This window comes from Glycine soja, chromosome 16 (assembly GCF_004193775.1).
Source record: "Glycine soja cultivar W05 chromosome 16, ASM419377v2, whole genome shotgun sequence".
Classification (NCBI taxonomy): Eukaryota; Viridiplantae; Streptophyta; class Magnoliopsida; order Fabales; family Fabaceae; genus Glycine; species Glycine soja.
Window position 1 is genome coordinate 26,842,153 of NC_041017.1, and position 68,368 is coordinate 26,910,520.

General features: G+C 31.4%; 3 protein-coding genes and 1 long non-coding RNA gene across 4 annotated transcripts; 3 read left to right on the forward strand and 1 right to left on the reverse strand.

Annotated features, from left to right (window-relative positions):
* Positions 1-25,164: 25,164 nt before the first annotated feature.
* Positions 25,165-29,070, forward strand: LOC114389538 (IST1-like protein). Its single transcript, XM_028350230.1, has 7 exons — positions 25,165-25,339; positions 25,422-25,554; positions 27,315-27,418; positions 27,498-27,669; positions 27,821-27,961; positions 28,050-28,138; positions 28,231-29,070. Exons 1-7 carry the CDS (start codon positions 25,248-25,250, stop codon positions 28,823-28,825), a joined length of 1,326 nt encoding a protein of 441 aa, XP_028206031.1. The 5' UTR covers positions 25,165-25,247; the 3' UTR covers positions 28,826-29,070.
* A 3,143-nt stretch (positions 29,071-32,213) lies between these two features.
* On the forward strand, positions 32,214-35,759 carry LOC114389104 (GDSL esterase/lipase At5g37690-like). Its single transcript, XM_028349702.1, has 5 exons — positions 32,214-32,649; positions 32,930-33,078; positions 34,012-34,257; positions 34,535-34,778; positions 35,264-35,759. Exons 1-5 carry the CDS (start codon positions 32,406-32,408, stop codon positions 35,482-35,484), a joined length of 1,104 nt encoding a protein of 367 aa, XP_028205503.1. The 5' UTR covers positions 32,214-32,405; the 3' UTR covers positions 35,485-35,759.
* Positions 35,760-48,341: 12,582 nt separating this feature from the next.
* On the forward strand, positions 48,342-52,163 carry LOC114389189. Its single transcript, XR_003661719.1, has 3 exons — positions 48,342-49,026; positions 50,742-50,963; positions 51,829-52,163. It is a non-coding gene; the product is annotated as an uncharacterized LOC114389189 (long non-coding RNA).
* Positions 52,164-53,017: 854 nt separating this feature from the next.
* LOC114390813 (conserved oligomeric Golgi complex subunit 8-like) lies at positions 53,018-58,857 on the reverse strand. Its single transcript, XM_028351703.1, has 11 exons — positions 58,407-58,857; positions 56,402-56,550; positions 56,203-56,280; positions 55,982-56,075; positions 55,804-55,878; positions 55,359-55,655; positions 54,808-54,875; positions 54,671-54,725; positions 54,367-54,505; positions 53,896-54,080; positions 53,018-53,676 (listed from the first exon to the last, which is right to left on the reverse strand). The coding sequence occupies exons 1-11, from the start codon at positions 58,680-58,682 to the stop codon at positions 53,362-53,364; spliced, it is 1,731 nt and encodes a 576-aa protein (XP_028207504.1). The 5' UTR covers positions 58,683-58,857; the 3' UTR covers positions 53,018-53,361.
* Positions 58,858-68,368: the final 9,511 nt, after the last annotated feature.

The window sequence follows — 68,368 nt, forward strand, 5'->3', positions numbered from 1 at the left end:
TCTATTTTTATTTTTATCTTTATTATTTTTTAATTTAAATATTTTATCTTTTCTATCTTCTATCTTTATCTTTAAATCTTTATCTTCTTTCCTATCTTTCTTTATCTGTTATTTTGAATTTCTTATCTCTTACTTGTAAATTGGGTTTGCATCAATCTAAGTACCAACAAAGTTCTTGTGGATTCGATACTCGTACTTTCGAGTACTTTACTACTTGTAACAAATTTGGTACACTTGCCAACAAGTTAACAAGTTTTTGGCGCCGTTGCCGGGGACTATGTTTTTCGTACTTGGTTGTTTGCATATCTTTTAACTTCTTATTTTTATTTTTTTAAAAAACTATTTTTTTTATTAATTTTATTTATTCACTCTTATATTCCAAAAAAAACTTTTTCTTTTGAGTCTATGCTTGCAAGTGGAATCTCAGAAGAACTTGATCCATGGAAGATATTTTAAAGATGGAAGATCTTTTTAAGAGGTGAACTGAGCATCTTGACAGCACACGATCAAGGGTCACTCACCCACCACCTATGAATTGTAATTTTTGTGGAGGAGAGCATTACAATGACAACTGTCATTTCTACTCCATGAAAAACTCTTGGTGGGGACAGGAGTTATACCCTTACAATCAATATGAAGAAGAAAGAACTCCTAATCTTGAGAGTGTGTTTACGGAATTCATGGCATACCATGCTAGCTCTAAACCTAATCAAAACTCAATGCAAAATCAGGAAATTCATGTTGGCAAGAGCTACTCCATGGAAAATTGTCAGTGGGAGCAAGAGTTACAACCCTACAATCAATATAAAGAAGAAAGAATGTCTAATCTTGATAATTTGTTGATGCAATTCAAGGAATCATTTGAATCTACTCAACAAGCATTTAAAAGTCTAGAAATTCAAGTTGGTAAGCTAGCAAAAGAAGTGGCTAAATATGTGGCCACAAGGGAAGAAAACTTTTTAGAGGTTGAAGCTCATGAGGAAAGCCTTATAGAAGAGCATGATTCAAGAGAAAAAGACAAAGAAAAAAGTGAGGAGAAAGCACAACAATGGGAGAAGTGCTTACAAGTAGAAATTCACAAGAAAGTATTCTCCAAGTCAATAACTTTCCTCATCAATTGATTGTCAAGGAAGAAAGGCATGGAGAACATGAGAAAGCCTTAAGTGTCATTCTTTCCTTGATCACTAGCACTTCTCTTGCAATGATTTGGAAGGTGTTTCTGGAATACATGAGTTTCATGGAGTCTCTAGCTAAGAGGCAAAAATGCAAGGAAGATGTGTTTTATGTGACCTTCATGCCACCTTGAAGGCATTTGACTCGTCAAGCTAATGACGTTAAAGAAGCGCTTACTGGGAGGCAACCCATGAATTCTTACCCTATCTCTCTTTTAGTTCATTGCATTGTGTTATTTTTAGGATAGATGTGTTATTTCTTTCCTTTATTTTTGATTTTGTGCATTTTAATTTCAGCAATTTAATTCCAGTAGTTTAAATTCAGTCATTGAATAAAAATTGCATGATATTTATGAAGTCATTGCCAAAGCTTTTTCTGAAGGACTCAAACACTTGAAATGCTGCATACCATTTTTGTGAAAATGTTGGTTCCATGAAGGCAAGCATCGGTTCAAGTAGTGGAGTATGAATCACAACAAAGAGAGAAAAGGTTAGTCTGTCTGGAAGAAATCATGGTACGGTAAGCCAACAACTTTGTCTTGTCCCAGTGAGTTGTGTGAAACCTACTTGTGAGAGAACATCTATTTTTATTTTCCTGATTTTGTGTCATTCTTAGACTGTTAGATTAATTACATGAGGTGAAAGTGATCAAGGCCCTTCTTCTTATTTTTAGCCACTCAGCCAAAAAGCCAACCTTTGATAAAAATTTATCCCTTGCACCTTATTTGAGCCAAAAATGATAATCATGTCTTTTATAAAACCCCTAAGCCTACTTTAATTATCTCTTACCTTGTTTTAGGGTTTAAGAGAGCATAAGGGTTTTAGTCATGATATGCCCCTAATTTAGAGGAGGGTTAAGGTGAAAATTGTCTTAGGAAGGTAAAACATCACACAATAAGGCACCCTCAAAAAGCTTGTAAGCCCAAAGTTTCAAAAAAAAAGGCAGAAAATAAATAGGTGCCATAAGTGTTGTTAAAAAAGGCAGAAAATAAATAGGTGCCATAAGTGCTTTTAAAAAAACTATAAATTGAGGCTGAAAAATAAATAAGCCTAGGAAAAATAAGTGGAAGTTTTTCTAGGATAAATGCTCTCTTATAACCCTAATTTTTGAAATCCCAGAAAAACCATAATTTCTTTGATTAGCCAGGCCAATTTACAAGCCAATAAAAGTCCTTAACGATCCACCAAGTGTAAACATGATAACTTTAACTGAGACGAAGTGAAAAATTGGGAACATTAATTGCAAGTCATAGAATTTTAAACACTGACCCAAGATAGTTGTGCGCAAAGAGAAACACTAAAGCCTTGTGAGGAAAAGTGAGGCAAGCCGACCTGATTGATTTTTGCCACTAACTAATTCTATCTGGATGTTTGTTTGTGCTTCCATTGCAAAATCATGGCAAATGTAAGAAGGTCCAACTAAGGGAATGTGAAAATTTGCAGCTATTGAAAGTGTTGGAGGATTCGGAGCATGATCTCATTTTTGTTTTTGCTTGGGGACAAGCAAAGTTTTTAATTTGAGAGATTTTGATAACTGCTAAATATGAGTTATTTTTTATAATAAAAATATCTTTAAAAATATTTATTTAGCAGTTATTTTTGGCTTAAATGTTAGGAATTAATATTTTTCTTATTTATGGATTACAGATATGAAAAGGAGGGATTAAAAGCGAAAAAGATTCAGAAAATATAAAAAATATGAATAAAGAAGATTTTTTGCATCAGGTTGAGGTCCACTCCAATAACTACAAAAAGGGAGTCAAGCCAAGGAGAAAAGACACCTCTCCGCAAAGCTCTCTAATGAATACATCCTAAGCCTGAGTATTTCTATTGGGGGAAATCTTTCTTTATATGTCCTTTTTTCCATCCCTTCTCTTCCATCAGTTTCTAAACTCTTTTTCAAGTGTAAGGCCCCTTATGGCTATAAAAGGCAAACCCTTAGTTAGGGTCTGGAAGACTTAAAAAGCTAAAAGATGTATTGTACACTTCATATTTATCAATGCAAACAAGTGTTTTCTTTCATATTATTCTTTCTTATTTTAATTTCATGTATCATTCATCCTTGCATCATCTTTAGGGGTTAGGTGCTCGACAGAGGGTAATCCTTAATAGGAATACAAGGAAGGTCTTACATGCATCAATTTTAGAGATTAATCGCTTGACAGAGGGTAATTTCTAATATAACTAAAAGGGAAGGGCTATCTTAATAAAATCATTTTTAGACATAGAGTGATTGCATTATGTCCATGCATCAAAACAAATATCTAGAATTAGAACTTCATGCATTTTATCTATTGAGTCTTTGCAAAGGCATTCGGGAGTTAGATAGGTAAAATAGGCTTGTCATCATGAAACATCAGGAGCAAGTATTCTAACATATGTGGGTAGGAAAAAATTCACCAAATTGATGGAGAAAAATCTAAAATAATACATATTAGGCAAATAAGGCAGGCTATGTGACACCCTCTACCCTCACAAACAACGAATAAAAGGAAATAAAATCATGCGGAATTTTTTTTTTAAAACACGTTGACCTTAAATTAATTTCAAAAGATAAAGGGTTCACATTCACTTAATGAAAACATAGTAGAAATTATTCGAATAAAAACAAAGTTATCCCGGCTCAAAACAAGGTCGTCCATGCTGAATAAAAAAAAACTAAAATAGAAAATGTAACGCAATCATATCATTCACGAAAGTTATAACATGCAAAGTACAATCCTATGCCCCAATGTCACACTTATCGGAGCATGTCCCTATCACAAACTAAATCTCTCCATCTCTAGCGTGGAACTCATCATGTGATGGCTCACCTGAACAAAATGGCAATCAGCCCAAACACAAATACACACCGGGAATGAGTTATCACATTCATATATACTAAAACATTAGAGCATGTAAAACATATAATACTTAAAGTTGAATTTATATAAATAGCACCACTTCACAAAATCACACACATTATTCACATCCATTCAAGTTCACACACTCCAGAAAATAATATCAAACCACAATTGTTAACTCAATGGAAGCCAACACAAGTGTTATGCAACAATTATACTAAGACTCCAGCCTATATGCAATGTGGTACCATATCAATGAAAAACCACACTAGGGGGCTTAGGAGTACATAAAAAAACGCACCACACAATGGGTATGTCAGGTCACTCTCACTAAGTAAAATCATAGGAAGACCAGTCAGGCGAGAATGCTCTAACCATGTGGGATCGGCACAAGCTTAAAGCAACACTCAAACCGAGTGACCCCCAAGGCCTACACTCCGAAGAGTCTGTCAGGGTCTCTCCCTCCTAATTCAGGTCCAACCACTAAAATAATTTTTTTTGCACGCAGACACTGTTCATGAATTATACGATACCCATGACCTCACACTTATATTTCAGACATGTTTAATAAGTTGCGCTACAGTTTCACCCTTGAAGATCCTAACTAGGAATCCTACACTCTTCCTTTAACACTGCGCATAAAACTTTTCTCGAGGTAAACACCAGTCGGGTTATTGTATAACTCATAGCTCACAAGACAAGTAATATCACTACAAGTATTAATCACACACTCATTTACAATCCTATCTCATGTCTACAATTTAACATTTCAAAATTTAACTAATTACAAAGTATACTTAACAATTAAATAAAAAATGTATAGTAATAATAATAAAAACATACAAAATCTAACTTCAAGACTTATAAACAAATAAATATAACATACATGTAATACTAAATATATATATATATATATATATATATATATATATATATATAAATATATTATATTCAACTTATATATTAACATAATATTAGCGTAAACATACGTGGTTAAGGTAAGTATATTAGAATATAAACTTATTAATCTATGTATATATAATTATATATATATTAATAATAAGAATTTCATGTAGTATATACGCACTAACAAAATCAAAACATTTAAAGATAAAATAATGATATGTACCTCTAAGTCTCGATTAATTAACTAGTAAGAATTTAACTAATAGGTAAGCACAAATTATGATCAATGAAATATATCTAACCTTATAGTGTATAAATATATTTATATGTAATAATATATGTAATACGTCATAGTAAAGTTACATGAATTAACAAATATGTATATATATGTAAATTTGTAAAGTAGAACCCGTAATTGTTGCACATCCTTTATGAAATAATATTTGCAATTATTAACACATATAATTACATAAAATAATATTTGCAATAGTATTAAAGCGGAAACCGTAACTACTGCACAACCAATGATGAAGGAATATTTACAACATATTTAGAACGAAAAACATAACTATTGTACAGCCATTTATGAAGAAATAATTGTAATTACTAGCTTATATAACATATATAACTAAAAAGAAATAAAATAATAATTTTATAATAATATTTAATTTATTTCTAAAAAGCAAATAATTTCTATAACCTTATTTTATTTATTATTATTATTATTATTATTATTATTATTATTATTATTATTATTATTATTATTATTATTATTATAGAAATCTCAAACAGCAAAACGATACCACGCAAGGAATCACGTGCTGGTACTTCCACCCAAAAGGCTTAATATCTACTTTATATATATGTGTGTGTGTAGAAAACCAACATAGAGGCAGCAAGTTTAATATCTACTTTATATATATATATATATATATATATATATATATATATATATATATATATATATATATATATATATATATATATATATATGTGTGTGTGTGTGTGCGCGGTTCAACAAAGCCCAGTACATATGCGTGGTTCATGATTACAAACAAAAAGGAATACAATTATTTGGATCAAATTTTTCATTCCAATGATAACAATTCACTGACACATTCTAAAAAAAATGGTAAATTACAAGCGCCAAACAATGAAAATCATACGCGTTAATATACAAAATAAATCAAGTAATAACAATTGACAATTTAAAAAAAATATATGACATACACTAAACAATATCATATCAATATGCACTAAACAAGATCATAGAATTTCATAATAATAGATATTACATTCAATTTAGCATATGAAAAATTCAATTTGAAAGGGTTCATGAATTAAAATTTTATAAAAGCAACCCAAAATACCCAAAAATTGGTCCTCTAGGGATCCCCATACATGTTCATTCTAATCCCCAAGCGTGAATAACTCATTCCTTACCTTGATGTAGTCGCTCAATTGTGGCGTGAATAACTCATCCCCAATTGTGGCGTCTCTGGTGCTCTCTAGAACTCCTCCTCCGGTTGCTCTGTTAGGGTTTTTGTGCATCAGAAGAAGAAGAAAGGAACAGAATGTGTTTTCTAAAAGCTGCTCTAGGTTAACATTTGGCTTATATAGTGGGAAATTATGACCTATTTACTTTTACTTATTTATTTATTTATTAATTTATTAAGTTTTATTTCTTTATTCAAAGTTACGACTGTTACAGGCTAGGTGTTCGCCTATCGACAAGTGTACAGATTTGCCCAAGTAGTATTTAAACGGTAAGACCGGGTATCGTATCCACAGAAAATTTGTTTCACCTAGATTATGTATATTTAGTATGTAAACACTTTTTAACTTGGAAATAAAATAAAGATTCAAAGATGGTTTAATTTTCTACAATCACTACTCTACTTATCAACTTACGAAATAAACTCAAAGCTGTAAAAGATGCGATAAATATCAAGATAAATGTGTCGGGGAGTTTTCTACTGAACTTTCTCTTGCCGTATAAAAAGGTTTTTCTCTATTTAAGGTTATTATAGCGCTCTTGCACCGTGTAAATACTCAGACCATGATTCCTCACAAGAATGAGTCTAACTCTCTTAGCTTTTGTTCTTGATTCCTCAACAAACTTGTTCTAAAAGAGTTGCAATAAGCATACGGTGCAAAACATACTAGATTACTAAATTTTATTCCTAGTTGCACAGGCCTCTAGCTTGCTCTATCAAGTTCTAAGGAGTTAAAGCATTTTCCAATACTCAAAATTCTAACTAAACATACAAATAGATGATCAAGCCACAAGCATGTAAAATAAGTACAGATATAAGCAAAGAGCACTAGAAAATAACATTAAATAGATAGTTAGAGGTTTACATTAAGAGTTCTCAGTAGACTACTCCCCAACAATGAAGTTCTTAGCCCTCCATTAACATGAAAAGCTTCATACAAACAAGAAAATGAATATTTTTGTGAAAGAAAATGGAAAAGGGTGAAGAAGAATGTCTTATCTCCAGCCTCTCTGCCTTATTCTCTCTGTTTTCACGTAGCAATGGCTTGATCTAGCTTGGTGACCTTTGGTTTCCCACCAACTCAGTGTTTTAAAGGCTCTTGAACTTCTCAGCACATGAAGGCGCGCTCAGCGAGCATGTCTCGCTGAGCAAGAGTAAGTGAAAATCCGCTAAGCATGCTTGGGCGCACTAAGCACGATAAGAGACAACGTCCTCGTTGGGTAGACTAGTTACGCGCTAAGTGCACTGATCTCTGACTTATCCTCTTCTACAGTTTTGCATCCGCTAAGCAAATGAGGCTTGCTTAGCCAATCAGCCTCGCTAAGCGAGTTCATCAATAATTTTTCACACCCTTTCTTCTTTAGCCTACAAACTGAGTTGATTTCAACATTGGATCACAAAAATGGAGTTTCTACTCTATAAATTCACACAAGAATAAAAATATTTACAATTTCCACAAAAAGAACCATAAATTGGAGGCACATTGCTATTTTCTTACTAATTTTCAATGCACTAAAAACTCATGAATAACAATTAACACTAGGTCCCAACATTATTACATTCTGAATTTATCTTTCTTTATCTTCGTCTTAATCTTTTATTTTTCTTATCTTTTACTTTTCTTATCTTATCTTTTTTATCTTTTATTTTTATCTTTATCTTTATCATCTTTTAATTTAAATCTTATATCTTTTCTATCTTCTATCTTTATCTTTAAATCTTTATCGTATCTCCTATCTTTCTTTATCTGTTATTTTAAATTCCTTATCCCTTGCTTGTAAATTGGGTTTGCATCAATCTAAGTACAAACAAAGTCTCTGTGGATTCGACACTCAGACTTCTGAATACTTTACTACTTGTGACAAATTTTGTGCACTTGCCAACGAGTTAACAATTTCCTGGTAAAATCGAGGGTGTCTGCCCTAAGTGTTGGCCAGCAGTAGCCAATTCGCACTGCTTTGGTGGCTAAGGAGCATCCTCGAGTATGGAGACCGCAGATCCCTTCGTGAAATTCTCTTATGATGTAGTCTGCTTGTTGACTGTTTAGGCACTTGAGCAGGGGTGTTGTTAACCCTCTTTTGAATAGCTCGCCATCTAGGATGATGTAGTAGCTGGCTTTCCTTTTGAGGCGTTGAGCTTTGTCCTCGTTTGATGGTAGGACCCCCCATATTAACAAGTTTTTATAGAGGGTCATCCAGTTTGGTTCCTCCTCTTCTCCAATCATAATTTCCTCAACTTCTATGGTGGGAGTTTGGAGTGTCTCTTGTATGATGGTCTTAAGGTGCCCGGCCTCATTGGTGCTGGCCAGCTTACAGAGTAGGTCCACTCGGGTGTTGCTTTCCCTAGGGATGTAATACATTTCAAAACATTGGAAATTGTCGATGAGAGGCTTCGCTATGTGGTAGTACTTGAGCAGCACTGTTTCCTTGGTCTGGTGTGTATTAGCAACCTATCCTTGGACAAGCTGCGAGTCTATGCAGCATCGTAGCCGCTTGGCTCTGACTTTTATTGCTAGCTTTAAACCTACAATGGGTGCCTCGTACTCTTCCTGGTTATTTGAGGCTCTAAAGTTGAGCTTGAGGGCTTGCTCTAAAGTGATATTGTTAGGGCCTTTGAGGATGATCCCTCCCTGCTTCCTTTTACGTTGGACGCACCATCGACATAAAGGGTCCACCAGTCTAGGGTGGTTGTGTCATTTCTAGTGAATTTTACCAGAAAGTCATCCATGAATTATGTCTTCATAGGGCCACGTGGTTCATACTGGATGTCAAACTATGAAAGTTCGACAGACCAGGATACCATCCTTCCGGCGAGTTCAGACTTTCTCAAAATTTTCTTAATGAGGTAGTTCGTCTTGACTACCACTTGATGGCTCTAGAAGTAGGGCCTAAGTCGTTGTATCGAGGTGATGAGTGCTAGTGCCACCTTTTCGATCATTTGGTAGCACTTCTTAGCATCATGGAGCATCCAACTGGTGAAGTAGATAGGGAGATGGTGTTTCCCTTCCTCTTGTACGAGGGTTGAGTTGATGGCTTCATCAGCCACTGAGAGATACAGGTGCAGGGGTGCTCCTGGCCTGGGTCGACTTAAAACTTGCAGTGTGACTATGGCTTTCTTGAAAGCCAAGAAGGCTTGTTCACAAGTTTCATCCCATGAGAAGGGCTCAGTCTTTTTGAGCAATTTGTAAAATGGCTTCTCTTTTTTTACTAGCTTTGGGAGGAACCTGGACAGGGATGCTAGGCTACCGTTGAGTTTCTGAGTTTCTTGTATGTTGATTGGGTTGTGCATCTCTAGTATGGCAGTGCATTTGTCGGGGTTGGCTTCGATCCCCCGATGTGTGATCATGAAGCCGAGGAACTTGCCACCGCCTACCCCGAAAGTACATTTTTCAGGGTTGAGGCGCATGTCGTATTTGCGTACATCCTTGAAGACTTCTTTTAGGTCTACCACATGTTAGGGTATGCTTTGAGACTTGACGACCATATCATCCATATATACCTCGACTTTTCGTCTGATCTATTGCTTGAAGACTCGGGCCATTAGTCATTGGTATGTCACGCCTGCATTTTTTAGGTCGAATGGCATGGCCTTATAGCAAAAGTTGGCATCTTCAGTTATGAATGTCATTTTCTCCTTATCTGGAAGATGCATTATGATCTGGTTGTATCTGAAGTAGACGTCCAGGAAGCTTAGCACCTGGAATCCAGACGCTCCATCGACCAACATGTCGATGTTGGGGAGAGGGTATGTGTCTTTAGGGCATGCCCTGTTTAGATCAGTGTAGTCGGTGCACATTCTCTATTTTTCGTTGGCCTTTTTAACCATGATGACGTTGGTGAGCCAGGTGGAAAACCTGACCTCTATGATGAAGTTTGCATGGAGGAGCTTGTCGACTTCTTATTTGATGGCTTTACGTTACTCTTCTCCCATCTTCCTTTTCTTCTGTAATACTGGCTTGGCCTGGGGGTAGATAGTCAATTTGTGGCAGATTATGCCAGGATGGATCCCCAACATGTCAGATGTTTGTCAGGTAAATAGATCCGCATTTCTGCATAGCACATCGGCAATGCGTCAATGCTCATGAATGGTGAGGTCCCTGCTAAGCCGCGTGCACTGCCCCAATTTTGGTCCGAGTTACAGTTGGACAAGCTCCTAAATGGGTTTCAAGCATTATTGGAGGTGTCGTCTCATCGATCTATGTCAAATTTTCTGTCCAAGCTAGATTGGTAGATGGTCAAGGTTCAGCTTTGAGACCCTTCTTCCACTGTCATTACTTGAGTGGCTTCATCTGTTGTTGGGTGAGGCATGATCGACTCCCAGATAGGAGGATACGGTGCTACCTTCAGGATTTCTGCATAGCAATAGCAAGCTTGCTTTTGGTCAACCTTAACACTTACAATCTCCCTTGCCAGTGTAAGGAATTTCATTGCCAAATGAGGTGTGGAGAGTATGGCTCTAAGCTCGTTGAGAGTCTTCCTGCCAATTAAGGCAAAGTATGATGTGTTTGCATCAACCAGTAAATATCTGATGGTGAAGCTCCTAGAGAGCTTACCATGACTGAAGGTGTTCATCAAGTCCATGTAGCCTCTGGTCTTGACTCTCTCACCTGCAAAGCCGAGGAGTGGACCAACGTGAGGGTGGAGGGTGGACAGTGTCGAGTTTGACCTCTAGTGTCTGGAAGGTTTTCTAGTATAGGATGCTAGTGGAACTGCCCTAGTATGTGAGGACCCTGGACACCTTTAAGTTTGCTATAATGATTGAGATAACTACATGGTTGTCCTGGTTGATGGGATTGATGCCCCTAAAGTCCCTATCCATAAAGGTGATAGGAGGAAGACTTTGCTGCAAGGGTGCGCTGACAAAATTAATGTCGATGTCCCCACATGGCATGTAGGTGCCACTTTCGGGATTGGTTGGATTGTCAGCCATAGGAAAAGCCACTAGTGATGGTGTTGATTACACCTCTGATGTGCTAGGTGGGTTCTTGTTCTGGTGGAGGTGGTCGCTAGCGCCATTGTGGATGTTGTCTCTGTCTGCCTCAATCTTCTGCTCTTCTCCTGTCTGCTTCCCGACTCCTGTGCTACTCCTCTTGATGTCCTTCAGGTCTTGCTCCTTCCTGGGGGTTGTCTAGTTTCTTAACAAACCGGGCCAAGTACCCAGCATGTATGAGTTCTTTGATCTTGTTCTTCATGGCCCAATACAGCGGTGATACCTGTAGTACTTGGTTGCATCTAACCCCGTCCTCGGAGGTTTCATCTGGGGTAGCCAGATGGGTACCTCCAGATTGAATGCTTCCTCGAGGATTGTGGTACAATTAGCTGTTAGGGTGTGTAACGTTCGTACTTGGGCCCTTTGGAGAGAGGTTGGTGCTTGTCTAGCTTGTGCCACTTGTCTGACTTATGCGAGTTGGTCTTGATGTTTGCTTTATGCTTGTTGTGCTTTTGTCCGACTTGGCGTACTTCATTTCGAAATCTGGACATTTCTTCCATCTGGATGTAGCCCTTGGCTCGTTCACATAGTTCGTCCATGCTACCAAGTGGTTTTTTGCAGAGACTGTCTATGAACTTGTCAGGGCGTAAGGCGAGGAGCATGGAATGCAACGCTACCTCGGGATTGAGATTTTTTATCCAAACAGATATGCTCCCAAATCTATGCATGAACTTTCTAAGGGACTCATCGTCTGATTGTTGCAGACTGGCCAAGGCGGTCAAAGTCATGTAGTGAGACCTACTAGTATTGTACTATGCATTGAATCATTCGACAAAGGTGTTGAAACTGTCTATGGACCTAGGTGGAAGTCCACCATACCAAGTCAATGTCGCCCCTTGTGGGACGTAGGGAAGACACGACATAGAATCGCGTTGCCGGTGGTGTAGAGGTTTGCCTATGTCAGGAAGGCGTCCAAATGCTCATCTAGATTTGTTGTCTCATCGTACAGCTCGAGGTTGAGTGGTTTCCACCCCAAGGGTATGGCTGCCTCCATAATATGGTCGACAAAAGCATGTTGATGGATTGTCCGTACTGCTAGACGGTGCATGTGGGAGAGGCTCAGATCATCTGCAGTGTTGCCTATGTGTCGGGGGTGTGATTCTCCTTGGGTGCGTTCAGGCAAGGTGTGGGCGGATTGCTCGTCGCCTTGGGGACGACTGACACGAGCCTCTGCCTGGTCATGGTCAGCCTTTAGCTTTGTCAACTCTTCCTCGTGGCGTCGCTCCATCTCCACTATGCGATTTTGGAGTTGTTGTAGAGTGTTTGTGTCTATCATAGCTGCTAGACGAGGATGGGAGTCCGTGAGGGGGGTCTCGCGTCTGAGACCAAATCGAGTGCTAACCATGGATGGATGTGAGAGGATTAACGAGAGGCAACGGGGTAAGTTTTATCGTGGCCCAACTGCGGGCGCCAAATGTTCTTACCCAAATCTAGAACCGTGTTACATTAGGATGGACATGGTTGAGTCGGGTCCCGAACTTCACATGTTGACTTAGAAAGGTGCTTTCGACAGGAGAGGGGACCTATAAAACAAAGAAATCTAACGCTCAAATAAGAATGTGTGTTAGGAGAGGGGCACACGCTTGTTGTCGTGTGCTGAGTGTGTGAGCAAGTCATGTAAATGGGTTCGATGAAACCTATATTTATAGTAGATGACTGAGGGTGTTAGTCCTTGTTTGTAGGGAATATTGTTAGCCTTGTAGATAATTTATGACCTATAGATAATAGTCGACGTACCTTGTAGATAATGTGGCGTTATAAATAATTTAACACCTGCCAATAGATAAGATATTCAAATACATTTGAAAATTAGTTGGGTTAGAGATAATTTGTCTGTTGGGAGGCCCGACTACTAAGGGTCAAGTGTTTGTGCTCCTATAGTAGGGCTGACGTGGATAGTGGACACGTGTCTCTGAGTCTCACGTAGGATTTGTGGGTTCTAGACAATAAGGAAGTAAAATATCTTTTTTCTCATATGTGTGTGTGTGCGCGCGCTTCATTTAAGTCTTATCTAACGAAATTAAGCATAACTCCTCGTAGTTCTTGGCAACATTTGATCCCCTCACTTGCATTTAATCTTATTTTGATATGTGAATTAATCAAAATTTGATAGGATAAATAGTCTATTTAATCCTTAAACTATATATTTCCTTACAATTTAATCCTTGTATTTTTTAATTATCAATTTAGTCTATAAATGTGAAAATATTATGACAAAATAATCCAACCGTTAAGCATATTGATAATTTAGTGCTTAAAGTACAACACTTAATGTCAGAGTTGTCCTGAAACTATGCACCTTACTAACAAATTAGTTCACCATATAATAAATGATTAAATTAATTAATTTGTCGTAACATTTACATATTTATGGACTAAATTAATAATTTAAAAAACATAGGGACTAAATTGTAGTTAATGCATAATTTAGAAACTAAATAGGCCATTTACCCAAATTTAATAATTATCAAACCTTAAGTATAACTCGGCATATCTATAACTTTTATATTAAATCAATTTTTATAAATTTTAGTTCGTAATAATCAAATGAACTCTCTTAAACTCGTTATTCCCTTTTTTCAAAATAGACAATTTTTTTATAGCAAAAAAGTATACAATTGTTATTGTTGACTTAGTGTGTTAATATCAAAGTATTTGTTAATCTATTACATTTCACAACGTATTTTAGTTAGTTATTAATTTTTTTTCTTAAATTTTATTTAATTATTTGGTAAAAAAATTATTTTCATAATTTTTAGCATTTTTGAAATTCTACTTGAAGTATTATTTAATCTTTTTCTATTTAAAGTAAAATTTTATTATTTTTACCTCTTTTATACATATGATATGATATTGATAATGATATATAATAAGTTATTTAATCAAACATTTATGATTTAATAAAATATTTTTTTAGCTTTTAACTAACTTTTTAATTTTCAATTAGTTATTCAATTTGTTTTATAAAAAAATATTAAAGATTAAATTCTTCATTTTTAGTTTTATGAAACAGTTAGGACTTAGGACTTCAACTCAAAGTTAATCCAACCTAGTCAATTGGGCCCACATAGCCATTAGTCTAGAGAGAATGAAAGAAATGAATAAAAAACCAAAACTCTGTAACATGACTCTCCCCTCATTGCAATGGCTCGTTCCAACCCCAGAATGCACATTCACATCTACCAAATGCCGCACCATTTCAGTCCTGCTCTTTCCTTTCCTTCCTTTTACACTACTTGAATCTTCAACTCTCCTAGGAGAAAGAAAAACAATAAATTTCAAGGAACACAACCAAGAATAACATAATGTCAAAAACGTACGTTTACTGTGAAATCTTTGCAGCGTGTCCGATTTGGTGTTGTCATTTAAAGTGTTACTGAGGCTCATATTAACAACGAATATTATATATTGATCACTAAATTTAGTCACTAATAAATCATTTTCTTGTAATCCCACAATAAATATAGCATCAAATTTTTATCAATTTCGGTTCCCATTCAAAAGATACTAAAGACCATCACCAACAAAATAATATTAAAGAAATTAAAATTTCCATTCATAAACAATTTTTCAACCAAGCAATTAATCAATTAAAAGTTACCACTTAAAGCTAACCGTCAGATATTTTGAGATTTGTTCTTACTTGAACTTTGAATTTAGAATAAGTTTTAGATACAGCTCTATTATTGTTTTAGTTAGTTAATTTAAATTTCAAATAAATGTGATACAATATTAGATTGTTTAGAAATTTTATATTAGTTGTAAGCCTATATACGGGAATTCTCATCTTATGAATTTCAATGATTATTTTCCTCCATTTTTTATTTTTCTAATTTCTCCGTAAGTAAGGGGTATTTATTAGTCTAAATCCATCCAACAAATCTGAAAATCCAAATGGAACCAATTAAATTGGTTTGGCTTTTTTTTGTTTAAGTTAGTCCCGAATCAAACCAACTAAAAATTGATGTTGCTTGGTTCCTGTATTGGATTCTTATTTTCCAAATCTAAACTAACCGAACCAAACAAACTATATATTTATTATTATTATTTTTATAATGCTTAATTTACATATTGTTGTGTTTTTTTGAATTTTTTAATGTGTTTTATTTCAGTTCAAAATCAAGGTTAATTTTGGATAATTTAATTTATTTACCTTTAATTATTATATATAGATGGAATTTTATAATTTAATCAATTAATCGTGTGTTGTTTTTTTATAATTTGTGGTATTATTTAATTGATTATAAGTCAATAGTTCAAATATGTTACTTACATTGTATTATGACATCATTATTTATCAAAATCGTAGCAAAATCATGTTATTTTTAAATTTTTTTAATTTTTAAAAAATAATCAATTAGATATTCGATAACCCAAACCGATCAACCCATTCATTGTTATGTTGGTTCAGTTCGGGATAGACAAGTAAAATTTGAAATTCAAAACAATTAAAATTAATTTGTTAAGATTTTATTTCCATTAGATTAGAACCAAACCAACCGGTGAGCACCCCTATATGCAAGTTTCACTATTTCTACATTTTAGTTAACAAAATATTTTCAAGAAGTGGTACCTAGAGCTTGCTTCTTATGAGATGTGAGAAAAAAAAAAGTATTGAGTGCTAAGCACAATAAGGTTAAGTGCAAACACTAATGACTTTTGGAGCGATTTGTATTTCAAGCAATCCTGGTGCAAACATGTTTACTTGCAGCAATTCTTCACATGCCATTCCAATGTTTAATGGTGAAAACTATCACATATGGGTTGTGAAGATGAAATTATTTTTAAGGTCTCAAGGTTTATAAAACGTTGTAATTTCTTAAGTTGAGCCACCACCATTGAGAGAAAAATCCTACTATGGCTCACTTCAAACCTTATGAGGAGGAGAAGCGGAAGAAAGATAAAGTCATCCCTTGCTTACGTTCAAGACTTGCATATCAGATTTTTACCAAAATCATGGACTTGGAAACACCTAAATAGGTGTGGGACAAGATGCAGGATGAATTTGAGGGGAGTAACGGGAAAAAATGATGAGTTCTTGAAGTATAAAAATTCTTCAATAGTGTGAAGATTCCACGTATATACATATCGAGACTGACCTCTATTGGTAACAACTTTAACAAGTGAAAAAATAAGAATAGAGAAGTTAAGACTCTATTTATAGCATGCTAAGGATACCAAATTTCTGATCAAATCAAAATCATTATTGAAAGTATCATTTTATAAGCTATATTATTTCTTGTTACCTTTTATTGCTAATAATTTAGTAATTAAAATTGAAATAATAGTTGACCAAGTGAAACTTGTATCTAGCCGTCTTTTCAACCTAAATTCCAAATACAAAATTATACATGTTTGTTTCTCTTCTTTCACCAAATCTTTCATATTATTTATATTTTCAGTGCTAGCAAAAATATAATAATATTCCACCTTTTTTAAATCAATTAATCATTTGATCATATTAAATTCTCTAATTTAATTAATCATTAAATATTAAAATAATTTCTTTAATAGAGATTAGAACACTCGTTTGTGTGTGACATTGTAGGTTTAATACTAAACTGATAATATATTAATCATATTAATATACTAATCAAGGTAGGCGTCTAGCAACACTCCTTAACGTCCGGATAGCATGAAGTAGCATTTTACTTTCAAGAACCATTAGAAGAATAGTGTAATAATTTCTTTCATCTTTACCGCTCTGGGTTAACTCTAGATAATGGTATAACTACCAAACCCTTTTTGAGTTAACTCATAATGACTTAAGAAACTCATTTCTTCTTTCATTTAATTTTCCTAGCCAGAATATAATTTTATTCATAGAGCTCAAACTCATTACCAAAAGTTGATGGATTCCTTCTTGATTAATCATTAATTCTACAGGTATTTAATCATATCCAATATCCATTAAACAAGTGTTCTAAAGCATTAGGTGTCTGGAATCAAAATACAACAAATAATCTGTTAACTACTATGATATTCTCATGTCAAAGAAAGTTAGTATACCTCTTCTTGAGAATATTTTATTAACAGTTTATGATAAATTTTAATCATTAGAAAATTTCAATTGAGTTAGTTCAATGGTCACATCAACATGTGACTCATCTATATATGTAAATTAATAAATGAGATCTATTAATATTTATCTAATAAATACTATCACATATATATTAATCTATCTGAATCATTGATATCCCATTTACAATAATCCTATGATCAAGAACGGTTTAGATTAAAATTAGAACAAATTTGTTTTTCATTATCATAATCTCTATTATAATAACAAGTCTTTAATTTTAATCAAGGACATTATCAAATGGACCATTTAATCAAATAGTGAAATATGACAATGAAAATAAAATAATACTTTATTATTAAAATTAGAATTGATTATATGATGATTTAGATTGTGAGCATATAAATTTATTCCTAACAGATGGGCAATGTATCTGTCAAAGATTATTCTGGAAGATTAATGGATGTTGTAAATCAAATGGGACTTGTTGGTGAGGCATCATTTACAAATCATAAGGTCTTTGAAAAAATCATGGTTTTGGCTCCTGACAAGTTTGAAGCCAAGATCTCTAAAATTGAAGAGTCTTGTGATTTGCAAACTCTCACAATTGCAAAGTTAACTAGCAAGCTTCATGCACAAGAGCAAAGAGTTTCAATGGGAAGTGATGAAGATAATGAAGGTGCCTTTCCAGCAAAACACAATGGAAGGTCTTCCAATAACAACAAAGGGAGAGTACACGGTTCTTCAAGAAAAGATTTTTTTTTGCCTTGTTCTCATTGCCAAAGAACCAACCATGTTGAAGAAGATTGTTTGTACAAGGATAAACCTCTTTTTCACTATAATTTTTGCAATAAATGTGGTCACAGTAAAAAGTATTGCAGATTTAAGAAAAATCAGCTTGAGCAGCAACCAGAACAACAAGCAAAATTGATAGAGGAAGATAGCATTGAAGATGAGCACTTATTTATGGTATCACAAGATTTCAATTCACATGGATTAAATACTTGACTCATTGATAGTGGTTGCACCAGTCATATGACCAAATGTCTTTCAATTTTTTCCTCTATTGACAAATCAATTCAACCCGAAGTCAAGTTGGGTAATGGTGATATTGTTCAAGTCTAAGGATAAGGGAAAAGTTCTATTTCAACCAAGAAAGGTATGATAATTGTCAAAGATGTTCTTTGCATTCCAAAATTGAATCAAAATTGTTGTTGCAAAAATGCTAAAACATGGATATGAAGTTTCTTTCGAATAAAAATATTATTTTATCATTGATGAGCATGAAGTTAAGATAGCAAATATTGGAAACAATTTTCATTAAAAGTTTGATTATCATGATTTTACTACCAAAATTGATGAGAGTGGTGTTTGGCATGAAAAATTTGGTCACGTCAATTTGAAGTCATTAAAGTTCAAGCAAGATGATTTGAGATGACAATCCTGACATGTGAAGTTTGCAGTTCATGGAGCTAAAACTTGGGATTTTCATTGCAATTCTCAAGGAATAGTATTAGAGATATTAGATTTTGCCTTGAATTTTGAATTTATATATATATTAAGTTTTAGATAGAGTTTTATTATTATTGCAGATTTTGTCTTTTATCTTTAGTTTTAGTTAGTTAATTTAAATTTCAAATAAGTCTAATAGATTAGATTGTTTAGAAATTTCATATTGGTTGTAAGCCTATACATAGGAATTCTCATCTTATGAATTTTAATGTCAACAATGAGAACATCATGGTTCGTGAGAATGGTTGCGGTTCCCTGTGTCAACCCTCTTTCTCCTTTTTCCTTCTTCTCTTTCCCTCTTCTTCAACATATCCTCTCTTTGACCACAAATGAGCTTGCGGAAAGGAGAGGACAATGGTTTCATGGTCGAAAAGCTAACCACACACCATCACTTTCAAAGAGTGTTGACCAATGAAAAGGGTGCAAAGAAGAACTTCACCTGGTTGAGGCGTTGTAACCATATTCGAATGATAGCAACATCAATTTTCAAAGCTTGTTGTTCTACTCAAGCACCAATCTCTTGAACTCTACTTCTAGATGCTTCAAATTTCTAAAATGTCAAAAGTAAACTACATGTATGTTGCAAAAGAAAAATAATTAATTATTAGTAACTGATATAGAAGGATACAAACCACACATCTTAATCGTTCATTATAATAGTAATAAATCCAATGGTCATTATAAAATGGTCCAATCTGGATCATTTAAATTACTGAACCACCGAAGTAATGAACTAGTTTTACTCACCTCTATTACACAACGAAAACTTATTCTGGGATATTTTTTTCTCAACTAGACAACAAAAACAAATTTTCACTGAGTAAGTGGTTGTCATACACAAGAGAAACTTGTTTGTGTTGATGGACATTTTCATGATTACATTAAATAACAATATCTAGGAAGCTGCCAATAGCAAAGTCCTAAAGTACTTACCTTTTGGGCGTAGGAGTTTAAGGGCCCTGATTCACTTGGGTCCATGAAGGTAGGAAAGGATTGGGCATTGTTAACAGCACCTCCTGCTTTGCTAACTATACTTCCTTAATTTGCAATCATTTGAAACATAATCTCAAAAAGTTGAGACAAAAAAATAAATTGCATTCATTGTCCCCACCCTTTGCCTCTTTTATTTGATGAAAAATGTTTAAGTATTTGATCAAAACATTATAAGAAAATTAAACCTCATTAATTTTGTTTGTCTGATAAACATGTTACTCCCTCTCCATCTTATTATAAGCGTTGAAAAAAGTTTGATGGAGTCAATTATAAGAATCTTTTTAAATTATTTTTGCCCTATTTAATGATGTCATCCAAAAAATATCTTTCAATTAATTAAGATTCTATTTATTAACTACTGCTTTTTATTCTTCATTCCAAATATCAATGACGGATATTTTAGAAAAAGAATTTAAAATGTGATTCATAAAAATTAAATAATATTTATTAACTTTTTTAACTAGCACCAAAAAGTAATTAATTTTGTGAGTTTGGATGGAGTATTTGTGAACTTGTATTGTGTAGGTGTTTTAAAAATGTTTGCTACTCCTTCCTATTCTTTTTAACCGTCATATTTTGAAGAATTTTTATTTATTTATTATTTATAAATTTTAAGATCACATTAATTATTCTTTTATCAATAATATCCTAACTTATTATATAGTTTTTAATTAATTTACACATGTATTTATGGTGAAGTGACTAAGAAACGGATAAAATAAGAATCCCACAACTATTTTATTAAAATTAAAAAAAATATTATATTTTTTTATTTTTATATAAATAATTTTAAAAGACCGATAAAAAGGAACATAGGAAGTAAAAGATTGGGGAAAATATTTTAGACTGTATTTTGTACAAGGGAAAACATTTAATGCCAAATAAATGATTTTCAGTACTCATGAATTCTTGAAATCATAATTTCTAGGAATGGTTAAGTGATTGGTTGTAATTTTTTAATAATTTTTCATAGACAGATAAAAAGAATCGGGGAAGTAAAACATTAGGAAAAATATTTTAGACTATATTTTGTTCTAGGGAAAAAAAATTATGCCAAAAAAACATGATTTTCAGATAAATCATGACTCTAGAAATGATCAAACAGTTAGTTATAAATATTTTATATATTTTTTTTTGGAATCAATTTTTTTTTAAAATAGAAATAAAATATTTTCTTGCTTATTTTTAAGAGAACTTTCTCATGGAATTTTAAGTATTTACCAAATTAAATAATATAAATCAAAGTAACGTAATACTTTTTAGCATGTAAAAATTGTGTATTTAATATTTATTCACGTGTTTTACATATTTTTAATTAAGTTACAAGTTACTATATTATTATACTTTTAACATGTGTTTGGATGGGGGATTTTAAAATTTTTAAGAAATTTAAATACATAATATTTTGATTGTCTTGATTTAAATTCTTTTCATTTTGTAAATATTTTATTTGGATGAGGCAATTCAATTTCTTATATTTTAATTTTCTTGTTTGGATAAAGTAATTCAATTTTAATGAAATTCAAATTTTCATTTTTAAATATTTATTTAAAAATTAAAATTTCAATATTGAATGAAAATAAATATGAGTCATTTTTTAAATAGTTAAATTTTCAAAATAAATTTAATGTTATACAATATTTAATAATAATTTTTTTAATATTTAATAATTAAATAATCAAAAATAATTTTAATGCTAAATAATTTTGAATCTTATACAATATTCTTATAGTAACACACAAAAAAACTTGGATTAAACAATACTGTAAAATTAAAGATGAATGATATGTAATTCCTTATTCTTGTTAAAAAAAATCAATTTCTTAGTCTCGCAATAATTTTTAAAAACATATTGAAATTAAACAATTATGTAATTTAAGGACAATTATCTCCTACAAAATTCAAATATTGATATTAATGATATAAGATGGAGGAAACTACACAAGAGGTTATGATTGGAGGGTAAGGCAAGATCCATGAGTCATCAAGATTCACAAGACATCATCATCATTATAAATTTTAAGTATTAAAATTATAATTATTTAGTGAAATTATCAAAATAATTTATGTTGATTGTAAATTTTTAATTGGTATGCCAACATGGACAAGGTTGAAAAAGCTCATTTACTCTATTTTATGACTAGTGGGCTTATTCACTTAAATAATATATATTTTGTTAAAATTAATACTTTTTAAATTAAATTAAAAACAATACTATATCCTCCTAGTATTTTATAAAGTAAGAATTAAAAAATACATAAAAAAGGAATCTTGAAAACACAATGCTTTCAATTCATTCTACATTTAATAAATAGGAAGATTTGTAAGATAATGTTACAAAAGGATTTAATATTACTCTTTAAATCTATAGTTTATGAAACTGCTTACATCTTGTGGCACAATTAAAATTTTCTTCCACACACTATCTAGTTATAAAAAATGTTCAAGACTTGGGGAAGCTGCTGTAGGAAAACCCTATGATGGACCTGTTAATTCAAAGTTTTTGTTGTCTTCACTCTTTAGCATTCCTGTCATTGTCTTGAATGCATAAATCAATGGGATGTGATGCTTTCAAAGAAAATGTCTTCTTTAAAAATTCATATGAAACAAAGAATAATGATTCTTGAGACATGTACATAATCAACCTCAGAATCAACCCCCCTAATGATAGACATCCAAAGCAAATCAAAAGACAAATTTCAATGTGCAATTCACATTTGAATAGAGATTTCAAGACAGAATATATAGGCAGTTGCTCCTATAAAATATTTTCTTCTAATCTAAATGATAAAGGCAAGATTCAGACAATAATACTTGTACAAGCCCTTCAATCCTTCACTCTTACTAATTTTGTAAAGGGCATGGAGCACACTATCATATTGATTTGTAGACCTAGGAATCTGCAATGCACTCACTTCCATCAGAACCATGAATTAAGAGTAAACTGGCATACTTCAACCAAAAGAAAAAAGAGGATAAAATATGTATTGTATTCTTTAAAATAACATTTGAAAATAACATACTGAAATTATAATATGATTAAGGATAACAAGATAAATGATATTAAACGTCATAGTTTAATAAAGAAAAGTTTCAAAAACCTAGTGTTAAGAAATGTTGTCTTCAACATCTAATTAGATGGCTACACCAGTAGTAGCAATAAGAATTTATTCAATTAAAGGGCATGATAATTAAATACTTGTGTCTATAATCTAGTCTTGATCACATCAAAAGGAGTTGTGAATAAAACAGTCGTAGATCCAACTAATCATCCACACACTACCTACAGAAATTTGCAAAATCATCCCAATTACATTCATTGCAATGAGACAAAACGATGGTTAAGAGCCAAGAACAAACATAACTCAGTCTGAAATGTGTTGGGTTGAATACTAGATGACATCACTTGCTTCAAGCTTTCATAGGTGTAAAACTACAGTTGGTCACAACAAACAGCAATAAATAAAACCTTAGTTTCTGAAGAACTTAGAAAGGCCATCATAGAAGACTAGTCTAAGTAATATTAATAGGGGGATTGAGAAGAAAGCAACAATAATCAAAACAGGCTTGCTCTCAAAGTAAGAAATTAAAATCCTCATAGGAATCATGAATCTTTAGTAGCAGGGTCAAACTTTGCAACCAACAAGGAAAATAATGAATTTTCAGCATGACTGCATGAGGCATTGTTGGACACACTACCAAAAACTCATGCAACCCCCCTAGTGATGACAAAATTTGTCTATATCAAGTACTAATAAATATGCATTCAATATTAAAACACCTACTGACCTTGATATTTGAATGTGAAACATTCCATAATAGTACAGATCCCCAATGCCTGGTTTTACAAACTCAAGGACATGGGAAAAACAAGAAAGCAAACCCCAACAACTCATTCCATGAAGAAAAAACAACATTCACCAGCCTAAGGGAGCTTACCCCAAATGATAGAATCTACTCCTCACCAACACCAACAAATATCCAAAATGCCAAATACAACAATTCCCTTGAACCTCCCAGAAAATCATGCAGTCCGAGAAATTCAAAGAGATTTGTTTCTCTATTTCTCTTTGATGCATATTCACAAACATATGGTGCTCACAATCTATCTCAATTCCAAACCCATCCAATTTTACATCCACCAACATATCAAAATCATTGAAAGAAAATAAATGAAATAGAAAATGAAACATAAATCAATAAAATCAAGCGACCCTTATAACTACAAAAATGAAATCAAAATCAAACAAACATAAACTTGAGAAAGAAAAAAAACATGAGCAAATGAGAGGGAAAGAGAGCTACGAGTGTGCGCTGAGCGGGAGAGATGAACTTTTTTGTTTTTTTTGTGAGAATTTGAAATTCTGTAAGCTAATAGATTAAAATGCTTTACACAAATGATAATATTTTAATTACTTTTAAAATATCCTATCCAAACAAATTACATTATAAGAAAACAACATTCTAATATCTAGCTAGTTTAATTTCTTCATCCAAACATTCTAATGAATGCTTTATATTTTATTATTTGATGAAACAACTACAGTATGAAAAAGAAAATACGATATGAATATTAATTTTGATTCAAACATATCAATACTCATAAATAAGGTATAAATATTAGACATTGCACATATTCTGAATACAAATATTTCCACTGACCAATTTTTTGGCATCTCTCTAACAACAAGTGATACACCTTAGTTGGTAAGTCTCACGAATCCCTAGGTCAGCGTCGTGACGCTTTTGATGGTTGTAATATTCGACAGTACAAGAACAGCCTCGTTGCATAGGATTCCAGTAGAAGTAGAAGCTTCATTCTCAACGTGTTCCGTCTCATAACGGCTACATTTTCCCACAAAGACACAGGCTCCATTAGAGTAACTTTTAGGGTGATAAATTTTAAATTATTTTTTAGTGAGTGTTATATAAAATTAATTTTTTTTAAGATCTCTTTTATATTTATTTTAGGGATAAATCTCTTTAGGATTTTTATACCCTGTACCAGAACCTATTTTCTACCTTAAATTTTTTTATTACATCTTTATTACAAGATTCACATAAAATCAAATATTAAACTCAAAATCCTTAGTGAACCTCTTATATTAAAGTTGCCCTTACTCTCAAAAAAAAAAAAACGAGAAAATAATTCCCTTTTTCTAACTCTCCTTTTTCATTATTATTATTATTATTATTATTATTATTATTATTATTATTATTTTCTTTCCTTGTTAGAAGACCGTTACTCTTCTCTTGTCTTCTCTTTGTCTCCTTAAACCCCAAGTCGGAGCAGGAGCCATTACTCTCCGCCACCGCCATGACGGTTGCAAGCGCCGCCTCTTCACGCACCAAGAGGCTCGTCAAGCTAACGCTCTCGCTCCTCCGCCTCGGCTTCAACTCCTCCAAATGGTACTTCACTGCACCTTGAACTCTCTCTCTTTCGCATTAAACGACGCACAAATAAACAAAACGACTGTGTGTGTGGTTGCAGCAAAACGGCAGCGAAGATGGCGGTGGCGAGGATCAAGCTGCTGCGGAACAAGAGAGAGGTGGTCGTGAGGCAGATGCGACGCGACATTGCCCTTCTTCTCCAGTCTGGTCAAGACGCCACCGCTCGCATCAGGGTAATACTAATAACAAAAATGCAAAAATGGGGATTCCTTTTTAACCTAATTGTTCTTGCTTCTCTTCTTGAATCCTTCCACGTTATTCTGCATCTGTTTCTTTTTGTTGGTTCTGTTTTCTTGCATCCAAGAACCCCCTCCATCTTGGAGCCCAATAATGTCAAGAATGTGCTTCTTCTTCCTTCTCTATGAAACCTGAATCCTTCAAGGCTGGAGCTTTGATACTAGTCGGTAGAATCTTGATAAAATTAGGGGTAAATTGTGTTGAAATATCTTTAATCTTTATTTCTTTAATCTTTATTTTTTATGCTGAAGTTAAAAATTCACACAGGTCTATAATTTAGGACAATTCATCAAAAGTCCTAGCATCTATGTTTGATTATTAAGAATTAGGTAAAATACTTGGATCCATAATTAATTTTTGATGTAAGATTCTTTGACATTTGTTGTAAGATCTTTACAGCTATCCATCATGATCACAAACAATAATATTATGATTTTTTTTCAACCGAAATCTTTTTATTTCTCAATAGGACTTTTCGTAACTCTTCAAATGAGGAGAAGAAAAACTATGTGTGACGGTTGAGTATATTGAGAATCATAATCTTCTTATAATGTCTTAACCTAACAGCGTTTTCATTATCTCATAATAGATCAACACCTGCTTATTTAAAGTTCATATCATCTTATTTAATTATCTAACATACTCATTTAATTTGATCAAATGAAATAAAATCCTCTAATAATAATAAATAGTTAATATAATTTTACATTGGAATGGAAAATTCCAACAAATTGCACATTGTACATATAAAACATTGCAGAACTTTGAGAGTCAACACCTCCCAATATCAGCATAAAGCTAATTAACTAATTGTAACTTACTAATGGTGTTATCTATAACAATTAACAAGATGAGGTCACATTTAATTTTCTAATTCTTTCCAAAAATTATTCTTGAATGACAACTTTTAGTGTTATGAAGAAAGAGCATTCAGTGTGAAGTTGTATCGATGTAAAGGTTCACGAGAACTAATTGGGATGTTCTAGTCAAAAGACATAAGACATTAATTGTCATCTTTGACTTATATCAGTACATAGTTAGTTTCAAATGCTTAAGGTTATAGATGCCGGTCTCTTTAGTCACTTCAGGGGATACTAAAAAAGGGTGAGAATTTGTAACAAGAGGATTTAGCTTTTATTTCAGTACAAGTCTTTTAAAGAGTATTATGATTTAGGTTGGTTTATAGTATCTATTGATCGTCACAATATCTAAGCATCACGAGATGTCTTTCCCATTTATGACTACTGTGCCATCTCGTGTCTCGAGGCTTCAGACGTCTCAAGAACATTTTCTATGTTGAACTGTGCCAAACTACTTATTGAATCAGAATTCATTACTTCTCAGTAAGCTTTTCCACCATGATATCCTTTTCTAACTAAATAAATCTAACTAATAGTAAAGAAGAGGCCACATGTAATTTTCTAGTATTTAGTATTTACCAATAATTATCCTTAAATGATGTCTTTTAATGTAATAAAGAAAGAGAATTTAGGATGAAATTGTATCTAATGTAAGCTTTCATGGGAATTAGTCCAACAATATACTTTTGGGAAGGCTGTGAGAAATGCTCACTTTTTTAGAAGGAATGACATTTGAAAGTTAGAGGTGGTATGGTGACTTATCAAATGCCTTTTTAATTTGATAATTGAGATGACTATTTTGTGATTTTTACAGAAAGATTTTTGTGGCTTTGTAGGTTGAACATGTCATGAGAGAGCAAAATGTTTTGGCTGCAAATGAGTTCATTGAACTCTTCTGTGAATTAGTTGTGGCCAGGCTCCCAATCATTTCAAAGCAAAGGTAAAGTGTTTCGGAACCTCATTATATTATTATAAAAGTGACAGGTTTGAAATTCTGATGTTAATCCTACTTGTTTCAGGGAATGTCCAGCAGATTTGAAAGAAGGAATTGCTAGCTTAATATTTGCAGCCCCTAGGTGCTCTGAAATACCAGAACTTGTGGCACTTAAGAATATCTTTGACAAGAAATATGGGAAAGATTTTGTATCTGCAGCTGTTGATCTCAGACCTAGCTGCGGTGTAAATCGCCAGGTAAGCCTATTTCTGACTGCCATTTTTCTTGTATTTGCTTACAAAAAAGCAGCCTTTTGGATTTTGATGCTTGCTTGTCAGTAAACTACTTAATTTCTATTAATCCACAACAAGTATTCATACTAGTGTTGCAAATGGGAATGAATTTTAGTTGATTGAAAAGCTCTCAGTACGAACACCACCGGGTGAAGTAAAATTGAAAGTGTTGAAGGAAATAGCTAAGGAACATCAAATTGATTGGGATACTACAGAAAGTGAGACAGAACTTCTCAAGCCTCCAGAAGAGCTAATAGTACGTTTTGTGTCTTGGTTTTCCTTGCTTTCTTCTCATGCTTTGTCTCAAGTTTTAATTGATGATTTGGCTCTTTCTCTCTTGTCAGGTAGGGCCACGTGCTTTTGTCAGCGCCAGCAGCCTACCAGTGAAACATTCTTCAAATGTGTCAGTGGAATCAAATCAGCCAGCTACTAGGTGATCCATTTATTTCTAGATTCTACCCTATTAGATGTGTGCATTATATTGTCATCTTATTTCTCTAATGGAATTTTTTGGTGATTCATCAGATTATCAGGTGGTGGAAGAACTGAGGCCGTGTATTACGAGGATTCCAAGTCTGCTGCTGAAGCAGCAGCTGAAGCAGCTAAGAAAGCAATTGCTGCTGCTGAAGTTGCTGCTTATATGGCTATGAAGGAGTCTATTGAAGCTCCTCAACCATATGCTTACAATGATAAGTTGTATAACTCAGGAGTCAACTCTGGGACCTTCCAATCAAACAATCCTGCAAAATGTGGCCAGAACATGACTCCAAAATCTACAACTGAAGAGAAAATGTACAGGTCACAGAGCGTACCAAGATCTGATCATCTGAACAGTGAGGATACATTGCCTGACCAATATGGTGGAAATGATTATAGGAGGCACAGCTACCATCCAACTTCTGCGCATTCAGATATTAAGTTTGATGAATCAGATTGTGATGAAGAAATTGAAGCAGAAGAACCTCCTGTGGTTACTATGCCCCCTAATCGGTTTCCATCACCAGTACCTTCATCTATGGTTAAACAGGATAGCCGCATTCATGTTCATCCCAAATTGCCAGATTATGATGAACTTGCTGCCCGCTTTGATGCACTAAAATTCAAGAAGTCACAATCCTGAACCCACTTTAGCAACCAACTGTTTATGAATCTATTTAATTAATTTATACACAATACATATAAGAATGGTATATTTTGTTACATAGAGATACTAAGAACATTGGATGCTATACTTTGGTACGTACGGTTCTGCCTCAGCATGTTATATTTTTTTCTGGAATAGTATTAACTTTCCTCAACTCTCAGTAATTATTCCATCATTCTGAATATACTACATGATAGGGGCATGAAATTCTAAAAGTGTAATGAAAACTATCGTAATCTGAACTTACAGAATGAATGTCCAAGTCCCTGTTAAGCTTATTATGTAATGGAAACTATTATAATCTGAATTTGTAGTGTTACTAATTTGATTGTTGTGACAAATAGCTCAATGTTTATTTAACAATTGATGATCTACACATCAGCACGACTCTCAAAATGCATCTTACAAGTGAAAGAACTTCACTTCTTGAGAAGGTACTCCATATTTGGAAAGAAATTATCCACTAAAAGTATGTATAGTATTAGTAGTTGCTCGCTGAATTATGGCCCCTCTCTCTCCCGTCATAAGAGACTTGAGAGGTATCCTATGTATAACTGTACAACTGTTTGAGACTTTGAGCATACATTGGTTGTTTTGATATTGGAATTTTGAGATTTTGAAATGACTTATTATTAGCAAACCGTTCGTAGTGCATACCATGGGAAACCAACAAGGTTTGTGCCATGTAAATTTATAAATCATAAAAATGTAGACACAAATAAGTTTTAGTAATCCTTTATGCTACTTTTTTTATAAGACTAAAATTAAAAGTTTATAAGTTTTTACAAGACTCAATCTAAAATTTCACTTACATTAATTATTTTCACAAAAATATTCTTAATTATGAGTATTTTTGTGAATTTAATAAATAATAAGATTAATGTATTATTATCTCAATTCTAAAATAAAGATCATGTTAGTTTTTTAATATAATATTAATTTTTTTCTTATTAATATTCCTAATAAGTATTACTTTAGTTTTTTAATGTCATACTAATAGTCTAATATCACTATCTTTCATCTATTTAATCAGTTTAGTTATGTATATCATTTTCTTTCTCCTATTTATTAATGTTTCTTTGTATTTTTTTGTCCACAAGAATTATTGTGTTAGAAAGTTTATAATAATTCATGCACTCTTGTTTAACTAAGTAATAGACTCTTTGATATTTTTTTATATGTAGAAAACAACTTAAAATGATACTTATTTTAGGACACATAAAATAATATTTTAAACTTTTTGTTAGTTTAACTTTGTGTTGTATAAAGACTTTTTAGGAATTTACTTTTACTTTTCATGGTCGGTCAATAAAAATTATAACAATAAATATATTATTGATAAAAGAGATTAAAAGAATTAAAACTAATAAAAATATTTTTAAAAGAATAAAAATATGTCTCATTCGTGTTAGGCATGATTTAGGAAAAATATATAAATTTAAGATAAATTTAATCCTGCTAGCTATATTAAATAATTTTTAAATCTTAATTAAATTAGTTAATTGAGTTTTATTAAAAAAAAACTGAAAGAGTAATTTTTTATGGCTTCTTAATTTTATTTTGCCTTCTTTTTGTTTTGTTGTATATTTTTATTTTGCTTTTGTGGCTTACACATGGACACATTTCTAATAATTAATAATGACACGTATAACAAGAAAAGTTGTACAACTAAACATTTTCTATTTCCAATTAGGATTAATGTTTTTTTTTTGTGAGATAATTAGGATTAATGTAGATGTGGATGAAACTTACATATAAAATAAGGAATTTTATTTTTTGCAGCATATGTTAAGATAATAATCAGGCAAAAAAATTTACATAAGATAATAAGAACAAGCACAAGGAACCCCCAAAGTGACGATCAATTAACAAATGAGATCTATTGCAGCGCTAGCTTCTGTACCTGCCATATTATACTTAAAAGAGAAAATTGTATATTGGTACAACGCATTTTTACATTTTTTATTAAAAAAGAAATGAAAAATGAAAGAAAGAATATTAGAATAAAACTATTGATGTAATGAAAAAGTATAAATAATAATATTTTAGAAAAAATAAAATAAGTGATCTATCATCTCCATGAATTAACTAACACCAAATATTTTTAATTTAATTAGTTTTTTTTTTCCTTTTGAAAGTAAGGTATTCTTTCGTCCAAAAGTCATTCGACTAATTTTTTGAAAAAATAGAATATCAATTGAGAGGAAATTTTTCTTCTCACATGTGCTCCTCTATTCACATAGTTAGAGATTGAATCTGACACATACTTTTTAAGAACCCCAAGTTTTTTTTTACTTAGTGTCACACTTTATTGGTGATATGCATCTTATTGAATTGCAAAGAAATAATTTTATTATTTATAATAATTTTACACAGTTCAACAAAATTGTCTCCCTTAAAAGAGTGTGATCCAAAAAAAATATTACATAAACAATATATATGTAATAAAAAGAAGTGTCATTGATAAACTATCTTTCTAATTAACACTTTTTATATGATTGAAATAAGTTTATTAAAACTCAACAATTTTTGTAGGTCTTATTTCTAAATCATGATAGAAAATCATTAAGGATGTGTTTGATTTTGAGGAGGAAAACTGAATAATTTTTTTAATTAAAGTAGATTGTAAAATAGATCCCAAAATAAAATACAAAATTTCTCTCTAATATTATTTTCCTATTAAAAAAACAAACACAACTTAAATGAGAAGCGAAATCTATAAAAAAAATTAGTGATTTTAATCCATCATAAAAAGTATAATAAAAAAAGACAAGTGTTAAATTAAGGAAATAAAAGATGAAAGTATTTTATTAACGGGCAGAAAAATACGCTTCCCTGTAATGTTATATGCACTCCCGCGTAATTTTCTATATAAACTTTCCTCTTTTAATTCTTTAGTTATAGTATTGATTAACAAGATAAAAAAAATGTCAAAAACAATATCTCCTAACCTTCTTCTTAGAAAAACATCAACCTATGTAAGCATTAGATGTCTCTATATGTGAGAAGGGTACTCATGTCTGGTCCTCCAAGTCCGCAATCTCCTATTTAATATGTAATCATTAGAAAAAAAAAAAAAAAAAAAGTCTAGGCTATTTTAATTTGGAAACGTGTAATCGAGGAGGTGGGTGATCGTGGAATACTTAAAGCACGACAGGAATGTATGAAGGCATCAATGAAGATTCTCAAATGAAAGTGACCCTTTTGTACAACAAGGAAATATTTTTGTTGCCTAATTCTTTGGATTTTGTTGCTTAATTCGCTGGATTTTGTCAAGAACTTGCGTTTGCAGCGCCTGGTTTAAATTCAACACTAGAATTCACCGCCTAATTCTCCTAATTTCCTAAGCATACAAAAACATCATTTTGTGCCAGAAACGAAAAGACCTTCAGACAACTGGCAGTTGAAAGAAAATTAATTTAATTAAAGCCTATGGTCACTGTACTCATATTTTGTCCATAGTCCAGCTCTAGTTATATAGTGGCAGCGAGTGACCAAACCATGCATTAACCTACACTCAACTACTTCATACCCAGTTATTAGCCTTTTATTCTATATGTGTGTGTTAATTCTCTTTGTAGCCATATTTGTTGCTCTGGTTGGCTCGAGTTTGAATGTGGACACTGAAACAGCAGTGCCAGCAGTTTACATTTTTGGGGATTCCATTTTTGATGTTGGCACCAACAATTTTTTGAATGATTCAAAAGCCAGGGCAGATAATAAACCTTATGGGATTGATTTTCCTAACTCAAAGCCAACTGGGAGGTTTAGCAATGGCTATAACACTGCTGATCAAATTGGTATCACTAACCCATTAAGTCTAAAATTATCACTTTATGATTGGAGGTTTTTTTTATCCATAAAAATCAAAGACATGTAGTATACATTTATATTAATTCATTCATCTTATTCAATCAAATCAACTGAATTAAATTCTCTTGTTCGAAGTTTATTTAGTTCAACTTAACACTTAATTGCTTGGGAATACATTAGTTCATAAAAAAATTTGTTTATTTTTTTCCTCAAAAATAAAATAAGTTCAACCCAACTGTTACTAATTATGTTTATTTTGCTGATCAGTGAGATTACTAGGATTAAACGAGAGCCCACCTGCATATTTGTATCTAGTCAACAATGATACAGAAAATTTCAACAGCTCGATTCTTAAAGGCGTTAATTTTGCTTCAGGAGGATCAGGGATTATGGAAGAAACAGGAAAACAACACTTTGTAAGCTCTCCCTTTCTCCTTTTGCCACCTTTATAGTTGACAAAAATTAGTTATTTTAACAATAATTAAGTAAGGATATACTTTTAAGTAGATTTGCTCCCTTCAATTCTTTATTCCAAGATAAATATTTTAAACTTGCATCGTCGATTATTTCCTCCTCACTAATCGGATTCGCATCCTCTCCAGCAACATCTCTCTTCAACCTTCTCCTGTCTCTCTATCTTTCTCCTCCTTTCTATTTTTTATTTCAACTTTCAACTCTCTCTCTCTCTCTCCTATTTTCTGTCCTCTCTCTCTCTCTCCTATTTTCTGTCCTCTCTCTCTCTCTCTTCTATTTTCGGTCCTCTCCTCCCTTGTTTTTCCTGCTGGAGAGATGGGAAGGATGAGGACAGGAGAGGATCCACACTACTCACTAGTCTTTTTTTTTTTTTTACCAAACTCCTCACTAGTCTTTGGTACCTCTTTTATCATCGTAGCATGATATATATTATCACATTTGATCATAATATATATTATGATATATGATATTCCTTTTTTAAAAAAAAATATTTATGATAAAAAATTTATTGGAATAAGTAATAAATGTTAGAAATACATTATTTTAACATTTTTTTTATTACTGGTACATGAATAAGATAAATGTTAGGAATATACTTTTCTTGACATACTTTTATTGGCTAAATTTATTGAAAATATCAAAAACTTATAAATCTTATATCATATTTAATGATTATTTTAAAATTTTATGATTGTTGACTAATTAAATAAAGTAGTGTGTTAGAGAGAGGACCAAACACGAATAATAAATCATCATGCCTTATCAATCTTTACCTTTCTCATCAACGACTAAACTAAGTTACCAGAGAATAGCCTATTTTTTATTTTTTTTTGTTTTTTGGGACAAAATCAAACTAAAATATTTTGTCAAAACAGATCGATGTAGTATCGATGGCAGACCAGATCCAACAGTTTGCAACCGTTCACGGCAATATCTTGCAATATCTAAACGACACTGCCGAGGCTACAATTAACAAATCTCTCTTCCTTATAAGTGCGGGAAGCAATGACATATTTGATTTCCTTTTGTATAATGTGAGTAAGAATCCCAACTTCAATATCACACGTGAGGTTCAGGAATTCTTCAACCTGCTAAGGACTACTTACCATACCCATCTCAAGGTACGTCCTCTAGCATTTCCCTTTTTACTGAATAGTAATTAATTGATGAGAAAAATAATTATATATTAATATTATAAAATAGTTTTACACTGTAATCTAATTATAACTTATTATTTATGTTAAAGTTAATTACCTTAAAAATCATATTAAGAATAATTTATGATTGCTTTATAATATAAAATAGTTTTAGATGTGCATAATTATTATACTTTTAATTGATACTATGTAAGAAGCAACCTTTATTTAATTTCCTTCAACGTTTATTGCTACACCACAGAATCTACACAACCTTGGAGCCAGAAAATTTGGGATATTAAGTGTTCCTCCTGTAGGTTGTGTCCCAATTGTTACCAATGGAACTGGTCACTGTGTGAACGACATTAATACTCTTGCTGCACTCTTTCACATAGAAATTGGTGATGTGTTGGAAAATTTGAGCTCAGAGTTCCCGGGCATGAAGTACTCACTTGGGAATTCATATGCTATTACCTATGACATGATAAACAATCCTGACCCACTTCGTAAGTTTCTTTACTGATCCATGAAAGAAAAAAAAAATTGTGCTTTCACACATTACTTGTCCTGTTTCTTTCAGCAAAAAATAATTTATGGATACTCAAAACGAATTTGCACCTAAAAAGAAAAAAAAGGAAAATGAGAAAATATAAATATGATATCATAATAGAGAAAAAAATAATATATATGAAGTTTGTATATAAGTACATATATCTCATGGTAAATACCAATAAAAGTTAATCCATTTGACAACGAACAAATTCATATTTTAAAAGGATATAAGTTTGATTTTTACTGTGGATATGAGGATTTTGTTTCTAGGGAATATATAAGTATTTTTTTAGTCTTGAGGTATGTTTTCGAGACTTAACTTACCTAAAATTTCATCCATAAAAAAATAAATTTCATGATAAATAGCAGTTTTATTTCCCAAGTAAAAGTATTTCATTGCTAAAACGGTTTCATTTTGTTGTTTTGTATGATTATGAAGATTTGAGTAACGTGACATCAGCTTGCTGCGGAAATGAAACGGTTATTGATGGAGTACCCTGTGGCTCCGATACCCAAGTATGCGAAAATCGCAGCCAATTCTTGTTCTGGGACCAGTACCATCCCACTGAGCATGCTTCTCGGATAGCTGCTCATAAACTATATAGTGGTGGGAAAGAATATGTAGCACCCATGAATTTCAGTCTATTGGTTCAGGAATAGTCATCAATTGAAGACAGAGTTTAAAGCAAGTTGGATTTTGTTACTTTGGTTTTCTACACTACTTGGATTTTGTTATCCAAGGCTCAGTATACAATCAATAAACAAACATTGAAGACCGAGAAATTGAACAAGCTTTTGTTATCTGACTTGGCTGTTGTTGTATAAATTTAAGTTTTATAAGCCTCTTTTGTTTTTATGATGAGCCATGCGGGCAAGTTGGTTAATATATAATGTACTTGTCAAATGGTGGAATCAAGGGTATCGTTTTCAAGTTACATGTTATAGATAATATTATTTTATAGGTAAAATCAAACACATATATATCATGAAATTTACAATAATTTATGAGTCATTCCGAATCAATATTTGAACTAGATTCTTTTTTATGTTATAGATAATATTTAAATATAAGTTTCATTGTATTTTTTACCTTCAACAAATTAATTTAATATATTTTACTCCAACTTTTAAAAAACTTACAGATCTTACTTCTAACTATTTGTTCATTAATAAACACAAAAATTAGGATAGAGTTTGCCAAAAATAAAGTTAAGATTAATATTTGCCAAAAAATAAAAAAAGTTGGAAGTAAAAAGTTGGGTGTAAAATTTGACAAAAAAAAAATAGAAAGTTGAAAGTAAAAAGTGTAATTATGTTAGAAATAAAATGATCATAAATTTGTTAAAAGTTGAGAGTAAAATGTGTCAAATTAATTTCTTGAAAATAAAATTTACCAAAAGTTAAAAGTAAAAAGTGAAATTATGTTACTAGTAAAAGGATAATAAAATATGTAAGTTTCTTAATTGGGGATAAAACGTGTCATTTTTAAAATTTTACCACCTGCATCCCCTAAAATATTAAAATCCACTAACTTTTACCCTTCTCTATTACACCTTCCTTCTCCAACTTAGCCTTGTTCCACGTTTTTTGTCTCTATCAGTATCGTGTTGTTTTCCCTTGCACGAAGTATGGATTTGAGGTAAAGGTGGCATTCCCTTCTTCTATCTTGGTCCTTCTGCTGTAGACCGCGAGTACTGGTCACACTATGCTAGTTAGGTATTTTTTACCCTCTCCTATTTTCAAATAGGTTTATCCTTATTTACGGACTAAAGATGAGAATGGGGAAGACGATGGGGTGTGGGTGCTTCGGCGGCCCATAGATTGGAAGGGGGAAGACGGGGCGGTGCTGATACAGTTACTCTAACCAATATCATTATATAACACTAAAATTTATATTATATATTTAATTTACATGTAAATTTAGATAATAAATTTTATAATATTTAATTTTAATTTAATAACTAATTTGTTTATATATAAATTGTAAATAAAAATCATAAATTTATTAATGTATTTTTTATCTTATAATTATTTTTAATTTAATAATATATTTTTTTACATATATAAATTTTAAATAAAAATCATAAATTTAATATAAAAAAATTATATTTAAATATATTAATTATTATATTAAAATTAATTATCACAAAATTTATTATCTAAATTTACATACACATTAAATATATATTAAAAATTTTAATGCTATATATAATGATATTAATTATTTTATAACATAAGTATTGTACTAATAACTTGATTATCCAATTGTATCAATTTTATGAAAGGATAAAATAAAAGTTTGGCAAGTTATGGTCGTATACATGTAATTTGCATGGTGCCGGTAGCAACACTCTATCCTTACCTATTTTGCAAATTTAATTAGTCAACCAAAACGTGATTCATTTGGGCTGGCTTTCCATAATGAGCTGTTAAATCACAAAAAATTATGGGGATTAATATTGACCCTACAACATTTGCTATTGGTCCCTATTGAGTTGCTTTAAGTTTTTTTTTATCAAAAAATATTCTTTTTCACGAAAATATGATTTCATTGACAAAGTACACAAGAAATCATGTCTCTATTGTGTAAAAGGAATTACACAAGGGAAACATGATTATGTTGTCTATTTTATTAATGGAATCATGTTTCTGTTATATAATTTTTCTGCACATCCTTTTAAAAATGGAAACATAATTTTATTTTGTTAATTTTTATAAATTTATTTTTACTCAGCAAAGCACTTTACATTTTTATTGAATTAATAATAAGTTACTTTTTTAACTGTAATCGAATTAATTATAATATAAGTTAATATCATAAATTGATTTGATTACTATTAATAAAGATAACTCTCTTAATAGTTAATTTGATTACCTTTATAAATGATAACTTGTATCCAATTAATTTAATTTAAATTAAAAAAGATATTGAGTACTATTAAAAATAATACATTAGATCACAATTAATTTGATTATTTTAAAAAGGTAACTTCATTTATAATGAATAAAAAATCATTAAAACAATAGTCAACAGAAATATGTTTCTGTTTTGTAAAAGGTGGTAAAAAAAATTACACAACGAAAATATAATTTTATTAGCAAAATATAAAATAGAATCACATTTTCATTGTATATAATTCCATTATGCAAAGAAGGGTTGGAGGTGTGGGAAGGGGAAGGCGGTTGAGGGAAGGGTGATAGGTTTGAACTGTGGGGTAAAAAAATCTTTTCAATGGGGTTTTAATATTTGTAGGGACCAATAGCAAATGGTGTAGGGGTCACTAGCAATCCCCAAATTTATTTAACCACGTTGGGCTTACATATGTAAATATTTAGGCCCACACGGAGCAACCTACAGTTCAGCTGTTTATAAAATATCCAATCTAATATGGACCGAAAAATTGAACCAAAAATGCAAAAACCAAATAAACTTGAAAATCAGACAGATCAAAAAATTGAAAGATTAAAAGATTTTTATTGGATGGGATTTGATTTTAGAAATCAATTTAAATTGAACTTATATATATGTATATATTTTTATTTATAAATTTAAAATATCATTCATTTCTTTTTTGTTATTTCTTATATATTTATAAAATTATCATATGACTTTTATTTATTTATGAAAAATATATTTAATTAAAGATACATATACTAATTATTTGAGTGAAGATCTGTAAATATTTTATTATTATTTATATAATGATATATAAATAAAATATTTGATATTTTAAATTATTTTTTATTATATATCTTACATTTTTATATTTTCTAAAAAATTAAAGTAGGATTAAAATAAAAATAAATTCAATTAAAATCACTTTAAATCGGATAAAATCAGATTAAAAGTTTAAATCAATTAGATGATAGATTAACAAAATCGAAATGGATAGAGTGATTTTTCTCTTAAAAATTAATCCGATCCAATATGCAGAAACCCCTACCTACAATGAGGCTTCCAAAAAAAATTTGAAAGATTATGATATATCTTCATGTAGAAATTAAAAAAAAAAATCTTTACGTGTCTAATTTCCATGCATTATTACTATAATTACTTTTATATCATTCAATTAGAAAATAACATAATTATAAAGTAATTATTAAGAAAGTGAATAATATTTTATCATGTACTGTGTTTGGTCTACAAGTAAAACGATAATGAAGTTTACAATAATATTATTATCAATTATTAATTCTTTAAATATAATTTATATTATTATATTGCAAAAAAATTATATGAATATATTATATATTTTTTCATTAGAAGCACTTAACTATACACTGTTATTTTAGTCCATAAAGTATTTTCATTTTGGCCATTCAAAACAATTTTAAATCTTTAATTAAATGTCACACTACATATAAATTGTTAGCATAGTAATAATAAATTACATTTATTTATAGTGATGAAAATTAAATCAAAAATAATTTTTATGTATAGAAATTCAAAATTTTATTTTTGGAATCACTATTAATTTGTTTATTATATTTTATTAAGCTTAAATTCTAACAAATAATATTATAACAGTGACAAACAATAACATAATGAATTGAAAATAAATGCATATATTAAAATTAAATTAGTTTTTTATAAGAATCAAATTAAAAATGTAGATTATGTAAATATATAGATATTAACAAATAATTTATTTTTAAAAGTCGATATATTTATTTAATTAAGGAGAAAATTCAAAGACTAAGAGATATAAAATTGATCATTTTATTCCATCAAAATTTAAGATGAAATTAGATATTTTCATTTTTTTTTCATCTTTTATTGTATTTTCTTTTACTTTGTATACTTTAACATGATTAGTATAATGAGTGAACTATATTTGATACCCAATATTGTAGGTCGTATATATTGTACACTCTGACGTGATAGACGATAACTACCTTCTCCATTGAGAATATAATGAGGGAACTATATTTTATGCTTAATTTTGTAGTTCATATATTTTTAACTTCTAATGGATCATATTTTTTAGGTAAAATTACACTTTTGGTCTCCCAGTTTATCTCCAATTTCGGATTTGGTCCCCCTATAATTTAATTCACAAATTTGGTTCCCCAGTTTTATAAATCTCTGCAATATTTTTTCAGAGTATTCATTAAACCTTAAAAACTTTTCAAGATTAATACAATATTTTTTCAATTCATCCTCATCTAAAGCTTTAATTTTTTTTGGAATCAAATAAAAAACCAAAAATAGTCTCATATTGTAAAAATTGTTCAAATCGTGTCTTAATAGAATTAATTGATTGATCTAATATGTTTAAAAAATACTCAATACGAAAAGATTCTTCAGGTGAATGTGTAATCTCATTACTAATATTTTCATCAAAATGAGATTTTTTATGAATTTTACGTTTTTCACGAAATTTTGGCTCTATATCCATTTCGATAGCCATTTTTTCTGTGGATACTAATGCCAATGCAAACCCATTTTCCCTATAATGTTTTAAATAAGTGATAAGACCTTTTAAATGATCTATAGCAACATCTATATGCATATCTTTTGATTGTAGAATCTTGATAACAGAATTGACAGCAAACAAAATATCATACCAAATATTCATTCATAATAAAAATTCAAAATCTTCAAGTTCATGAGTTGCTAAAGACATGACATCACTTTTTAATTTAGGATCTTCACAATTTTTTGATAATTCAGTCAAAGCATCTCTTACCTTTGGAGCTTGAAACTTAATAACTTTGACACTTTCTATTCTACTTTCCCAACGAGTTTGAGATAATGATTTAATAGAAAATTTAGATACATTATCTTGCAAAATTTTCCACTGTATGGTAGATGAAGCAAACAAAGAATAAATACGTTGTAGAACTCCAAAAAAAAGAAATAGCTCTAGGAGAGGAACTAGTCATATCACATAAAACTAAGTTCAAGTTATGACACCCACACGATGTATAAAATGCTCTAGGATTTATGTCTAATAATCTTCTTGATTTTTACCCTTCATGTTGGAACCATTATCATAACCTTGTCCCCTTATATCATCAATATTAAGGCCATATTTTTTAAAAACATTAACAAGCTCATTAAAAAGATTTTTTCCTATTGTGTCATCAACTTTTAAAAATACTTAATAGTTTAACAATGATATGAAAACTGCAAAAGGTATGAAGAAGTGGTTCTAACACTTTTATTTTTCATGTTCTCTTATACTCAATCGTTATTATGGGTCAAGTTTTTTTTTAACTATCTTTTCATCATTAACATTATTTCATAAAATAGATTAATTAATTAGTTAATCTAATATTCTATACATATTAATAACATATAAGATAATAACTTAATTTGGGTAGAATATCTTATTTGGAATCTTATAGAATCTTGTTAGTAATGTCCTAGATGTAACACTTACTATTGTGATGTAATCACTTATAAATTAGTTTCATATTTCTAGTATAATTTAAATGATAAAATTGTAGAAATAATAGAAGTAAGAAAATATAATAATGTATATATTGATAATTTCATGCAACATGAAACTTAATTGAAAATTTAGAAGTGCTTTCAAGGACCAAAATGATAATACATGTTAAGTTCAATGACCAAAATGTTAGTAAGTGATTAAGTTCAAGGATTAAAATAATATCAAGATGCTAATTTTAGAGACCATATCAAAAAGTCAATCTTTTACATGTGATAACTACGTAGATGACACAACGACAAATGTTAACTGTCATGTCATCATTGAAAGTGTCACATCGATACAACTATTTGAGTTAATGAAAAAAAAAACTAACAGTAAAACTAATTTGTCATACTTTTTACAAATTCTGAGACAATTTTAATTTTACATCTTTGAAAAACCTAACTGTTAGTACCTAAGAAATTTAAGAACGAATATAAGTATTTATCCTAAAAATGCATAAGCAAGAGTAGGACAAGATAGTGAGATGAGAAAGAGACAAAAAAAGATGTAAATAATTGAGAAACAAATAATAGAGATTTTGTTATGTTCATCAACATTTAAATTGTGTTGTCTAATGATATTTTTTAAAATAAAAGTTGGAACAACTAAAATTATCCTCTCCAAAACAACACTTTTTTTTCTTCAAATAAAAAAGACTCTAATATATTTTGCAACTATGCAACCCTTGTTCCCCAAAAAAATTGTCCATACACACCTGTCGATATTCAAACCCCTGAACATTTACTTGAGGGACTAAGCCTAGTGCACTCAAGAAATTCTAATATAAATGTATTTTTATTTTCAAATCAACATGCATCTTGTGATTACACGTGATACTCCCCATCCAACTCACTTCCTTCGTATCACAAACTACCTTTAAATTAATATTTAAGAAGATAGTTGGTAAGTAAAGATAATTTCATTCCATACTCTGTACTTGTTTATGTTTTTTCTTTTATTTCCTCAAAATGTGTTGGATACTCAATGCATGATTTATTTTAAACCTATTCTAGAAATAATTTTACGAATGACATTAATTACTGTATAATTTGTTTACTACATAATGAGTTTTTAAAAGGAAAAGAATCAGTGCTTCGTTAGACAAATTAAAACAGGTAAAAAAGAGAAAGGGTGTAAAGTATTTGATACTTTGTAATATTAACATAATTTTATTAACTATTTTAAATAAAATATCACTGTTAGCATACGTTAAAAATTTTGTTACTAAGTTGATATAAGAGGGATCAAGTATGATATTTAAATAAATTTGAGATTTGGTATCATATAAATAAACAAAGATAATAAAATATATATACTATTTTAATGTCAATAAAAGTTAATTCAGTTGGTGAGAACATATTTATATTTCACAAAAACATGAGTTTAAATCTCATTGATGTGAAAACATTATTAATGATATATATATATATATATATATATATATATATATATATATATATATATATATTCTTAATATAATAAATTGATAAAGAACAAGGGAAAAAAATATTATTAAAAAAAGAAAATCTTTCTATTTTTTTAATTTAGGAAATGTGCATATGTGAAAATAGATTTGAATCATAAGCATATTATAATTAACATGTTAAAATCATTACAAATTCCTGTAACAATAAGTAATTGATTTTTTCCTACTTCTTACTTTATATTTTTACTTTACATACTGAATATGTGAGATAAATTTTGTATGTTTAAATCTATGACTTCACTCAAAATGCTTGAGATTTTGAACCATTCGTTAGTAATCGATTCCTCTTAACATGCTAATAAATGTGATAAATGTTTTTTGACTGAATGATAATAAATGTTGACAATTGCATTAATACATATGCATAATAATGGACTAGTTTGTTTAAGTTTTTTTTAGATAAAATAACCTGTTTTATGATTTTCTGTGTTTGTCTAAACTATTTTTATTTAAAATATAATTTACTTTTTAAAATAAACATAAAACTATTTTTTTAAAACAAAAAAATTTAGATAAACACACACAAAACTACTTATTTTATTAAAATAACTATTTTTTTCAACAAATAAGTTTAAATACACTACCCCCTATTTGCTTATTAATTTTTTTTTAAATTACTTTTTTAAAAGTTTAATCAAATTCACTCATTATTTAGAATTTTCAAATTTGCACTTATATACTTATTTACTATCATAGTTGTCTTATAAATATTTACTAGTACATAATTTATGCATAGTTAATTAAAAGCAACTAAAGTGGGAGTCATGAATTGTATCTATGTAGGGAGAAGTGGTTTTCTTTGAAAGGCAGGTGGAACAATTTGCATCGGTTCGTGGAAACATCACTGAGATATTGGGACATGCACTTTGTTTCCGAGGCTTTGTTTCTCATTAGCGTTGGAAGCAACGACCTCTTGTAAATTAAGAACAAAGTATTTTTTTTTGGTGGATTTAAAGTTTAAGCTTCAATGCTTTATCTTGGGTCAGCCATGTATCTATGTGCGGTTCTAGTGGAGATTAGGCATTAAAACCTAATCTATTAGAGGTGTTCTCTTTTTTAAACTTATAGGCCATATACCACAATCTTTATTATATCTAACCGTATATTAATTTGTGTTTTAGTTTAGTAAAATAATGACTCATGTAATCAATAGAATGATTTTAATTAATGCAAAAATGTCTAATGTATAATTGGTGATAGGGACACACAAGCAACTAACATCCAACTTGGACCCAAATAAATCAATTAAAAAAATTGGTGTTTGGTGGGTTTAGACATGTAAATAGATTTGAATGAATTTCATTAGAAAAGTTTTACTTTGGATCTTTGTATCCATCGAAAACAGGGCCTTGCAACAAATAAAGAATAAAGTTAGGCCCAAGTCCATATCATGTCGCGTACTTTAAATAAGTATTAACATCTGACCCTAAAACTTAACCCTCGGATTTTCTTTCTTGCTCTGAAACCCTAGCATCGTTCTCATCTCTCTTGTCCCTTTCGCCTCTTCTCTCGTCTCATCGTGTTAAATCTCTTAACACGACTCACCTTTTTTTGGATCTGTAAATCAAATTTCTCACTCAATGAGATCAAGACGAACATCAACTTAGGCTTGACGATCGAAGAAGTTCTAAAGATGGATATTAAAGGTTTAACTTTCCTTCATTGTTAGTATCTGATAATCTAATTGTTTGTTACGAGATCAATTTTTTTTTTTCTATCTACTATTACAACTTTTCCTTTTGGCACGCTCTCTCTCTCTATATATATATATGATTATTTATTATTCCCCTTCACTTCTGATTTGTGCAAACCTGCTTCTTGTTATTATTATTAGATATATGTTTGTCAACTAAGCGGCTTTTCACTTGTAATTTTTTATATTTTTGAAATGGCAATCAACAATTGAAAGCTTAACTATATGCATAAAATAATTTTAGAAAGACGAGGCACTGAAATTTTGTATTTATTATTGGTGGGATTAATCAGATCTGAGGTTTATTTTTTTTCCTCTTTATATATATTTAAGCAATTTAGTCCTTTAACATGCATAAAGTTACTTTAGGAAGTTGGGACAACAATTTTTTTTTTGTTTTCATTGTGGTGGAGCAATCAAATCTAAGGTTTGATTTTTTTTTTTTCTTTATGCGCATGTGTGTGTGATTTGTAGTGGATTAGGCTTTTAAGGCCCAAACTAACCAAACCCAGCCGCCCATTTCCCATCCCTAGTTGTTAGGCTTAAAAATAATATTATGTCAGAGTTTGAAAGAAGGTGAAACATTAGGCAAAAAGTTAAATCTCGCACAGCTTTTACGGAAGGAAATTAAGACCAAAAACAGCTTGCGAGTGCTTAATTAGAAACATATTTGAGACATATGACCGACCAATCTAGTTTCTAAACAACTAACATTCATCCATGTATTATAATACTTTATCCTTTGCTTTGCTAAAACTGAACAACCTTATGAGAAGCAAAGCGTATTTTCTCCATGAAATAGTTAACTTCCCAACAATTATTAGGAAAATAATTGGAGTACATAGAACTACCACCATCAACGTCAACAGTGCACCCTCAAGAACTGAGTAGACCAACTTCTTATGATCAATCAACTATTTCACCATTAGTTCCATTTTCTTCACCTAACCCTCAAAGGCAATCAACGTCATCACTTTCATTGCCGACACCTGCACTTCATAAGCCTGCAACTGCAATTGCTCCTTTGACTTGACCAGTATCTACTCAAATAGCAACAACTCAGTTGCAACTCCACCTCCATCAATACCTAGTGACCTACATCTCCATAACAAGGGATAATCCGAATAGCACCATCGGAATGGCAAAGGAAATGTTTTTGCAAAAAGATGCATTTTGCATTTAGTTTAGTACTGTCTTTCCAATCAGGTGTCGTTAAAATGTTAACGATTATAAGAAACTTATTAGAATACATGGTTCTCATAAGTATGTGTTCTAATAAGGTTCTTATAATAGTTGACATCTTTAACTGCACCTTGGTTCGAAAGACACTGAACCAGACACATAACACAACTTTTTGCAAAAAACTTGTCCTTTGGCATTCCAATGGTGTTGCTCGCATTATCCTTTGTTGTGGAGATGTAGCTAACTAGGTATTGATGGAAGTGGAGATGTAGGCTTTATAACTGAGTGAGCTATTACTGTTTGAGTAGATAATAGGAAAGTCAAAGGAGCAGTTGGTGTTGCAATTGCATGCTTGTCAAGTGTTGATGCCGGCAATGAAGGTGTGACGTTACTTCCCTGCAGGGGTAGGTGAAGACAATGAAACTGATGAAGTAACATGTTTATCATAAGAAGTGGATATACTCACAGTAAATTGAGGGTGCATTGGAGACGTAGGTGTTGGTAGTTTTATATACTTCAATTATTTTCCTAATAATTATTGGGTCATTAACTATTTCAAGGAGGAAAGTCGCAATGATTCTGATAAGGTCTTTCAGCTGTAGCAAAACAATGTAAAGGAACAATTAGTATTAAAATATGTGGATGAGTGCTATAAGTTGCCTAAAAACCAGATTGGCCGGTTAGATATGTCTCAAATATGTTTCGAATTAAGCACACTCATCACAAGCTTTTTTTGTCTCAATTTCCTTCTGTAAATTGTGTGTGACTTAACTTTTTTTTTCCTTTTCCCTAACGTTTCACATTCTTTCATATTCTGACACAATATTCTTTTTTAGACATCAGAAATAAACCAAGCAGATGAAGCTGAACAAGATAGTGATCTTAATTCCCCGAGGAAAGGAAAATGTTTTGTGCTATAAAGAAATCTACTTGACAGGTGATAAAGCTGAAAATTTCATTCTTCTTTGACAGAAATTTCATGTCTCCATAGTTCAATTTCCAGTGTTTATGTTTCTTATTTTTAATAATGCTCTTGCATTAGATTAAATGTATTATTGGTTCGTTCATTTCTACTTTGACAGTGGGCTACTAAACCGGCCTGCATGTAAAATTTACGAACTTTACTTTCTAGCATTTAGATGGCAAAAATAACAAAATCAAAATGGGTCTGTTTTGAAGTTATTTATCTTATGAGTCTCTTTTTTTATTATAACGCGTTACTGGATTAGGCGCGTTTCACGAAAAGTTGACACGTGACATGATTTGACTAGATGACAGGGAAGGTGGGACAGGGGAGGAAGTGGTGACCTGCCAAGCGCGACCACAGGGTGCGGGTCAGCTAGACACTTCCTTCTTCCCTATAAAACCCCTCTTACTCCGTTTCATTTTTTAAAATCTATTCAATATATTTTTAAAAATACTAGTATAATAAAACAAAAACTATAAAAATTACAAATAAATAATAATAATAATATGATAAAAAAAATATTTTAAAAATACAGACACAAATCATACATATTAAATAAATTATTTTAACATTAATTACAATATTAATTATTTAAGTGACAAATCATAAATAACATAAATTATAATTAATATCATTAAATATTTAATATAATATTTAATGATATTAATTATAATTTATGTTATTTATGATTTGTCACTTAAATAGTTAATATTGTAATTAATGTTAAAATAATTTATTTAATATGTATGATTTGTGTTTGTATTTTCTAAATATTTTTTTATCATAATAATAATAATATTATTATTATGATTATTTTATTTGTAATTTTTATAGTTTTTGTTTTATTATATAAGTATTTTTAAAAATATATTAGATATATTTTAAAAAATGAAACGGAGAAAGAGGGGTTTTATAGGAAAGAAGGAAGTGTCAGGCTGACCAGCACGTTTGGTCGCCCCTGGTAGGCCACTACGTGTGTTCGCGCTTGATAGCCCACCACTTCCTCCTCTATCTCACCTCCCCTGTCACCTAATCATGTCATGCTACGTGTCAGTTATTTGTGGCTATTTGTGGAACGCGCCTAATCAGTTGTAGTAAAAAAAAAAAGAGACCTATAAAGTAAAATAACTTCAAAACAAATTCATTTTAGTAAAAAATTTGTAAAAAGAATCTCATTTAATATTTTTGCCGCATTTAGATAGATGGTCTTGTTCAATTTACTTAAAATAATAGTATAAAATACACATCTGTTTGCTCTTGGACCTTACTTTAAGGTTCACATTCTAGATAAGGTGTAGTCCATCACATCCTTGAGGAAATCTGCACCCACAGAATCAGAAGGAAAAACAGACACGTGCACATAAAGGCTATAAAATAAATCTGTTCTTTAATCTCCAGAACTTTCTTACATGTTTTCCAATTAAATTAAAAATGCCATGTTCTTGACAATCTTTTAGAGTTCTCAAAAGTCTTAAGAAGAATGATCATATTTTGTTCAAATTATTAATTATTAATATCAACTGCAACAAGACATGGTCGATGTTGATATGAAGGTCTTTATTCGTATTTTATCTTGATAAGAAAAAAGTCTGAATGGTTCTACCTGATTTTATATATATATATATATATATATATATATATATATATAATTTGTATATTTAAAATGATTATTTTCTTTGTGCGTTGAGAAAAATTCAAATATAAATAATCAGGTAAAAATCCAATTCCTTAATCATTAGAGGCGGCGTGTTTAGATTCACATTAAATCATTAAAAATCATGTTAATTAACGTGATTTTGAGAAAATATCATGTTAATCATAGAGGGATTGATTTTAAATTTAAATTTGATTTTGGATTAAAGTAATTTTAAGTATCTTTGGCATTAGACCATCTATTTATCCTATAACGGCGTGTACAGAAGGCTTTCATGAGTTTGTGTTCAAACTCCAAGAGAATATCAGCCAGCACCAGCAGGATTTTTGCAATAGTGACTATGCTTCTGCGGAGCACCATGAAAGAGTACTCAAAATGCTAAATTATGGGAGGTTAAATCTTTCTTCTTTGCCAATCAAGTGGTACACCATGCCAAAGAAGTTCTGCATAACTGGTTGAATTAATGCATTTGGACCATCACATCATGTGCAGGCCACCACCAACTGTTGTTCTAAAATGCAATCTCGATAACCAGGAATTGAGTTTTGAAATTGCATGTCATATTTTTTTTTTATCTTTTTTTATTGACAAATATTATTTTTTAATTTGTTAATTTTTTTGTTAGCAGGAAAATTTGAACTTGCAATCTATCCCTCCCTCCCTCTTTTCACCAAGTCAATTTTATATCTTCTTGGAGCAGGCATGTGTGTGAGGGATGGTAATTGAAGGAAACTTTCTCTCAGCCTGTGTTGATTAGTTGGAAACTGTTTGTAATTTAAGGTACACGAAGGTGGGATTGTTAATAGCAATTAAATGGTTAAGAGACATAATGGATTTTGATAAGGTTATCAATGAAATGGATTACCAGCAAGTAGTTCACAATCTGTTAACTGATAAACCTGATGTTTCTATATAGTTCTGCCTCAGTGTAGGCACCTGTTAAGTCTTTAACAGAAAATTTGATTTTATTATTACTTCAAAATTTTCAAAAATTACTTTTAATTTTTTTCTTTTTTAATTCTTTTCTTTTTATTGTACGTTATAATTTATGGTGATTTTTTAAAGTTAATTTTTTTATTTAATTTCTTTAAAAATAATTTCTGACAATTTTAAACCATCTGAATGTGTATAAAATAAATAAATAACTGTCCCAATTTCACATTCATGTTTTTATTTATTTATTTCTTTTAAAACCATCAAAAATTATTTTTAAAAATTAAATTAACTAGTGAAAAATTAACACAAATTGTAAAATCATGAACATAATGAATAAAAAGGGACTAAACTAAATTTTTAAAAATTTGTATAACTAATTAAAAAAAAAATTTAATGACAAAATATATTATTTAAATTTAAAAAACTAAAAACATAAATTTTACTATTTATGCATTTGCTTTTACAATAAAAAACTTACATATATATCAATTTAAATAAAGTTTACTTTAATTTTTTTACCTAAAATCAATTTTATATAAACTCAAACCTGAACACAGAAGAGGAACTTGGACAATGTTGGCTGAATTATAACTTATAAGGCACATAAGGCTGAAAATATGAGTACAAAAGAAAATGTCTTAATAGTGTAGGTTGTAAAAACTTTGAGTGCTTACTTTTAAGTCTTGCTTATCCAGATAAAGAGTATATTATTATAATAATATCTTATTAAGTATGTCGATCAATTTGTGCATGTTATTCAAGTTTATCCAATCATCTTTGATCTCAAATTCGTGTATGTTATTCTAGTAATATTTTTTATGTTAATAGTAGTCTTATTTTACTTTTACTCTTAGTAGAAATACTTATAATATTTTGTTAGTGTAAAGAAATATGAAAGTAATAATCGTGATGAGACTTGATATATATATACACACATGTGTGAAAAAAATATTTTTAGTTAGATATACTTTCATAATGTATATTTGGTTCCACATTTAGAACCATGAAATGTAGAACTCAACGGACACAAATGTGATTTTGTCAACATCATAAACGTTAGTCCAACTTGAAGTAAATAAGAGTTTAGTCTCCAAATTAAATTTTTTTTTAGTCTTTTCATTTCGAAAAATGTCCTTGTTAATCTCTCTTGACTAATTTGTAGCCTTTTAAATGCTTAATTTGAAACAATTTTTTATCATAGAAAGAAAATAATATTTTTTGTCATAGTAAGTAAGGTGTGTTTGAGTACCGGATAAAATATTTCAGGACATAAATTTAAACTTGAATCATAAAAACTCCCCTTGAATTGATGCTTCCTTCAGATTTTAGGCTCCCCTCAAAGGATGTCATGTGCTTCAACTTTTACTTTTTCTCTCCTTTTTGTTTGACAACTTCTTCATCAAGCTTCCATAGAAACTCATCAGCAGAGTCATAAGAATCAGATGAGAGATGAATAGGAATGCCTAGAGGCTTAAGAGGATGAGGAAGTTTCCAGCCAATGATCTTCTTATAAAAATAATTTCGAATCATAAACCACTTGTTGTGATCCTTTTTTTCAGCATGAGCGTGACCCTTCAATGCTTCAGCAAGTGCTTTCCTTGTTCTGACAAGTTCAGCCTCAATCATACGAACATATGTGCGGGAGGGGGGGAGGATCATACACTTGAACAACCATGGAAGCGGGTTCAATTTCAACATCAAATTCTACTTCTTCAATGATAGGATCCACATGATGAGTGAAGAAGAATATGAAGAAAGGCAAGAACACCATAAAGGAAAAGGTGATCAGATACAACATATAACTTATTAATATCATTTATGCAACTCATGATTTTTATTTTCATTTTCAATCTAGTGATATTATCTAATGATCCTCATCACATGACTTGTATTGTTGTGTTTAGATGATTACTTACATAGGCGTTTAGAGAACCATAAGTACCAACAGAAGAAGAAAAATTAAGTTTAAGTGTATAATTAAGCCAACATCAACTTATATACTTAAACTTATATAAAAGTTATTTTCATTCAACTTTTTCAAAAGTTAAGGTGTATAATAAGTTGATTTTAGATTATAAAGAAACTAAATGTATTTTACCTTTTTATTTACTTCTTCTATAAATACTTAGAGAATTTGTCCAAACATGACTTAATTAGTTAATTGAATTAGTCTATTTTAATTTGGAAACAATTTTTAATTTACAAGAGTTAAACTCAATTATGTATCACATAAAAAATTAGTCAAAATCTTGATGATCTCAAATCACGTATGTAACAAAATAAGTTTAATAAAATGAGAAACACCATTTTATTCTATTATATATGTAACTCAAATATCAATACACAAAAGAAGAGATGTAAATGTAATTAAAATCCTAATTCCTAGCAACATACTTTTTAACACTCTTTTTTCAATACACATACTTTTTAACACTCTTTTTTCTATACACATTCTCTTATTACTTAAAATTCATGTGGGTCTCACACTAATTTGGGAATACAACCCTCCAAATGTAAAATAAGAACCACGACGTACTTAGTGAACCCATATACATGGGTTTCACTTATAGAAATTATTTAAAATTATGCTGCTACACTTCTCATGGAAATTATCTAAATTTCGTTTCAATCTTGGCCAACATGTAGGGTTGAAGTATACACAGTCAGCATGTTGCGGAATTAGATATCTGAATGGGCAAGGTGGATGCATAAAAGCCCAAAACGCCAATCTTTCCGCAAATCGCAATGAGTTTCTGTTTTGGGATTGGTTTCATCCTACTGAGATAGCTTCGTTATTGGCAGCTAAGACACTATTTGAAGGAGGCAAAGAGTTTGTAACTCCAGTGAATTTTCGTCAGCTAGCTTATTCCTATTGATTTCTAAGCAATAAGTAACCAATTACTATAATTTGAAGTGAAATAACGTAGCTGGCATCTCTCAGTGCCGGTTTTATGTTCTCTCTTGATTTTTGAGAAAAATTTTCATGCATGATTTAATGATATGCTAATAAGAGTTGCTATTTATAATTGGCATCCAGTGATTTTTTTTTTTTGGCAAACTTCTATCTTTTTTGTATTTTATTAAGTTTACTGAAAACAAAATTACAACGTAGTCTTTTGTTTAGTGTTGAAATTGAACTAAGAAGAATGAAAGTAAAGACGTCGATTTGGGCTCTTCTGATTTTCCACCGTGGAACGTTTTTTTATATGGGGTTTATTTACTTTGCTGATGCAACAAAATTAAGGACATGGATTCTGTCAACAAAGTGTGGATACTGCTTGATATCTAAAAATCAGAACTCGTTGACTAACGACGGAAGTGTTGAGCTTAAAATGGTATTAAAAATGTGACAGTTTCGTGATTTTGTGTGACATCCAATGTTATATAGATAGCAAAATACAATCTGGTATGAGCTTAATTAGTTTTGTGACTGTGTGACATACGATCCAACCTGCTCGATAAAATATAATCTGGTACAAATTAAATATAGACATTTTTAACCTAACCAGATATAGTCCACAACCCGTTGAATAACCCCTTTTGCCACCTCTTACCATGTTTAAATAGGTCATATTATGACAAAGACTGTTTAACTTTTCTTTAACCATAATCATATATTTTACCTTCAGATGTGTAAAGAAATAATTAAGTTCACTCTTAGAAACAAGAAAAATGGACCAACTTACTACAAATAAAGGTCGAGTAACAAGTTCCTAAAACCTTCCGAAAGCTTTTATTTCCGAATTCAATATAAAGAAGCAGCAAACAAAGAAAGGTCAAATCTTACGGAAGATGGAATGCCCCTTCAATGGTAGATTATCAGCAAGTGACATGGTTGGCCAAAGACGAAGCTCACTTCATAAAAACCAAAGTAGAATTGTGGCATTTGTAACGTACAACGTACATTAGCAATATATGAAAACATTATGCCCCCCGAAAATACAAAACTAATCTCTATAAGTAATCTATCTGCCAAGAACTCTCTTCGTTCTTCTAATACAATCAATGTTTTCTACGGCCTATTCATATTATGTACTCCGATAATATAATTACAGCTGACGACACCTGTCTTAGAGTATACAAAAAAATAAAGCCAATGAGGCCAAAATGTAAACACTAAAAACAGGGAGCAGTATCAAAAACAAAAAATAAAAATAAAAACTGTCATCTCTAATGTCGTTATTCAACCGACTTTTCAAGATTAGTGTCTTCTTGATCTATCTGCAAAGTAGGGCCTTCTTCGTTCACGTCTTTGCCAATAACGGCTTCAGATTCTTTGGCATCAGGTGTTTCTCCATTTTCCATTTTTGGCAGTTCGCCATTCTCAGCTACGCTCTTGGATTCTTCATTGTTCACTGGTTTTGGGAGTTCTCTTGAAGAGGAGGTCTCTAATAGGCGGCTGATTCCATCATATACATTCTTTGCATCCATAACAAGAGTTGCTCCACCCGGATAGCAACGCCCAAAACAAGTTGCACAATGAGGATAAGCAACCTATAAATTGAATTTAAAGGTAATCAGTATTATAGAAAGCAACTGGGGTTTGAACAGGTGGTGAATGCTTGGGTCGTCTGCACAAGGTTATAAATTCAAATCTCTGATGTCATTGCATTGAAATCAAGTAATCAATATGTAGAGTAATTTTATTGAAGACTGCAGATCAGCTCCAAAGGGAATCAGCAATCAAGCTGTACTGTAAGAGTTACAAAATACCTCAATAAATGCCCGGCAGAGTGAGCGGAAAAGTCCTGACTCGTTAGATCTTAGAACTCGAGTTGTATTGTACAGCAACAATGAATCAGATACAGCCCATAATCCCTTAATCAATTCTTGGGCAAGGACATGTTTTAGACTTATTGGGGCACATGGGCGTAGGTCATTCATTGCTGCAGATACACCTGCAGCCATAAAAGAGACAGATATTAATGCAAATGGATTATAAAGTATTATGGTATGACGTGATTAACAGAACCAATTGAAGTTTAATTTAAGAAGATTCTTGAAACATGATCCATCAACCAAGAAAGTTTCCATTTTGTACTTGTTTCATATATGCAAGTGTTGTATATGAGTGATTTAGTGTGTGCACGACACATGTACGACAGCATGTGTTAAAAAAAGGAAACGGATAATGGGTAAGCAATTTCCTCATGATATCTAGAGGAAAACATTTATTAGACTCACCATTAATAAAAACAGCAAGAGGTGGATGCTCCATCAAATTAGAGGGTGGAGTGACATCTTCATGATTTTCATCACCAACAGTATGTGCAGAAAAGCCAACTCCGGGCAGGGGAACCCATCGATGTGAATCCAAGACCAACTGAGAACAAATCAATTTCATAACACTACATAAAATAGGCAACTTGCTGGGAAAAGAGAGGAGGTCCCCAAATGTTCACTTGTTTGTATAAACAAAAATGATCAATTCATGAAATCAATTCAAGGTTAACTAGCATGTAAAATATTTCAACTTCACTACATTTACCTGAAAATTCTCTACTGCAGTACTCATATTTTTGGAGAATAAGTTGAGAACAGCTCTGTAAAGAAAACATCTTATATATTAGAAAATGCTTTAAGTACAATTTATCCTAATAGATCATGAAAAGGAGCACGTTTTACTCTTCAAAAAGTGATGGGAGCAAGCCTCGAAAATCCAGTCCAACCCAGCCAAGTCCCATAGCACAGTACTGTTACACAAGAAAATAAAAGAAAGTAAAGTGTAATTTCCTCTTGATGTCTAAGTTAAAATATAGGAAAATACTATTTGGTATGAAAATTGTTTTCATACTGTTGCACAACCGGTGATTTTTGCCATAAATTCATTCATGTGTTTTTAAAATCTGTTAACAAATATTTATTTAATAAAAGCTATTTGGTCCACCTTGTTATTCGTGCATTCCGTGCCTTGTATTCTTTGTAACAAATAGCATAGCTCTAAAATATAATATCCAAATACATTTTCACCTTACTAAGCGGGACTATCGGGCTGAACAATCTTAAGCATTTTTCTTTTTCTTTGAGCTATTTTCCACATGGAGGGGGTTTGCTAGAGATTTAAAATGCATAAAAATTATGTAGTTCACATTTCTGAAAGATATGTTTTAAGTCTTTGCAAATATTTTGTTTCTTTCCAATTTCAGAATCACCAAAATCAGGTGGTAGAAGCTCACCATGCACTGATCCAAAATATTTGACAGTGATCCACCTTCAGTTATCTTTGGAAGCATAACTTTCAGAGTTTGTAGGTGTGAGGTAATTTGGTGCATTGCCCAACTAAAAAGAAGCCCACCGTCATAATTTTCCTCACTTCCTGATGTGTCATCCGCAAATATTGCTCGATATTGATTAACAACATCAAAAAGATGCATTCTGTGACAGTTGATCATCCCTTTTAAGTACTCATATGGATTTGCCTGGTCCAAATCCTCGAGTATACCAGTAAGCCATGCCTCTCGGCATCTTAAGAACTGAGACAATAAATAACCATTGAGTCAAATGGAAGCCAGAAAAAAAAAGTACCAAGGAGCTGCAACTAAACTGAAAATTTCAAGGTAAAAGACAAGCAACAAGGACAAAGAAAGTTTGCATTGGAAAAAAAAAATCATTAAACCTCACCAGCAAACGCATTCCATACTCACTAAATACTCCTATTCGCCGTAAATATCCAATAATGCGAAGGCATTCTGGTAACTAGCAAAGGAAGATGCAGTAATAAGAAACTACATACAGAAACATTTTTCAAGAAAAATCAAGTGGCATTTCTTTGCATATTAAATATAATCACTGCATAAACCTGAATATTTGAGCGAAGTTTCTGTAGAAGCTGAGAAAGAAGTGATTGGGTAGTCAGCCTAACTTCTGCAGCCAACGCTTGAATAACTGGCAACCTATGCACCCGGGAAAAACATTTAGTAACAACATAAAAATAAAATAATATAATATAAATGGAAGAAAAAGAATTCTATTTAAAAGTATATTAATTGTAAACAGCATGGAAGAAGCATATAAACTTACTTTGGATGCATGGTTGAAAGTTTGCCAACAAATGCTTCCAAATCTAGGGCTTCATCATAATTCCCGTTCCGTACACATCTGCAAAAATATAGGAATTTACAAGGCTTCTCACAGAGGAAGTGATTGTCATAATATGTGAGAACATTAGTATGTGGAAATTCCAGGAGTGTAATTAAATGGTCTATCTTTTTTAACATACGTGTCCATGAGTTGAGGAATTTCTAGCAAGTCAAGCAAAGTACTGTGATTAGTTAGCATTGTTTGGTTCATCTTCCTCTTCTCCAAAATCTGCTCAGCAGATTCTATGAACTCAGTGCATCCAGATGTCAGCTTCGGGATCTCATTTATCTGTGAAGAGGAGATAAATACTCAATGTCAAATGTTTATAATCACAAACACACACAAAAGAAATTCATTATGAGTTTATGAAAAAGAGAATTATATTATCACAAAAACTGGGAAAATTAAACAACAAAGAACAAGATAAAACATTGAAGCAGCAGCAAAGCTGTCTAATCTCTCTACATGTCTGTTAAGGAAGTCTGTTAGCAGACCTATTAAAAAGGTAAATGTTAAGAGGGATAAGGTGATATAGGGGATTAGACTTGGGTTGGTTCCTGTTATAGACAAATCAGGGTCAGCTCAATTGTAATAACAGCAATCTAGTTAGAGATCATATGAATTATGGACAAAAACAGAAATGGATGCAGTGGGGGTCAGGCATGGGCCTTCCCCCTCCTTAAATTTTTTTATAACTGCTATATGTAATATTTTTGGGTATTGGAAACCCCCTACCCCCAGTTCATGTTGCCCCCCTCTTCTTATGAATTGGGTTAAACAAGTAGAGGGCATGCTTCTGTTTACAAATCCCAGTAGCTCACTTATGAAACTTGTTCAAGTAATAAAATATTGGATTCAGCTACAGCTTCTTAAAGAAGTTTCACCTCTGTCACTTTGTGTCCTGCTCTAAGATGTTTGAGAACTACACAAGATTATTGCCTCTATTGAAGATTGCACATAAGCACAGAGATTATTTCCTGCCACTAAAGCTTCCACCATGTCATTTTTGTCTACAACTCTGGGGCCACAACTATATTTTAAATGAGAAAGTGCAAGAGATTGGTTGCTAAACTATAGCAGTCAATGTTCAGTAGCTTACAAAGTAATTGTTCAACAGCATATGTATAATCCCCACCACTTCTAGAATAGAATTTCATTGCTTTATTATATTTAATGTTTTAAAACAATATTGTAGTTGTTATATCATAAATAAATTTCATTAAGTACTTTTAATTTTAATTATTTTTTTATTTTGTTCTCAATGTATATAACTAATAGTCTACGATCTATTTAACTTTTCTGGCTTACACTTTTATTTAATGTCTATAAATAAGACTTATTTTCTATCAGCAACCCATTAAATAATTTATGGATTCATCCCAGGGAAGACATGACTAGACATCTAGTTTCACAATACCAGATTTCTCAAAACATTTTATTCTGCAGATAGATGCATTCAATAAAGGGTTCAGGACTGTTTTGCAGCATGAAGGCCATCCAGTAGCTTTCCTGTCAGGCTTTATCAGAACAATCACAAAATAAGTCATACCTTATCTCCTGCAGACCACTTGCAAATATTACTAATTCCCACAAAGGTATTCACGCCACCATTGTCTCTGACCAGGAAGACATTTTTTGGACTGGATTGACAATGTTTCTTATCAGCTACAATTACACCCCCCCCCCCCCCCCCACCCCCACGGTGTCGCATCCATCCAATATTTCATGTCTCTCTCCCAAAGATGGGTACATCTCCCTATGAGAGATTGATCTCTGCTATTATTCTTGTTTCTAATTGCAAGTTTTCTTTCCTCTTGGTTCAGTAACCATGATAATTCAGATTGAGGAAGAGGAGCGATATTCAATACTAATCTTATTCTTTCGTACCTGCCCTTTACTTTTCTAATACAATTCTATCAGTAACCTTCTTTAAAAAGACAATATTGAACCCAATCGCCAAATCAGATCTTATCCCAACCAAACGAAAAGCTCCTAAGCAAATATGAACTAAGCACAATCGCACTCCAACCAATTCCAGATTACATTTGCAATTGCAAAAATAAGCAAATACACCATTATAAAGCATGAATTTAATACGTACAAAAAAAGTTTTAAAAATGAAATGGAATTGAACTGGAGAATACCAGAGATTCAAGGTGGTTGTCAATGGAAGAAACTTCCTGGCGAATAGCGATTAAGGCGTCGGCGGCGGCGATGAAGGATCGGTAATTGCCGACGGCGACCTCCTGCATTTGGCGGCGAATGCGGTCGGCGTCGACGCGGAGGAGTTCGGGCTCCTTGTGGAGGCGATCGAGCGTAAAGGAGAGGAGTTCGGAGACGTAGGGTTGTTGTGACTCCGACGCCAGAGGAAGAGGAAGCGCCATCTCCGATTCCGATGATGATGCCGTTGCCGACTCCATTGTTCTATTCTCCGCAAAAGTGCGAAACTCGGATCTGGATTCACTCACACTCAAACTCTCATCTGTGGTTGTTGTTGCCAAATCAGCACCAAGGACCACTCACTCCTCCGAATCTTGATTCACTGCAAGGATATTTCCTCTGTTAAGCTTTCAATTTACTAATGGCGTTGGGTTAGCTGAAAATACTTTCATTTTAGACCATATTGCCCTGAGCTTTTTTCATATTATATATTAGGATAAATGATTAAATTTGTCCGACCAAAATGTGATACAGTATTAAGTTGGTCTCTGTAATTAAAAAATACAAAATTAATTCTTAAATGGACAAAACATGCAAGTGTCATTAAATTTGTAAAACCATTTTATTATTAAATTGTAAAATTTAATGACGAATTTGATAATAAATTATATTTTTGAAGACTAGTTTGACATTAAGTTTTAAAGTTTAGGGACCAATTTATTTTTAAATTGTCGTGCTTTTATCACATTTAAAGATGAAATTTAAATTTTTCATTTATCAAAAAAACTAATTTGATAATGCCTTATACTTTCCAATATTAACCTAACTTGAGTAATATTATATTATATTATATACCCGGATGAGAAGTGGGTTGTTATGCACTCATTTTGTTCTATACTTACACAATTTTATTTTAGTAAGTTTCACACATTGTGAGTTTATCTTTATTACATTCTATATTTCTCTATTTTTTAACCCTATACAAAACTCACTAAATATTGGATTTTCATTGAAGTGATCCTCTTTGGGTCCTCCTAGGCATAATCGTTATTGACCCCTCTTATGTGTAAAAAAATATTACACCAATCTTTCATAAGGGCTCAAAGTAATATAACAAATAGTGAAGTATTAAGTGTAACAAAAATAAACCTTAAGGAGATATGTGAAATTTATTTATTTATTATGTTTAAGTTAATTATCTAAATTTATTCATTTATTCTTTGTTGTTTAAAATTATAAGAACAAAAATAGAGTTATCGAAGAAAAACAAAAATAGATTCAAAAAATATGTGTAAAAATTAAAACAAATTTGTTCTAACGCAAAAAAAAAATATTTCATTTCATTCAAAATTTGTTGAGCAATACAATCAAGAACTTGATAAGAGAAATAGGGACTATCATGCAACTTCAAGGCCCTAGCAAGGGTGTGAGCAAGGCAGTTTGCTTGTCTTTTAGTAAACTAACCTTATAGTTTGGACAAGAGCTTAAGATCCTTTTACAATGCTTAATAATCAACCTGAATTTAGAAACATCCAAAAACTTACAATGGATGTTATCAACTAGTCTTTTACAATTAGATTCTACAATAACTTAATGGAAATTCATGCTTTTCAACCAAGTTAAAGTGTGTGCCAACACCGGCGCTTCTCCTTCGTGGACTTTAGGCAACCCATGATTGGCATCAATTGTAGCTCTAATAAAACGGCCTTTATCATCAAGGATGCATATTCGTAACCCAATACATCGCAACTCTTTAAAGAAAGCTACATCAATGTTTCATTTTATTGTTCACCGAGGAGGAGGCTTCCATTCCTTGTGGCATGTAGCAGCAATTGAGTTGTTTACAATGCTACCATTCTGAAAAACACTTTGTCATTCTAATAAGTAGACTATTGCTCCTAATCCTAATAGTCTGATTTTTTTGCATCGTCCAACAAATTGAAAGGTTTATCCTTTTGGTGTTAATGTCTGGAAAAGTAGAGAGGTTAAGACTACTGAAATGTCTTTCTTTACTCCCTTGGATCTTCAACAATTGATGGGTTTCATTTGTGTCCTCAATGTTGTTCTTCCATAGGAGTGCACCAAGTCTAAAGAGACTTTTCAAACTGAGGAGATCCTTCAAGAGGCGCTTGAAGAAAGTCTAAACTTTTAAGATTGGGGACTATCATAATATGACCTTGAGCTCAAAATGAAGATATCTACATATAAAATGGAGATCAAATCAAGACAAGCTTTATTTCGCAGGATTCAAAGGCTCAACACTCATTTGCCTTTCATGCTTGGGTCGCAAGTTTCCTACCTAGCTACTCCAATTGATAAGCTTGTTCTGTATCAAAAGGTTAATTGCTACAAAGGCAAGGAGCTGTAGATTGAAGAAGATGACAATGCTCCAACAACCAAATATGCCAAGGCTCGTCCTGGTCAACTTTTCAAACATCAACATGAAGCTATGAAGCAAAAGACTAAGCTCACTATTTTGGATTGGTATGTCATGAAGAGGTATTACAGACTCATGGAGTGTTGCTTTGATTTGGAACCTTATGAGAAGCCACCTGCAGATATAGTTTACCATGAAATAAGGCTATGCTATTAGACCTTTAACCACACTTGCTTCACTCAAGAGACTCCTTTCAACATGGCCTACTTATGGAAAAGGGAGTTATATGTTGTGTTTGATCGCACCTTTTCTTTTATGGTGTTCTTGCCTTTCTTCATATTCTTCTTCACTCATCATGTGGATCCTATCATTGAACAAGTAGAGTTTGATGTTGAAATTGAACCCGTTTCCATGGTTGTTCAAGTGTATGACCCTCCCCCCCTCCCGCACATATGTTCCTATGATTGAGGCTGAACTTGTTAGAACAAGGGAAGCACTTGCTCAAGCATTGAAGGGTTATGCTTATTCTGAAAAAAAAAAAAAGGATCACAAGTGGTTTATGATTGGGAATTATTTTTATAAGAAGATCATTGGCTGGAAACTTCCTCATCCTCTTATGCCTCTAGGCAGTCCTATTTCATCTCTCATTTGGTTCTTATGACTCTGGTGATGAGTTTCTATGGAAGCTTGATGAAGAAGTTGCCAAACAAAAAGGAGAGAAAAAGTAAAAGTTGAAGCACATGACATCCTTTGAGGGGGAGCCTAAAATCTGAAGGAAGCATCAATTCAAGGGGAGTTTTTATGATTCAAGTTTAAATTTATGTCCTGAAATATTTTATCTTGTACTCAAAACACACTTTCTTGATGTGAAAAAACTTATATGAATAAAATGTGATATTTTTTTGTTATTTGTTTAGACTTTATCTCAAAGTCTTATGATGCATTATGATCTATTTATGATATATACTTTTTGTATCTAATAAAATTGACTAACACTTTAATGTGAAATCTTATAAGTGTGCCTTCAACTTTTAAATTTGTGTCTGTTTGACAACATCAAAAAGGGGAAGATTGTTAAGTCAAAAGACATTTGTATCTTAAGACAAATCAGGACCCTTAGTTATTTTGATTGAATGTAAATAAATACAAAGGTTAAAAGCTACACCTTATGGGCTATCAAAACATGTTTCACGAGTCTATGTCTAATGGTTTAGACGATAGCAAGATGGAATCATGATCTAATACGACATTAAAGATGACATTTAAAACTTCAATTAAAACTTTGTGTCTGTGATCTATTTTGGTAGAGACATTATCCAAAGATCTATCAAATCCTATGAAGAATAAATGAAGCTAAACTCTAAAATTCCTCAATCGCCATCAAAAGGAGTGCCCTACTACACATACCTACTCTACCGCAAAAGGAAGTGGTTTCTTGTCGTAGTTTTCAACACACTAGCGAAGAAGAGTGGTTTTGCAGCATGAAGAAGTATATACATTTAATGCTCCAATGACCACATTCTCCAAACGCAAGCTTAAGAAAAGAAATATATTCATTTAGAGACAACAAAACCTGATTGAAAGAGACCTATAAATACCAAAAGTTTTAAAGACATGAAGAAACAACTAAAACGGTCATATTTAAATTCTTTTTGTAAAAAGCTCTTTGTGTAAATTCTTATAAAGTTTAAAAAAGCTCTAAAAAAACTTTGATTATTTTGAGATAAAAGACTAAGTGCTAAAATGGTTTATCCATCTATAAGATGATTGAGCAATCAACACAAACAAATCTTCTGATTTGTGTTAGAGCGAACAATGGCTTGGTAGGACAAAGAATATTGGTTGTAACAAACTTGGTGTAAAGCTTGAGTTAAGAAGCCAAAAGTGGCAGTGATAAGTACTTCTAACTCATTTAAGTTAGTGGAATTTGGTGATTTTCCAAGAATTGGACGTAGTCTCTATGGTTTAGATAAACTAGTATAAACTTCTTGTGTCTTATTTGGTTTATTTTCTCTTATGCACTTTAAACTGACTCAAGATTCAAATTTAATCTTTGTGATTGAAAAACTCTATTTGTTTTACAATATCTGAAACTATCTATTTTTGTAAATATTCATCATCAAACGATAACATTGTTGTTTTCGAAAAGGTTTTAAATTAAGTAAAAATCACAATTCAATCCCATTTCTTGTGATATTTGTCTTTACATTTGTCACTAGAGTTTCAACCACCTTAGTAGCAACATTCTGACATCGTTTTTTCTTCCAATTAACGTCTCCCTCCATATCTCATTTTGTCTCTACCACCATTGGTAGCTTTGAATTCGAGGTTGTGGAGGGTTTATTTGCCCTAAATCCTAAGATTGATGTTTTTTTAATAGTTCCACCAACGCATTTTTTTCAACCTCCACCCTCTCTCGTGTGGGTCCCATCAATTATTAGATCGTTGATTTTATTGCCAATAATTGATTCTCCTTGATTTTGGCTACCTGTTTTCCGACTCAGTCCTACCTTTATTGACCCTTTTTTCCTGCAGCCACTTACTCCCCTCAATCTCCCCACTCTTCCGGTTAGCTTCGGTCCTCACTCCCTTGCCTCCTCTGATGCAATCCTTCCTAGGAAGGGACCAGTCACCAGAGCCAGGAGCAAGAGGCTCCAAGAGGATTGGGCTAGAGTTGTTGAAGAAGGGCTTAGGGTTCTCATGAACCTCAAGGTAGATTTCTGAGCCCATGGGCCAAGGTTGGGTCCACTTTTCTTTGTAAATATTAGAATAGGTTTTCTTTCTTTTGGGCCTTGTATTTTGGCCATTTTAGGGCATCCTATCCTACAAGTCAAGGGTACCCTAGCAGTATAGGGTTTTAGCCTTGTATTTCAGGGCATTTTGAGTAGTCTTTGTAGTAGGGAGTTTTTTGTATTTTCATGTATTTTAGCATGGGGGTGAGCTTAACTATTAGAGGGGTGTGTGTAGCTAAGATTCATCAGGGCTTGTGCCTCCCCAAGCTACCTCCTTACCTAAGAAGCCAAGCCCATTTTGGCATGGGAGTGAACTTAGCTATTGGAGGGGTGTGGGTAGCTAACCTCTAGCTTCTCAAGGAAGCTTTCTTACTTGCTTCCCAAGGAAGCTACCTTCCTTGCTTCTCAAGGAAGCTTCCATGTGCTAGAGTTACACCTTTCATGCTTGTGGCATCTAAAGGGAATATGCTAGGATGCCTTTCGCATATTCTTGAAATATTCCTTTTAGATTCACATGAAATGAAAATGAAATTCATAAAGTGAATTTCATTTAGTTGGTGACCTAGGCTATAAATAGAAACATGTGTAACACTTGCCATAACTTTAATGAATGAGAAACTTGTGAGACATACTTCAAAACTCAACTTCTCTCCCTATTCTCCTTCAATTTCCATGCCACACACACACACTCTCTCTCTCATTCTCTTCCTTCTTTGAAGTTTCCTCTCTAAGCTTCTTATCCAAGGCACTCTCTTGGTGGTGAAGCTTCTCCTTCCATGGCTTATTCTCTAGTGGATGGCACCTCTTCTCACCTCTTCTCCTTTATCTTCCGCTGCAACTTCATGGCTGAAAATCACTATTGAAGGACCTTATTGAAGCTCAAAGATCCAACCTCCTTAGAAGCTTCTCAAGCAAGCTTCCAGCATCCTCTACCTTTTCCTTCATAAATAGCTTGCCACAAAAGTTCTCAATATGGCCAATGTGACCCCATAAAAGGAATAAATTCCATAGCCCTTCATACTTAAACAAGACCACCTTCCATTCTCCTACTAGTTTTTTTTTTTTTTTACTTTCTTTGATATCTTTAGAGGTTGTTTGACATCTAGTAATACCCTAATACTCATGTACGACTTCTAGACATTGGAATTGTTTTTATTGTCGTACTTCATAAATGCTCCAATGAAGTTGCCAATATGTTGGTCAACCATGGCTGACATGAATCCCGCTAACAAGTTATGGATCTGAACCCATATCAGAATAAAGTTCAAGGGCATCTCCTTTGGTATCTCACTCTCCTTGATGCTACTTAGTGCTATCATATTATTTTTAAAGGACCATGGTCCTCCGTTTAGCACTCTATTGAAATCTGTCATAGAAGAATTGAAATAGAAATCTCTCTTCATCAATCTTTTTTATTGTGACTCCCATTCCTGGTCTCCACACCGCCACCATCCTTTGCTTCATAATGTGTTTGCAAATAGGTTTGTCTATCAAGAAGCATCCCATAGGGCATAGCCCAAGATCAAACTCATGCTCTTGTCCCTCCTCCCCATGGAAAACCTACCTGTCCTCCTCCTCTTCAACTAGTGAAGGTTTTTTCATCTATTATGAATGCAAAAAGCAATGATACACATGTTGGAGTTTCACCATACTAAGTTTTTAGGTCAAAACTCTTACGAGAGAGAAAACAACACTTTCATTTAGGAAAGAAAAATCACAGTTCGGCAACTTAACAGTGGTCAGTCGAAACAAGTTAATAAGTGTACAAATAAGAAGTAGAACTAGTTTATCATATAAGGATTAAAATATAAATATTGCATAGATACCAAACAAATATTTTAAGTATTAATAAGAAAAATGAAAACAAATAAAAAATTGTTGTTTTCATAATTAAAAAAAAATTGTTTACTCTGTATTGTAATATTTTTTTACATAAAAACTGATGGAGAATGTATCAAAACCGCAAGTTTTATTATTTTGGAAAAATAAAAACATATATTATTAAATTATATTTAAATGATTAAGATTAAAAGATAAATAATTTGAAATGTATATTAGAATATTTAGAAATTTTTTTATTAAACTTATTTAAAGTTGTGAAAATAGTTTATGGCTTTCATAAATTATTTTTAACTTATTTTCACATTTATTATATCTTATAATTATTAACTTATTTCAATAAGTTATATGATAAAAAATATTTTATAAAAGTTACATAAATTTAAGTTTTTCTATGAATACTGCTAAAGATTGAAGTCTTTATCTCATTTTAGTTTAGTTTTGATAATTTTACATGTCAAAACACATTTAATAGGTGTGACATTGTATTAATTGTTTAGCTAGGCATGAGTGTTTAGTTTATGTTAATCTTGCTTAACTTTATCACCTTTGTGCTTGGATTAGTTATATTTGAAAGATTAGAAGTTCATTGAAAATTTATGAACTTGGTAATAGATTACAACATGTGTGTAAATGTGTAATCAATTACACAAGTTAAAATTAATTCAAAGAGGTTTATGTCTCATTCTAAGTGGGATTTGTCAAATTAATCGATTACAAATTTTTGGTAATTGATTACATTGATTCTCATATTAGAAAAACTCTTTGTAATCGATTACAAGATTACGTAATCGATTACGAGTGTTTGGTAATTGATTACAAGATTTTGGTATATGTTACAATGCTTCTAACTTTCTTACATGACTTTATAGGATTGAACTAGTCGATTATAAGACATTGGTAATTGATTACATTGATCTTAGATGGAAACCCAAGTTTATTTTTATAGATTTAACCGATTACAAAATGGTTTAAATCAATCACATCGGTTATATCAGATTCTTTATAAATAGATCTTTTTATAATGAGTCTCTAAGCTTCCAAAACATTTTCCAATTTCGTGACTCATTGAGAGGAAGTTATCATGAGGGTTTTCCAAGAGTGATGATGATGATCAACATAACAAGGATCTTGGAATCTCAATCATGGGTTGACCATTGATAAAGCTTAAAGAAATTTTGATTTGCACATTAAAAGTGTATTCAATCCAATTTTTATTTTTGTAGGTTTTAATCTTAGTTAGGGTTACCAAGGGGTTTTTAGTTAATAGGGTTTCAACTCTTGGAATTTCTTGTTGTAGGGTTCAAAAAGGTTTTGGAATTTCTCTTATAGGGCACATGGGAAAAGTAGATTGTTAAGGAATTGCTTGTGCATAATATTTGTACTTTGGTTCTGTAATAGTGGAATGTTCTAAGGGATCTTAAAGAAATTGGATGTAGATCCTCTTGAGGACTAAATCAGTATAAATTTTGTGTGTGATTCTCTATTTCTCTAACTCTTAATTTTATGAATCTATCTTGATATTGGAATTGATATATGTGGGTTGTAAAACTCTTTTCTAAGGTTTTTGAATTCATTGATTTATTGTGTTATTAATCTATTACGACAAGACTTTTGAGAAAACTTGAAATTCATAAGGGGTTTGATTATAATTGAATCTAAACAATGATTAGGTAAAAGTTTTGAAAAGAATTTATTCAACTTCTCTTTTAGATTCCAGTTAATCTGGCAAGTACTTGAGTTAAAGCTACTAATTTGGAATCAATAATAAGTCCATCAATAATATACTATATATAAAAGAAAATTTTATTCTATGGGATGATGTCACATGACAATTCTATTTTCATTCCCTCCAAAAAATATTAAATGACACAATCAAGAAAATGATTGAGTAATTATTAATAATGTTATAAATATATTTTAATTTAATTTAAATAATTATTAATAACACAATCAATCTTTTGTAAACTAATTCAAGTGGATATTTAGTTTGATATATTAATTGAAATACTTAAAATCAATAACTGTCTTTGTCACATGATATCAATTCATTAATTTATTTACAATTATCATTCTTATTAGAAACTTCCCATATATTTTTAGTGACCACAAATAAGTTTATTTTACTGATTCAAATTTTAGATTTTTCAAATTAATGATATTTATTCTTAACGCCATTTTATGATTCCATCAAATTATAAAAGTAGAAGCTTTCCTTTTTTATATAAAAAAAGAAATATCAAACTTTCGTTTGATGTAGTGTTTTCTTTAAGTTCAAAATTCAGGAAAGTTATATTTTTAATCTATTATCAATTTTTCTAATGTATGCAACCTTGCACACAATAGCAGTAATTAATTACTCATTTTTACCTAATAAATATTAAGACTTATTTGTAATCTTTTAGTCAATTTAATTACTGTCTTTTCCTTATTTAAATTAATTGATTCACTTTCAATCAAAATAATAAATCTATCTCTCATTTAATAAATTGATTAATTTCTTATAATATTTTTGCCTCTACAAATTTTTCATTTTCTATGGTAATTTCCCTCCAAAAAAACCCATAAAGTTCACAATTATCAAAAAAGAGGTTGAAAATTTTAATTTAAATACGATTTTTCGGGAAAAATACCATAGTAAATTATTTGTGTAACCTTTTTAATCTTCTAAGACCTTTTTTGTGAACTTTGAATGGAAGTTAAATAATTTTTTGTGTAACCTAATCTAATGTATTCATATTTTATTCAGAAGTTCCTAGATGGAACTAATTTTACCTTTTTTGTAGAGAAAAATTATTATTATGTACTTAATCTAACAATTTGAAAGGGATATAATTAATTTCTGGTCGTTCCTATAGAAATGAGTTTTTAATTTGATTGATGGGGACAATAAACAAAAATTTATAACTATATCTATCTATCTATCTATCTATCTATCTATATAGATAAAATTATAGATGGATAGATATAATTTAAGAAGAAAATATAAGAAAAATAA

What these genes read in the sequence shown, in the direction of transcription:
- LOC114389538 (XM_028350230.1), top strand. Translation starts at nt 25,248, where the DNA reads ATGACGGTTGCAAGCGCCGCCTCTTCACGCACCAAGAGGCTCGTCAAG. An exon ending in GCTGCGGTGTAAATCGCCAG is followed by an intron (nt 27,670 to 27,820) that starts GTAAGCCTATTT and finishes AATGAATTTTAG; the next exon opens with TTGATTGAAAAGCTCTCAGT. An exon ending in AGCCTCCAGAAGAGCTAATA is followed by an intron (nt 27,962 to 28,049) that starts GTACGTTTTGTG and finishes CTCTCTTGTCAG; the next exon opens with GTAGGGCCACGTGCTTTTGT.
- LOC114389104 (XM_028349702.1), top strand. Translation starts at nt 32,406, where the DNA reads ATGTGTGTGTTAATTCTCTTTGTAGCCATATTTGTTGCTCTGGTTGGC. An exon ending in TAACACTGCTGATCAAATTG is followed by an intron (nt 32,650 to 32,929) that starts GTATCACTAACC and finishes TTTGCTGATCAG; the next exon opens with TGAGATTACTAGGATTAAAC. An exon ending in CTTACCATACCCATCTCAAG is followed by an intron (nt 34,258 to 34,534) that starts GTACGTCCTCTA and finishes GCTACACCACAG; the next exon opens with AATCTACACAACCTTGGAGC.
- LOC114390813 (XM_028351703.1), bottom strand. Translation starts at nt 58,682, where the DNA reads ATGGAGTCGGCAACGGCATCATCATCGGAATCGGAGATGGCGCTTCCT. An exon ending in ACAACCACCTTGAATCTCTG is followed by an intron (nt 56,551 to 58,406) that starts GTATTCTCCAGT and finishes TCCTCTTCACAG; the next exon opens with ATAAATGAGATCCCGAAGCT. An exon ending in CTCCCATCACTTTTTGAAGA is followed by an intron (nt 54,726 to 54,807) that starts GTAAAACGTGCT and finishes TTTTCTTTACAG; the next exon opens with AGCTGTTCTCAACTTATTCT.